Raw genomic sequence first — 72,089 nt, forward strand, 5'->3', positions numbered from 1 at the left:
GCACCAAAATTGGAGTTTTGGCTGGAGGAGTGATGACTTCTGTTGCATTGCAAGGAATTGAAAAAGAAGGACAGATGCTGCTCCATAGCAGGAGCTTTTTTGGGGTGTAGATCTGTTGTGTATATAGACCTAGGGGCAGATTTATCAAGGGTTGAATTTCGAAGTTAAAAAACTTTGAAATTCGACCATCGAATAGGCCAAATTTGAGAGTCGAACTTTTCTTTTTGAATTTTTTTGGCTGTTTTCGGTCTAAATAAAAATCGTTCGACCATTTGGTGAAATCGTTAGAATCGAACGATTTAATCGATCGTTCAAACGATTTTCAAAAAAAATCCTTCAACTTTTTACAACTTAGCCAAATTTTGGCTATAGGTTCTAGGAGGTCCCCATAGGCTAACATAGCAATTCGGCAGGTTTAAGGTGGCGAAGTGTCGAAGTCGAAGTTTTTTAAAGAGACAGTACTTAGATTTTCGAATGGTAGAATATTCAAAGTATTTTCTATTCGAATCGAAGTCGAATTTGGCCTATTCGATGGTCGAAGTACCCAAAAAATACTTTGAAATTCAACGTTTTTTAATCTGAAAATTCACTTTGACCCTTAGTAAATGTGCCCCCTAGTGTGCAATGCGAGCCTAGAATTACTGCCATGTTCAAAGTTGTGGTACCTCCAGAATTCCCCTGCAGCAATAGGCACATGGGCTCAATTAATCGGAAGAGCTGAGACGGATGCAGTGGTGCTTTTTGCATTATGCGGAAGTACAAGGAGCATCTTTGGAAGCAAGTACCTTTAATGAATAGTGTCAATAGGTGCAAAAATCGCTTGCATTTTAGCTTAACATTTGTTGCTGCAAGCGTAAACAAGCCCTGTAGAATCATATGAGTACCAGAAATGTACTGCTGTTGTTCAACTAAGCAGATTCATAGTAAAAGTTCTAATAAGTATTCACAATAAGTAACTAATGGCCCATAAAATTGTGTATTTCTAATGTGAATTTTAACCTTACCCATTCAGTGTAAAACTATAGCACTTGACTGCAGAAAAACTATCATTACATAGATAGTAACTCTGGCACACTCATTGCACTTGCTTGTGCTTTTCTGATTATTTCATAATCCACCAAGGACCTTGTATTGTGAATCAAAATATACAAGTGACACTTTAAAGCCACACCTGGTTATTTAAGTGGGATTACAGATATGATTATGATATACTTATATTTCTGACTCTCCATAGTTTAACACCCTTAACTGTTTCACCAACCCTAAGCAAGCAAAAAGAATCCTACTCATTTTAAACCAAGTGTTAAAGGATCTCCCTCCAACTTGCCACTCCTGTGTTACAAATAAAAATAGTGTTTATGAAAATAACAGTAAGACAAGAAAGATATGGGGTGAGTGAGAACGAAATAAGGAAAGAAAGAGCAAATGAGGAAAAATTCTGTGTCCTAACCTGTCCTGTTTCCATGGATTCAGGTGATTAATACTCGCTATTTTGATTTCTAATTATTTCGGTAAATATTTCCTGACCATTTGCCCCTTTAATACAAATCCAACAGCTGGTGTTCAGGTGGAACTGAACAAACTTGTTGAGCTCATATTTTGCTGTTTTCAAGATGGTGAAAGAAAGAATTACTGTACATTGTATTCTAATTATTTGTTTTGGCAAGAACGTATGGTCTATGCGCAACCATATGGTGTGCCTTACAAGTAGATACACGTTTTGATAGCTGCAGTAAATAAACATTACACACCTGAAATTTCAGAACTGTTGTTCCGTTCTTGGCATTAAATTGTTAATTTAAAAATTAACCTCAGACTAGTTCAATAAAAATAGGTGATTGTAGTTTCTTTGTTTTCAGTGTTGGCAAGCTTAAATGCTCTTAGCAAATATTGGGCCAGATTCAAGTCAGCGATAAAAAGGTTTATCACATGAAAAGTCATGGACGAGATTTAATTTGAGATGCAATTCAGTTCAGAAAAACCTTATCTCACTGTTTACCATATGAAAACTGTATTGAATCTACGGGAAAAAACTGAAACTGAATTTGGAATCTCGTCCATGGGTTTTCATGTGATAAACCATAAGATAACTTTTTCTCAATGAATAAATCTGGCCCGTAATTTCCCAAAAGCTACCATCTAACTGACTATCATCTATCTATTATCTATCTATCTATCTATCTATCTATCTATCTATCTATCTATCTGTCTGTCTGTCTGTCTGTCTGTCTGTCTGTCTGTCTGTCTGTCTGTCTGTCATCTATCTATCTATCTATCTATCTATCTATCTATCTATCTATCTATCTATCATCTATCTATCTATCTATCTATCTATCTATCTATCTATCATATATCTATCTATCTATCTATCTATCTATCTATCTATCTATCTATCATCTATCTATCTATCTATCTATCTATCTTTCTATCTATCTATCTATCTATCTATCTATCTATCTATCTATCTATCATCTATCTACATCATCAGCACGTCCTTATTCCTGGCTTTAACTACAGGCTAAGATGGCGACCCTATTTTATGTATTAATATTCAGTTTTTATGCATGTGAATGGTGAAAGATGTGCTGTATTAGGCCCAAGGGCATTGGTGTACAATAAGGAGGGTGAGACAAAAAGACTTGTCCCTTTATTCAGGCAATCCCTTAAAAGATTGGACAGCTAAGTGTGGTCCTTGGTTAACCCTGGGCAGCTACTTCCTCATCCTGGGTCAACATAATTTTCTAGCAGTTCTGGAACTGTCCAGTAGATGGCAGTGGGATTTTTTTCACCTGGAAGGTTTGCGCAGGATTGGGCCTAAGTAGATTGCAGGCTGAGAAGTTAATGCCAGACTAGTTCTGTATTAGTCACTCAAGGGGGCAAATTCACTAAGATGCGAAGTTGTGCCAGGCGCAACTTCGCCGCACTTCGCCAGGCTTAGTTTCGCCAGGGCTCCGCAAATTCACTAAAATCCTTACAGGGGTAGCGTAGGGTTGCGGAGTTGCGCTAGCATTGATTCGCTATATAAAGCGAAGTTACGCTAGCGAAGGATAATTTGCATACGGCGCGAAATTCAAATTTCAATGGAGGAACACGTATCTGCACTACAAATGCCTAGAAAACCTTCAAATCAGCAAATAAAAATTTTATTTTGCCCTACACATGTGCCCACTGTCTAGGTAAGTTGCCATGATTCAGGAGTTGTAGGGGGGAGGAAGGGGAGCCCCAAAAAAATTTCGATCTTTTTCAGCCTATCAGCCATCATGTAGAAAACACGCCAGCGTTTTTTGGGACTTAGAAAAAAAATTGACTTTTTTTTAAACAATCCCTATCTACTCTATTGCGCTTCGCCAGGTCTGAGATGGCGAAGGAAGTCAAGCGTAAAAGGTAGCGTTCGCTACACTGCGCAAGTTAGTGAATTTGCGTAGTTTCGTCGCTAGCGAAACTTCGCCTGGCGTAAGGTTGCGAAGTAACACTAGCGAAACTATGCCAGCGTTCGTTAGTGAATTTGCGCAGTAGCGAAAATGCCCAACGCTAGCGAATTAACGCTAGCGTTCGGCGCTTCGCGGCTTAGTGAATTTGCCCCAAGGAGTGAGATGTAGGCTATCTAAGCCAGCCAGATACTCCAACAAGTAGGCTAGTTGGGTTAGTACACTGTGGTGACAAGGCTGCTAGTATAGGGACACAAGTAGTTGAGTTCATGGACATAGAGAGCGAAATCATTGGAGCAAGAGCCCTTTGTGAGATGTACCTATGAATAGGGTTGCCACCAGGCCTGTATTTTACTGGCCTAGCTGGGAAAACACTTGCCAGCAATGTAGTTGCTGGTACATTTGTAATACCCAAAGTTAAGCCCCTGGCCTGCCCCTGATCCGCCCCCCTAAGCCCCCGCCCTACCCGGGGCTGAGAAGGTATTCAAACTGTTCTCTTTTGTGATATTGTGCTACATGAGTCACTAAATGAGTCTCATAAAGAAGTTAATTTGTTTTGAAGAAAACCCAGTTGCTCCAATTATTTACAGCATATGTTGGTTGGTAAATATTCAAGGTGGTTGATTTCTTTCCCAGTGGTGCAGTGGGCATCTACCCGAGTGAGAAGGTAACACCTACTTTACTGGGAGCAGCAGGAAGTTTCCCCTAACATCATAGTGCCAGAGGTACATTGCAAGCAGCACATACTTCTATAGCACCTCCATGGGTGGGCTGCAGTGCAAATCATAAGCAAAGGAGAAACCACATATATACTTTCTCACAAACCCTCCACTTAACATCCATACTCTAGGAAAACGCTAGGAGCCACACCATCCCTGGCACAAAATGCTGGGAGCAAACTGTGCCTGTCATAAAATGCTGGGGTGCAAACAAGGTACCTGTCATGAAAAGCTGGGGCCCCACCTGGACTGTCATAAAATGCTGGGGGCCACACTGTGGATGTCATGTCAATGCTGGGGGGCGGTTATTTATATATTAAAACTGTCAAACAAGCAAAATCCATGATTGCAGTACAATACAATATTGTATTATCATTGTATAACTCAAACAACATAGTTAACTTCTTACCCTTCAGTTGCTGAATAAAATTCCTGGCAAATGTTAACTTGCACACCTTTCCCTAATGAGGACCCAGGGCTGTGCGACAGTTCCTTGTGTGGCCCGTGCTGTACCCAAGCCCCTAGTGTCCCTGTATTATCATAATAATGCTACATTTATATGGTTATAATACACAAAAGCCATGAATATCTTGTAAATTATATCCTTATAATACACAAAAGCCATGAATATCTTGTAAATTATATCCTTATAAACGGTGAGTAGTGATGTCATCAGTTATAAACGGTGAGTAGTGATGTAATTTCTGTCACATGACTCACTAAAATTTGTGTATTATAATTAATAAAGTACCCCCAGTTGTAAAATATGAGGATATTATAAGTTACCTCGGAGTTCCATGACCTGTATAAAAGCACTCGGCCTTCGGCCTCGTGTTTTTATATGGTCATGAAACTCCTCGGTAACTTATGATATCCTTATATTTTACAAGAGGGGGTACTTTATTCACTATATAAACGGTGAGTTCTGATGTCATCAGTTATAAACCATGAGTTCTGATGTCATTTCTGTCACATGACTCTCTGAAACTTGTGTATTATAATAAATAAAGTACCCCCAGTTGCAAAATATGAGGATATTAGAATTTACCTCGGAGTTCCATGACTTGTATAAAAACACTCGGCCTTCGGCCTCGTGTTTTTATATGGTCATGAAACTCCTCGGTAACTTATAATAATATCCTTATATTTTTCAAGAGGGGGTACTTTATTCACTATATAATACACAAAAGCTATGAATCTCTTGTAAATTATATCCTTATAAACTGTGACTTCTGATGTCATCAGTTATAAACGGTTCTGATGTAATTTCACATGACTCACTGAAATTTGTGTATTATAATAAATAAAGTACCCCCAGTTTTAAAATATGAGGATATTAGAAGTTACCTCAGAAACACTCGACCTTCGGCCTCGTGTTTTATATGGTCATGAAACTCCTCGGTTACTTATAATATCCTTATATCTTACAAGAGGGGGTACTTTATTCACTATCTCACCTACCCCTTGAACTCTTAAAGGGATACTGTCATGGGAAAAAATGTTTTTTTACAAAATGCATCAGTTACTAGTGTTGCTCTAGCAGAATTATGCACTGAAATCTGTTTCTCAAAAGAGCAAACATATTTTTTTATATTCAGTTTTGAAATCTGAAATGGGGCTAGACATATTGTCAGTTTCCCAGCTGCCCCCAGTCATGTGACTTGTGCACTGATAAACTTCAGTCTGCAAGTTGAAGTGATATCCCTTCCCTCCCTTCCCCCCCCAGCAGCCTAACAACATACCAATGGGAAGGTTACCAGATAGCAGCTCCCTAACATGAAAACAGCTGCCCGGTAGATATAAGAACATTCTGGAAGCACATGACCAGGCAAAATGACATGAGATGGCTGCCTACACACCAATATTACAACAAAAATAAATTTACTGGTTCAGGAATTACATTTTATATTGTAGAATGTAAAGTATTTGTAATGGAAACAGTGTAATTTAGAAATAAAAACGACATCATAAAAATCATGACAGAATCTATTTAAGTTATACAAACAAAACCATGATTTGTATACAGCAATTGGATTATGCCAATCATCACTATATTTTTTACTAACGGCACAGACAACCATATATATATATATATATATATATCCACCATTAAGGACCGCACTCGTCGTTATGGATCCAAACTCGGGTGCTGTGTGTAGATCGTGAAATCCAGAAGTCCAGTGGTTACACGCACACCGATGTTAATATTAAAATTAATTTATTAATTTATTAAATGCACGTTTAATGAATTTCTAATAAATTAATTTTAATATTAACATCGGTGTGCGTGTAACCACTGGACTTCTATATATATATATATATATACAGTCATATGAAAAAGTTTGGGAACCCCTCTCAGCCTGCATAATAATTTACTCCACTTTCAACAAAAAAGAATAACAGTGGTATGTCTTTCATTTCCCAGGAACATCTGAGTGCTGGTGTGTTTTCTGAACAAAGATTTTTTAGTAAAGCAGTATTCAGTTGTATGAAATTAAATCAAATGTGAAAAACTGTTTGTGCAAAAATGTTGGTACCCTTGTCATTTTGATAATTTGAATGCATATAACGGCTCAATACTGATTACTGCCAACACCAAATTGGTTGAATTAGCTGGTTAAGTCTTGAATGTCATAGGCGACTTTCATAAGATGGCCAATTGCAAGTTGTGCTTCTGTTTGACTCTCCTCTGAAGAGTGACAGAATGGGATATTCAAAGGAACTCTCAAAAGATCTGAAAACAAAGATTGTTCAGTATCATGGTTTAGGCTGGGGAAGGCTACAAAAAGCTATCTCAGAGGTTTAAACTGTCAGTTTCAACTGTAAGGAATGTAATCTGGAAATGGAAGACCACAGGCACAGTTGCTGTAAAATCCAGGTCTGGCAGGCCAAGAAAAATACAGGAGCGGCATATGTGGAGGGTTGTGAGAATGGTTACAGACAACCCAAAGATCACCTCCAAAGACCTGCAAGAAGATCTTGCTGCAGATGGTGTATCTGTACATTTTTACATTTTTCTACAATTCAGCTCAATTTGCACAAAGAACATCTGTATGGCAGGGTGATGAGAAAGAAACCCTTTCTACACTCAAGCCACAAACAGAGTTGCTTGTGGTATGCAAAAGCTCATTTAGACAAGCCACAGTCATTTTGGAACAAAGTACTTTGGACTGATGAGACAAAATTGTAGTTATTTGGTCATAACAAAAAGCAGGGTGGAAGAAGAACACAGCATTCCAACAAAAACACCTGCTACCTACTGTCAAATTTGGGGGAGGTTCCATCATGTTGTGGGTCTGTGTGGCTAGTTCAGGGACTGGGGCCCTTGTTAAAGTCGAGGGTCGGATGAATTCAACCCATTATCAAAAAAATTCTTCAGGATAATGTTCAAGCATCAGTCACAAAGTTGAAGTTATGCAGGGGTTGGATATTCCAACAAGACAATGACCCTAAATACGCTTCAAAGACATTTATGCAGAGGAAGAAGTACAATATTCTGGAATGGCCGTCACAGTCCCCCTACTTGAATATCATTGAAAATCTATGGGATGATTTAAAGCAGGCTGTCCATGCTCCGCAGCCATCAAATTCAACTGAAAGCTCAGCCAATGATAAACAAAACTCCAAAGCATCAAGTGGGGTTCCCAAACTTTTTCATATGACTATATATGTGTATTTATTAGTTTGTTGGCTTTCTTTATGTTTTGTAAGCTGTTGCATAGATACACTAATACTAATACTAATATAGTAATACTGCAACTGCATAAGCATGCACTGATTATCACATACCCCTTTATGGGGAAATTCACACAAGAATTATGCAGCGTAATTCAATTATATAAATTTCACTTGTTTCCTTTCCACCCCTTCCACCCACTCTTTTTACATCTTACACCAGATTAGAATCTTGATGGTATAGGATGTTAGATGAGTTTCTTGCAAAGCACTTTTTAATGTTTTGATGTATATTACTGCTTTGAATTTCCATAGCACAAATCTCGGTATTGTTCAGTCAACATCAGAAGGTACAGTCCCTGCTATCACTAGATGGAACTGGAAGCAATGATATGGTTTAACGATAAATGTTTCGTGCTGACTGAAAATCTGATTAAACCTTTGTAACTTTTCTAATAGGAAACTCCTTTAAAAAGGCAAATCTAGAAGAAATTAACATAATTAAGGCAATACAAATATATGTACTGCATATCTAAAAAATAAGTGTAGTTCTTTTGGTCAGTTACACAATCCTGAAGCTCCTCTTGAATTGCCTTTCTATCCTATTGTGAAATCAAAGACCATCTATAAAGTAAACCTGTGAATTTGGAAGAGTACACAACATTCAGAGTACAGGTGTGTTCCAAGTGTGCTAAGGTGAGAGGCCAGTGCTCTTTTAAGCACAGCACAGAAATTGATTTAGTAGCAGGTTTTTATATATTGCTGGTGATAAGTACTGTAGAGTATCTGCAGGTTCAGTGAACTGCTCTAGATTTAGACAAGTATGACCACACAGGCACAAGGACAAAATAACCATTGCATGAACTATCCTGATCCTATGGGAACCAGAGACCGAATTAGTGGGAGGGCTTCTAGAGGCATTTTAGGAAATATCCTTTCACCCTAAGTTTTCTAATTTCTGCTCTGGGAAAAAATACCTCAACTAACTAAGGTTTTTTTTCTAGAGATGCACCGAATCCACTATTTTTGGATTTGGTTGAACCCCAAATCCCCTGATGCAGTTTGGCTATGCATGTGGATTCGATGCATGCCGAATCCTGCTGAAAAAGGCTGATTCCTGGCCGAATACTGAACCGAATCCTGGATTTGGTGCATCCCTAGTTTTTTCACCATGAAACATTGCAAGCATTCCAAAAGGCCATTAAGTGTCTGATTTATTTTTGTCAACATTTGATAGATTTTTTTATAACCCGTTCGGCAGAAAGCCAAAGCAATCAATTGCAGAAAAACAGGAGGCAGATGAGTAAAATCAGAAGGTTTTAGACTTTTTATTATTCACCTGTATTTATAGAACGCCAACATATTGCACAGTGCTGTATTTGCATTCAAGCCATTCTATGCGGTCCAATATTCAGCCTTCACGCTTAGCTTCCAGGAATATAGGCATTTCCCTAATATTTACACACAATGGTCTTCAGGCTGAGCATTAAACGTCCAATAGCTTGACTTCTGCATGGCACTGGATACTGGGGTGGAGACCCCCATGGATCCATGGGCTAATGGTAGGTCATTTCCTATCCTGTTATTGATTTTGCATCTGTTGCTTTCTACTTTAGAGGATCATTACTAGCCATAATCAAGCCTACCTTTTTCAGATTCAGAAGTGGGAGACAAAGAGGCTAACATCTCTAACGCCTCCTCCTAAATATCCACATTTATCTCCTTCATACTACCCTAAGCCCTAGAAAACACAACTCCAGGTTATCCTAAGTTGCCATTAAGCTGTATTCCTAGGAAATGCACTTTTCCACTTGAGTAAATGACTAAATTACAACAAATTTAAGAAGGAATACACATAGGGCATATTGATAACTTATCCTATATAAGTGCAGAACATCCAATGGCAGTTAGAAACTCTTTAAAAAGAAATACTATTATTAAACATAAATCTTTCAGATGTCAATGTTCACCTAAAATTTGATTGACCTTCAAAAGAAGCTGATAGGTATGATTATTCAAAGGTTCTACAACCTTTTTAGGTATGGTTTTATTCACAGGCCATTCTATAGAATACTTTAAAATATTCAATACTTTTTACATTGTAGCCATCATGGTGGAGCAAGTGAGTCTTAAAGTGGCCATAGACGCGAATATCCGCTCGTTTGGCGACATCGCCAAAAGAGCGGGTCTTTCCCCGATATGCCATTGACGAGCATGGCTATATCGTATGGCCGAACGATCCGATTACGATGTGCAATGGGCTCCGGCGGGATCGACCGATCTACGCTGGCATAGTAAAATTATAACATGAACATGGGCAGCTGTTCTACATAGCTTTTCAACATTTTTAATAGCTTCATGGTAGTATTACGCAGTCATTTTCTCCTTTTCCCTTCATTTGCAAACTGTATTGCTAATCTTGTCATATGATATCCTAGAATTATATTTACTTTTATTTGGCAGTGTTTGGGGATGTAGATAACAGCCTCATTTGAGCTGTTCCACCTAAGAACACATATACCACATCCTTAGATGTACAGTATAACTGGAGAAATGTATTTATGGGCTTTAGTGGTCCTTTAAAACCTGACACAGAGAGGTTGCAACTACAGCCCCCATATGATATGTGACTAGTAGTGTCTATCCATTATCTATCTATCTATCTATCTATCTATCTATCTATCTATCTATCTATCTATCTATCTATCTATCTATCTATCTATCTATCTATCTATCTATCTATCTATCTATCTATCTATCTATCTATCTATTTGGGGAGTTTTACATTTGGTTTTATTTATTTCTAAACACGTCAAAGTAGGCAACCCAGGCATTCCAAGTGTCCAAATATTTATTATATTTATCACTTTTATTTGAAGTAATGCTTTCAATTACAATAGTTTTTCAACTATATCAAACCTCTCTTCATCCAAAGGAGGATCTACATCTTTCCCTTTTCTGGTTATGAGTGGCAAAGTTCCAAAAGTAATTTGCAGTATAATACCTGTATGTAAAACAAGCCATGTAACATATAATCTATTGATTAAAAATGACAATGTTGTTTTTAGTTGTGCTAAACTAAGTATGCTTCCGTTATACTGTATGAACCGTTACTGTTTTCCATTTATTTTTTATTTTCCTACAAAAGAAATATGAATTCATTAAGGACCAACCCAAAAAGAAAGCATTTTACAATTTACAAATCAAAGGGGACAGACGCATCATTAATGTTGTAAATCGGAATTGGTTGCTTCACTTGCAAAGACCAATGCCAAAAATGTATCAGTCATAAAAATATATTGGTTTAGAGTGCTGGTTCCAATGAATTTAAGTTAATTTATAAAGAAGCCAGCATTTATTCCCCCCAAACTTTGAGAATACATGTATGGGATCTTTTATTTGGAACCCATTATCCAGAAAACTCCTAATTATCTCCAATAGACACTATTTTATTCAAATACTCCAATTATTTTACAACAATTATCTTTTCTCTCTGATAATAAAACAGTAGCTTGCACTTGATCCAAACTAAGATATAATTAATCCTCATTGGAGGCAAACCAATCCTTGTGGGTTTAATTAATGTTTAAATGATTTTGAAGATCCAAATTATGGAAATATCTGTTATCCAGAAAACCCCTGCTCCTAAGCTGCATAACAGGTCCCATACCTGTAATTCATACTGTATAGGGGCGTATTTAGCATGCTGTGTAAAAAGTGGAAAGAAGCATTACCGATGCTGCCCAGAGCAAACAATCAGTAATTAGATTTCAACAGTTAGAAAACAAATGCAAGGATCTGATTGGTTGCTATGAGCAACATCATCGGTAATGTTTCACTCTACTTTTTACACAGCATAATAAATAGACTCTATACTGTATTCAAAGATATATCAAGACTGCATCAACCAGTGCATCACTGGGCCCCCATTACCTTGTGGGCCTTCCCAGTAGTCACATGGTTTCTTCTCTATAGTTAACTCTTATGGGAGGTAATGTAATGAAAAGTTTACCCACATCAAGTAACCCATATAATGTTTAGCAAATAGCTGACCAGTAAATGCCATTGCTACTTTTTATTAATAATCTATTTATTCATAGCCCTTCTGCCTAGTTCAAGCACTCAATGGTCTAAATTTCCAGCAAAATGTACGTTTCCAGGCTCTGTATACTTTTGCATGGAGGTGGATGGGGATGTGCGTGGCCAAAGACAGATTGCCCGGGGAACCTAACTTGGCCCAGCCCTGACCAAAAATAATAAAAAATAAAAAACAATTGCAAATTGTCTTAGAATATCACTCTCTACATCATACTAAAAGTTAATCCAAAGGTGAACAACCCCTTTAATTAACTTAAGTCTGCCCATTATTTTTCATGGCTTTTTTGACAGGTTCACTTTTGTTTATTCTTTTCATTACTTATTTTGGGGAGAATGTTTTTAACAGATAACAGTATATTGATCCATATTTTCATGATAATGTTGATCCAGGAAATGGTTCAGTTGCCCTTGTTGAGTTAATAAGGAATTTCTTACTTTCAAATTAAAGACAGCTTCAATGTGGTTTCACTTCCTCTGGGTCCACAAGTTTGGAGGAGTTAACGTGAGGTATTTTTACTAATTTGACCACAATGCATATACGCCTGTATTTTCAGTGTATGAGGCATTGGCAGATCAATGTTTCTGCCTGAATAGATGATGACGGCAACAATTTGACACGCATTAAAGTCAATGGGTGCATTTAATTGTCACCAGCGTTGGAATTGTCGCTTCAATTTGGCAAATTTATTTGCCGGTGGCGAAACATGGAAATTCACTAAGCTCCATTATAACAGATGACATCACAAAGCACCATTTATAAGGATATAATTTACAGGATCTTCATGGCTCTTGTGCATTATATAAAAGATAATGCCCCGTATAATTCTTTTAGCAAAATAATATTTATTAATATATTAAAACCTGTTTCCAGCAATGCATATTATATTAAAGGACAGTATATCACATTATATTTTTAGAGCCCTTCAATTGAAAGGGTATGACTTAAGACGTATGATTCATTATTTTCATCTTCTTGCAGAAGTTTCTCCATTGGCATATTACTGATCACCCTTCTTGTATCATCAAGATCTTGCTGCACTGGCTCTGGTAATGAAATGGGTATGGGAACAAACTGGGCTCCCTGAAATGTTGTTGGAGTTGTCTGGTAGGGAATTGTATGCGTTGTTCCGGGCAGTGTTGTTATCGGTTGGGCCCATGGAATATAAGTGAGAGGCGCTTGATGATCTGTATATTCTATTTGCGTAGCAACACCTGGATTTGTACTTCTTGTCTAGCAAACAAAGACAGACACAACATTGAGACAGATGCATGCAATAATCATTCCTAAGCAAGCAAACATATTAGAGGCAGGGCATTGTATACAGGCATGTTTAACTGTGCATCATTGATAAATGTGCATCTCTTTTATACATAGTACAGGTATAAGTTCAGTTAAACAGAAACTCATTATCCAGAAAGCTCAGAATTACAGACTGTCTCCCATAGACTCCATTCTATCCAAATAATCCAAATTTTGAATAATGAGTTCCTTTTTCTCTGTAATAATAAAACAGTAGCTTGTACTTGATCCAAACTAAGATATAATGAATCCTTATTGGAAGCAAAACCAGCCTATTGGGTTTATTTAATGTTTACATGATATTCTAGTAGATTTACAGTATGAATATCCAAATTACAGAAAGATCGGTTATCCAGAAAACCCAGGTCCCGAGCATTCTGGATAACAGGTCCCATACTTGTATTAGAATTTGATTTTACCATGCTGTATATGGCTGTATACACACAAATATTAATTTAAACATGATGATGTTAGAAAGAAATCTGCCTTTTGAACCATATTTGGTATCACAATGTAAGAGAGGCTGGTTGCATCAGCTCTGTATAAATCTTCATGTGATGTTATCATTCAGTCAGTAGACAAAGGAACTGAAGTACAGGTATGGGACCTGTTATCCAAAATGCGTGGGACCTGGGGTTTTCTGGATAAGGGGTCTTTCCATAATTTGGATCTCCATACCTTAAGCCTACTAGAAAAACATTTAAACGTTAAATTTAATAGGCTGGTTTTGCCTCCTATACGGATGAATTATATCTTAGTTGAGATCAAGTACAAGCTACTGTTTTATTACTACAGAGGAAAAGGAAATATGCTTTAGAATTATTTGCTCAAAATGGAGTCTATATGAGATGACTTTCCCATAATTTGAAGCTTTCCGGATAATGAATCTCTGTTTTTCAATTTGACCACTGACATGCATTGTACGGTGGTGGTATGGTATTCTTATTCACGTTTTGTACAGTTTTATTGATTGTACCCTAATTATATATGAAATTAGAGTGTACTTAATCTGGGCATATATTAGGTTAATATATGAGGATTTTTATTATTTATACAGTTTCTAATAAAATATAAGGATATTATAAGTTACCGAGGAGTTCCATGACCGTATACTGTAAAAGCCGAAGGCCAAGTGTTTTTATACAGGTCATGGAACTCCAAGGTGACTTCTAATATCCTCATATTTTGCAACAGGGGTACTTTATTTATTAAAATACACAAGTTTCAGTGATTCATGTGACAGAAATGACATCAGTAAGCTCCGATGACATCACTAAGCACAGTTTGTAGGCATATAATTTACAGGAAATTAATGGCTTTTGTCTATTATATTAATTTATTTTAAATATGAATATATTGAGGTGTCATACAGTGGATATTTTATGATTGTTATTTAAGATCACTTGAATTGAAGCTTAATGCTCTTATTAAACTTCATAGGGGTCATTTAACAACAGTGGGGCAGGGAGCAAAAAAAACCCTGTTTCACTGTGAGCAACCAAAGGAGCAGGAACTGCACTTCTGGATGAATACAGTGCTACTTGCAACTAACAGCTCTTTTTTCTTGAGAGGCAATTTGGGGGTGGCATGAAGGAGCCCCACCATCCAGTTTAAATGAAAATAAACACACCGATAAAATACAGATAGAAAACCATATTAAGGGGCAGATTTACCTAGGGTCGAATATCGAGGGTTAATTAACCCTCGATATTCGACTGTTGAATGTAAATCCTTCGACTTTGTTCATCGTTTGATCCATCGATCGAACGATTTTTCTTCGACCTACAAATTGTTACAAAGCCTATGGGGACCTTCCCCATAGGCTAACATGGCACCTTTCGGTGGCGAAGTAGGGGGTCGAAGTTTTTTTTAAAGAGACAGTACTTGAACTATGGAATGGTCGAATATTCGAACGATTTTTAGTTCGAATCGTTCGAATCGAAGTCGAAGTCATATTCGAAGATCGAAGTAGCCAATTCGATGGTCGAAGTAGCCAAAAAAAACATTCGAAATTCAAAGTTTTTTATTCTATTCCTTCACTCGAGCTAAGTAAATGGGCCCCTAAAGGTACTTACTGCAAAGTTCGTCAGAAGAGGTTGTGAAGTATAAGTCAATACTGAGGGTGGTCCAACCACAGTATAACCTTGGCACATTGGCTGTACATACATATCACCAGTGTATGGGCAACTGACAGTTTCATGTGAAATGTAATCTGGGCAAGTTGTCCATTGAGTCAGTGGTTGAAAAGCCGCAGATGGAGGCTGAGAGATCCAGCTAGTGTATAAGGCTCCTTCATCATGGATAGGCAATGCTTGTGTTGGAATATCCATATCAACATACGGCAGATCTGTAAGATTAGAAACTGACAAAAATGGTATGAGGACATTAGAACTGAGGACAGTGAAATAATGTTAAATATGAAGTTTTTATGGAATACCAATTGGTGTGCAGGTTGGATATGTCTGGTATGTCTGGTATGATGAAAGTACCTAAAACATTAAAAAAGAGAATACTCAATTTTATCAGCAGTAAACAACTCAATGCATTTTATATATGAAACATACAGTATAACCTACATTCCAGAAATGAATAATTATCTTTCAAAATGACATAGGAGGCATAACATATTCACACAGAATTGGACAGCCTTCAATATCTCAGTATTTATACATTTAGAAGAGAGCTTCCATTTTTTACTGATATAAAAAAAGCTCAATTTATTCTGACCCCTCAATATATATCACTGCAAAATAACAAGGACTCTTTTTCTATGTGGCAAAGCAAGAACCTTGGCTGCAAATAGATGCCACTTTGTAACAAGAGTAGAACTGTACGCAAGTAAAATGTATGTGATTGATGATTAAAGAGCTTAGCTTATGAGTAGTGTTGAGTGAATCTGTCCCGTTTTGCTTCGCCGCAAAATTCACGAAACTCCAAATGCCAAAAATTTGCAAAACCCATTGAAGTCTTTGGGTGAGTGACAATTTTTATACTCACCACTCTTTTGGCCAAATGCATTAAAGTCAATGGGCCTCCAAATAATTTTGACGAACGACAACTTTGAATTTTTTTGGCGCAACAAAATTTTCCATAGAGAATTTTCGGGAAAACATTTGCAATCGGCGAAGTGTGGAAATTCGCAGCAAATCCATGCCTGGTGAATAAATTCGCCGATCATTACCAATGAGGTCAGGTCATTTAAATGGTGAACTATGTATGTGCTGCTGGTTTGATAAGTACTCATTCAGTTTTTCCCAGTATTCTTGTCCAAAAGTTTTTATTATGAGAACTTATTCTGGCAAAAGAGAATTTGTGCATTTGCACATGGGGCCCCTGTTATTCTGTAGTGAGCATTTGCATGGATACATGAGTCAGAGTATGTCTTCATTGCTTTCAGATATGTGCGTACCCAATGCATCTAAATAAGGTTATTTTGAGGAACGAGTATCAGGAACTTACAGTCGGAGATACAGAATTTGCATTGCTGCAGTTCCCTCTCTTCCTTTTCAGCAGTTCCTTGACTGGTTCCTTCACACGTACTCCAAGGTATGGACGGGCCGGGTTATTTTTCTGTTGCTCTGTATTCACAGCTTAAAATACCAAATAAAACCAGATTAAATAGTGTCCACAAGAGCAATCATCACAATTTATTCCCTAACAAATATTTGAACATGAAAAACTAATGAATATACTAAAATTCACTAAATCACTAACTAAAGGAGGTTGTTAGGTTTATCTAATGGTTTGTCTACCACTCAGCTAGTTTTGTGCTAGAGTACATAACTGTAACATGTTCTTCATTTCAGAAACTCCTGAAATTGAAGATGAACCTTTCAGGTCCAAATCCATGTGTTGGTTTTACAAGGCACAGTCAGGAAAGGCAAGTACAGGTATGGGACCTGTTATCCAGAATTTTTGGGACCATGAGATTTCCAGATAACTGATCTTTCTGTAATTTGGATCTTCACCAAGTCTGCTAGAAAATCATGGAAACATTAAACAAACCCAATAGCCTGATTTTGCTTCCAATAAGGATTAATTATATCTTAGTTCGTATCAAGTACAAGATTATTATTACAGAAAACAAGGAAATCATTTTAAAAAATGTGGATTATTTAGATAAAATTGAGTTTATGGGAGACAGCCTTTCTGAGTTTTCTGGATAACGAGTTTCTGGATAACCGATCCCATACCTGTAATTACCAACTTGTCAATTTCTCACATTTTATAGGAAGTACAAGTGAGCTGCACCTTCCTTAATATGAAGCCCCACTGCATTCCATAATTCTGAGCTTCCTGGATAAATGAGAACTATTGCCACTAATATGTTCAAAGCTAAACTGTTTTCCATTCGTTTTGTAATAATAAGCATAATAATAAGAAAATTTACACTGCATATCTTGTTGATGTAATGATTACTTTTGACAGTAGATGGCAGCAAACCCTAAATGTGGGCCCTTGATTAGGCCTTCTTCAGAAATTTCTAATGAAGGGGAGGTCCAAATGCTTTAACCCTATGTAACCTGGTTGGTATTGCTACAATGTATAGCCAGAAGTTCAGAGAGCAGAGAAATCTGACAAAGCATTAGAAATGAAAGATGAAAGATCATAGGTATTGAGCAGCCAACCCACAGATACCACAGTCCAGTGACAGTGAAGGGCCAAGTCCAGGTGTAATGAATTAATGCATAGAAACCAGTGCAGCGGGTCAGAACTTAAAAGCAACAAAGCTTAGACATTTTACAGATAACAAATGAAAAACTGTTTTTTTTTCAGATTTTTCTAATATATGAAACTAGTAAAGAATGAATTCTTTAGTACATAGACATACAAATAGAATGATTATATTTATCACAGGGTGTAAAGTACAAACAATAGTTGGCTACAATACACTTGTTATCATCTCCTCCCACCCACAGGTGCAACTTTGTCCTGGAATTTTGGAATGAAGCACAATTTGCTGTATGCAGTGCTGCTTGCACCTGGAAATGCTACATATAAGAAGAGGCAGCACAAGAATGAGATAAGCAAAGGAGTTGGATAATTGGATAACAGAAAAAGCAGGGCTATTGGGCACTCAGGGCAATCCACAGGGCCAAAAATCAGTTAAAAAATACATTTTTATTGGTCAAAGTTAAAAATGTACATACATCTCCTAGGGCCCTACGCGTTTCGTACCTACTCATGAGACAAAGGAGAGCCATAGACCAAAAGTGCTCCTTAACCAACAGCAGATGCCAAAGCTGCAGATGCTAATGGTGCAAAATTGCTTCCGTCAGAATATTATACACTAAGTGCTTATGCCTGGCACTGGTATAGAGCATCTGCACTAAGCATCACCAGTGCACAAGGGAGCTATGTTAATTTGTGCTTTAAGTAGATTATACAGCACTTTATATCCTCTGGAATTATATTTTGGTATGGTATTTGGTGTGCCTCCAAGGATGTAACTGCCGGGGGAATGCCACTTCAGATGAACTGAAGAAGCCACTCGGATGACTGGTGAATTGTTTTCAAGAATTTTTTTTTTTTAAAAAGTGGGTTATTTACTAAAATTCAAATTTATCTCATATTTTATTAAGAAAAACGCAACCAAACTCCCATGCCTGATTTTAGCTTATTTATTCATACAAAATAGATTTAATCAGATTGCGTAAACTCTCAATAAAATTGAGTGAAAGCCTGAATTGTTCGAATTTTTCAGGCTTTTTTCCCCAAATTGCCCAAAAACCATGAAAAGTCAGATTTTCGGGCTAAACCCAGAGCAGACCAGAAAAACTTAAAAGTGAGATAGGTGCCTCTCCTATTGACTTATACAGGACCTTGACAGGTCTGAGATGGCAGATTTTGGATTTGGGCATTTTTCAGCATCAGGGTATAATAAATCTCGAAGCTTTTTTCCCTCTAAAAATTTGAGTTTTCTAGTAAAAAAAAATATAATTTTTTGAGGTTTTAACATTTGGATTTTAATAAATAACCCCCTAAATGTCCAGCTGCCTTTGACTTAATTCTACTAGAAACTGTATATATCATGACCTAGATAAATGAGAATCTTCTAAGACGTGTATCAGGATGTGCCATTAAATTAGCATCCATCAAGGGCACAGAGCCCAGCTACTATTCACCAGTGCCAGATACAAATGCAAAGGTCTAACACATGGACTTGGTAAATTAGCCTTATATTATTCTATGTAGTTACTTAAAGGTGAGGAAAATGGCACACTCGGCTCCCTGCCTGTGTTTTGCTTTGGCAGATAAATTCGGTGCGTGAGGCAAAGAATAATAATATTAACAAGCTCTTCTGAGGGGCCTTTTGTTCAGTGGTTAGGTTTGACATTGTTTACCCAACACCAGAAAAGAAACATATAATGTATGTATAGGAAAATGACCTCTTTATATTATGCCTCTATCATTAACGGCATAACAAATATTTGTGAAACTTCTTATCTGGCATAATACACAATCATTTCCTGCACGTGTTAGTGTACATTACGTCGCAGAGTATTCCCACAGGGTCACACCCGCACCCTTCCAAAGAGTGTGTAGATGGTACTTCAGCAAGATTAGTAATAATTCAGATGTATCACTTTAAAATGGGGCTTTAAAGGTAAAATGATCATTTTCTTGAAGTTGGTATAGAAATCACCATTTCCTTGGCTGTTTGGCTTTAGTAATGTGCTAAACCTTACATACCCGCCCCAGTTACACTTCTTAGTAACAGCAAATATTTTGCCACTTGCACAGCTGCTCATTGCTATACTAAGGGCCCTTTTATCAGTGGCACATTTTTCTTATCCTTTGATCAATATCTTCCCCTGAAGAGAGCAAATAATCAACACAAGGAGTTTAAATAATAACTTTGTGGTTTCATTTTGATTTCACATTTTCCGGAAAAAATACTGACCTTAATATATTTTGCTGTATTTTTTTTGTATATTAATAATTTTGACATCAAATTGGCATTTTTATACCGGCCTGGTGGCAACTCTAATGTCACCATGGTATCAGTCTAGAGAACTTTTGCTCATAGAATCAATTTTGATAAAATAACAATGGGTGCAATTTGAATAAAGGTTAATCTCCAAAGTATAGAGGGAACTAAGAACACTAGCAATACTGGAATGCAGCTACCTGAAACCACTTATCTCTGGCGAGAAGCAAATTTAATTATTGTGCTTTTAGACCAGGGGTCCCCCAACTTATTTTTCCCGTGAGCCACATTCAAATGTAAAATGACTAGGGGAGAAACAAAACCATGAAAAAGTAACTGGGGATGCCAAATAAGGGCTGTGATTGGCTATTTGCTAGCCCCTATGTGGACTGGCAGCCTACAGGAGACTCTGTTTGGCAGCACAGCTTATTTTTATGCAACCAAAACTTGCCTCCAAGGAAGGAATTCAAAAATAAGCACCTGCTTTGAGGCCACAGAGAAGCAAAATCCAAGAAGTTTGTGAGTATCACGTTGCTCATCTGTCACTGGTTGGGAATCACTGTTTTAGGAATCTTGATTTTGATTCATGATTTGATTTGATTCATGTCACGCACCATCAATAAAAAGGCTCAACGCAGCATTGCTACAAAGTCACAGAATATGTTGCAGAATTCCTATTTAAATCATATAAAGTGTTTGCCATAAAATAACTTTCAGTTTGCATTCTAGTAGCATCTAGGCAAGCCTGGTTGCCAACTCTCTATATGTTACAATTTGGTGCAATTATTGCAGTCATTTCTCATTAGCAGCTTTGAAATTGTAGTTGGAGACAAGACTTTCCAAGCAGCTACCCGGAAACATATGAGAGGGGAAAATAAATGAATTCCTTTTTAAAACTTTGACTAAACAAACAAGAAAACAATAAAATGTAATTATTTGTGGTGTATTGTATTAACACAATAGGGCTTATTTACAATGCCCCACACAGTGTGACAAGTGCAACAAAAAAAATGGTCACAATCATGCCTTTTTTGCATTTGGCGCACTGCGTGGGCATTGTGCAATTAGCTACAGGCCTCTATGATCCATTACAGAGCACAACAACTTGTGAACTGCACTTTGGATTGATTGTGCCCCTGCATTAGGCCGTGCTGGATTCAAAAGGGGGCAGACATCCTTCCCTCTCACCCCTACCTTGTCTGTCAATCTGAGGCAAAAGATAAGTGTGTTAGGACGCGCAACCCACATCTAGGCATTGCATGCCCCTAATTTCTTTTTAAACTTACCCTTTAAGTTGTGGTTAATGGCTTCCTTGTTGGATTCAGAATTGTCTGTGTGCTTTTTTTGGCCTACACAAGGATCAACTTCAGAACCTCAAACAGTTATATGGTGATACCCTGCTAGGTATCCAGGGAACATGAGCACCACAGACAACTAAAGGAGACAATGTGGAGGAGAGAACATATTTACAAATCTTTTTGGCCAATGGCACATGGGGCATATTTTCTGCTGATGCTTTTAACATAGGAGAGGAACTAGGGTTGCCACCTTTTAGCCTGTCTAACTCTGGACAGGGGCCGTGACGCATCATGACATCAGGACGGGACTATGATGTGGTGATCGGCAATTGGCCATAGGGAATCCTGAACAGTTTTCCTAATTTGGAAAACCTTGCAGGCAGTTTTGACCCGACATCCCCTTCAAAAAACCGGGCTGCAGGGTCAAAAACAGACAGGTGGCAACCCGAAGAAGAATGCACACAGATTATAAATAATTGAGGTTCAATCACACCCGTAAAAATGAATAAGTGTGGCTCACCCAGCGCGAAATTGGACCCGGGTGTAAAAACCCCAGGTCTGTCACGTTCAGGTTCGGCCTCTACACATCAACGGTATATATATTGAAGCAATAAATCGACCACATTCACCGATGGCATCTAATAGCTCGGGTGCAGCACCTTGAACCCATAGCTTAGGGAGTAATACCAACGATGATTTGAATGGAACACGCACTCCAGGAGCCAAGAGATGCCGATAAAACTTGATTTTATTCCAAAATTGCTAAAACAAGGAATAAAATCAAGTTTTATCTGCACCGCTTGGCTTCTGGAGTGCATGTTCTATTCAAATCATTGTTGGTATTAACCCTAAGAAGAACCCATACATTCCCAGATGGTAAAATATGGTGGAAATGTATCACTAACTTTAGGAAGCAATGTTTATATTTTGTACCATGTTTATTAAATAAAATGCACAAGGGAACTGATCCATTTACCTTCAGATTACCTCAGCATGTATATTCAATTATCCCCCCCCCCCCGACAACAGCACTCACAGTTGTACCTCGTGAAGTGCCTGCTTAGCTCAGTGTGTTCGTGGGCCGGAGGGTATATATGAAAGTGACATTTGAAAGATTGCTTGTGAGATTTACCATAATGATGAATATTCGAAACTATTACCATCAATTAGAACATTTTTAAAAGTTCATCGATTCAGGTTTTTTTTCCCAGCACATAAATATGATCTTTCATTTCTCACTGCCGCATAAGCACACAGAGACCAGATATGTGCAACAAGTCATGGCGCATGAGTCACAGGAAACCATATGAGTTAATCTTTAATAGAACAGAGCACCAGGTCTATAGGTTGCATGTCCAATGTGAACTGTAGTCCTTTTAGAATGAAATATAATAATCATTATCATTTCATACAGCACAAGCATATTCTGCAGTGCTATAAAGAAATTATAAATCATTAACTGCCCCAGTAAAGTTTACAGTACAAGTCCATATCATATGCCCTATAGTCAGTTTCATCAGAATCCAATTAACCTGCCTGTATGTTTTTGTAGTGTGGGAGCAATCCGTAGCATCCAAAGGAAACCCACATAGATTACTTTTATAGAAGAAGAAGAAAATATCTAATATGGTATTTATTATAAACAAAATATATAATATTGTATTTATTATAAATAAGTAACTTGCCTGGTGACTAAAGAAAGGGAAAGCTGGATTACAACAAATTTAATAGTGTTGTTTGCAAAGTTAAGTTTCATTTATGAGTTGAAAAATGGGCCTCTTGTTCTTAAACCAGGACTTAAGCAAATAACACCACCTGCAAAGTTTGCTAGGTTTAAAGGGTAATAGTTGTAAATAGCAACTGGAATTCAAAATATGTACATGCTAATTAACCCAATGAATCAACATTTATAGGTTGGTTGGAATTCACAAATGTACGGTGGGGATTCAGATTAGCAGATGTACAGTCAAGAGGACAAAACCTTCCCATAACAATGTTCCTTGCAAGAATTCACCAGCATATTATCTAAGGTTCAAAAATTTAAAAAGAAAAAACTCTCCCTTTTTGAAAGGTTTATTTATTATAATAATGAATTATTATTTTATGTGTCAAATAAATGAAAGTTAATTTCTCTGTAACCATCACATACTGATCACTGGAACTAAATTCCCAAGAATCCTGTTCTCTGCACAGACCCCCAATCATTATTCACGTAGTTCCAACCAAAGAGGAAAATATTACAGTTTCACTTTTTTGTGAACGATTGTGTTTATTGATTTTTAATAAGATAGCATGAGTAAAGAAGACGGAAGGAAGGGAAAAAAGAAGAAAAGAGGTAGAACAGTGGGCATTCCCATCATGCAAAGAAACATTACCTTGTAGCACATAACATTGATGAGTAACTGCTAGGTAAAGTTAGAGAACTGCAAAAGCAGTCTGTGGATCAGCAAGCCATCTGTCCTTTATTTTCCCGAATTTGTCCAGGCAACCTTGTGCCAGATATGTACATTTTTTGCTCGTAATGATATCATCAATTTTCTTCATTCAAAATTCAAGGGTAGGAGGCTCTGAGGTTTTCCATGTAAGCAAAATAGCTTTTTTGCATAGCCTAAAAGCTGCTTAGATCTTTAGAGGGTAGAGTGAGTCCCTCCTTATGTCCCAATAGACAAAATGCAGGTGTCTGGATAATGGGAAGTCCTAAACAGGTGTTAATAAAGATAAGCATTGCAGTCCAGTATTGCTGAATTTTAGGGCACTCCCAGAACACAAGTATATAAGTGCAGCTATCTAGGGTACATTTAAAACACGAGTCAGGGTAACCTTGATATATATGTGCCAACCTGTGTGGAGTCAGGTAAACTCTATTCAGGAATTTAATATGTATGTAAAAATCTCATCCCGATTTTGGGCAGGACCGCCATTAGAAATCACGGGGTCCCATAAAAAAAATTTTGGGGCCCCCTGGGCCTCGCCCACCCCGGCCCCCAAGCCTCATACAAGGGGCCGCCCACCCCCCAAGCCCCATACAAGGGCCCGCCCACCCCCCAAGCCCCATACAAGGCCCGCCCACCACACATAACAGTTAAAAGACCACACAAACATCAGCGCTAAAAAAAGGTAACCCCCCCCACAAACACAAGTTATAAAAAGCTATTGATAGTCAGGGTTCCCTATAAAATAACAAAAACTGTGGCGCCAGGGCCCCCCATAAAAGTTTTTTTAAAAAAAAAAAAAAATTGGTGGTCATGGCCCCCATACAAGTTAAAAAAAAACATTGGTGCCAGAGTCCCCCTTACAAGTTAAAAAAAATTGGGGCCCCAGAGAATATTTTTTAAAAAAACATTGGTGGCAGGGGCCAATAGAGTATTAAAATAATACATTGGTGGCAGGGGATTAAAAAAAATAAGTAAACACGCATTGGTGTTCAGAAGAATTGAACTTGTTGCTTCAGTACTACAGTTTTGGCTGTTTTCACCACTTCTGGCTTTTCAGCAGTTTGGGACTTCAGAAAGGTGGTGCGGCTTTGGCGCTGTCAAGGGGGGTCCGGCTCTTTCGACAAGTGCAGCACAGCCCGGCCCCCTTCAGGCCTGGGCCCAGTACAGATGTACCCCCTGTGCCCCCCTGATGGCGGCCCTGGTTTCGGGTATTTGCTGAAGTATATCTTTCCAAGTTTCCTCATCAAAAGATCGAAAGTGCCTGGACAAAGGCCACCCCACACTCACAGTCCCTTACCTTTTTCATGAATGGGATTAACAATTCCAGCTCCTGAACTGGACTATTACTATGTAATTAAATGATACATTTCAATAAAATCTTTACCTGAAAATCACACCATACAATGGCATTCAAATGAAAGCTATAGTAGGGTTTAAACAGATACTTAGGACATTCACTACTTTCAAGGCTCTGCACACACAGTGTATGGTAGCTAGTTTATGTCTATTCAGCCAGTGAACAGTGCTTCACCTCCCTTTCTCAGGTGTCAGAGACACCCAAAACATTATTGACTCACATAATGTAGAACAAATAACACCTATCAGCCAGAAACTGCACAGACTGAAGTATATGAGACAGGGGTGGCAGAGAGTGTGCAAGAACAGCAGAGCAGCACATGGAAATACATGAAAAGGAATGGCAGAGGCAACAATCACTCTGATAATATGATCAAACCAAGGACTTCAATTAATTTAGTTCTGTTGAGAAAACATCAGTTGCTGCTCAAGAGGAAGATCAACTTTCGCTGCCGGAAAAACAAGTCAAACTGAGAAGTGACTTGTAAGGCCTACTGAAGCAGACCCACAGAGAAGAATCAAGAGGTCTTGAAAATTACAGACATTTCCGGTGTATCCCATAGGATGGTACAATTGATGAAAGAGCATGTCCAAAGAGAATGCCTGTGATGTGAACTATGTTGGATGCAAAGCTGTGAAATACAGTGAAAACTGTATCAAAAATAGAGACAGTAAGTACAGGGTTTCACTTGCAAATGGTAAGCTTACACCTCCCACGCCTTTAAAACGGCATGAGCTGGAGATGTTTGCCGAGACCAAAGAAGTTAGTAGTGTATTACACAGATAAGGGCAAAACCACATGCATTCATTTATAAAACATTATCATTCCTTATAGCAGGCATAAATGTCTTGGGCATTCATGGTGTACTTGTTTTACAGTATAGCCCTCATATGTTTGGGAATTTTCTCACATGCTATTTTTGGACAAATTGGTAAAATGTTATAAAAGAGCAACAAAACATTTTTAAAGGGATCTAAACACTGATGCTCTGCACTGCTAAGGCTTATGAAAGCCACTTGGTATCACGTTAAGGAATAAGCCTGGAATAATTGTGTCTGTGAGTTTGAATCAGGGGAAACCACTATAAAAGTAGTTTCTTTTATAAGGGGCAATTAAAAAAAATGTTTATTTGTGTGCATTATATAATAATTTTAAAGTGAGAATGGCTTTGAATAATAGTTGATTCTCAATCAAAAGCATGTATAGAGGCATTATACTTCCCTACCCTAATAGAAAGGCAACACAACATAGACCAACACAAGTTTCAATAAACCTTTTTAGAACAACACAATGACCACGTCCACATTCATCTGTTCTGACTGGTAAACCTAAAATTTTAATTCTCATGAAATCAAAAGAATGGAAAAGCAAAAAACAAAGACCCTACTGTACAAAACCCAAGACGGTACTTCATTGCTGTAAGAAAAAAAGACAGTGATTTTCCAATATTTCAGCTAAAGAGCTATTTCTGAATAAATGGGCACCCTCCCTGTATTTATGTGATCTTCAACTGGATTTAGGATAACATAAAAATAAATTATACTAGGAAAGTCACACATTTACTTGTAGCCGCACACAAAAGATTACACCAGTGAGTAATGAAAGACATTTTCAAATAGGATAACTTTTTTTTGCATTTACTGTAAGTGTGGCAGCTTTATGGTTGGGTTTAAATGGGCCATATATGTACTGCAATCATATATAATTTTACCGTTCAAAAGGTCTACTTATACTTCCCAAACAATAATGTAATATTGTCCCTACACAAGAGAAAGCACAGCAACATGGCAAATAACTCCACAAGTAAATACTCTCCACACATTACCTGAAGCAGAAAAACTTATGGCTGATTACTCATACTGCACAAAATCAAGCAGCTGCCTGACCTTATTTTGAGGTTTTGTGTAACACTGGGGAAGAAATCTGAATGCAAAGAAAATCATAACTAATAAAACAGAGAAAGAAAGTGCGATTGCCAGATAGCGACTCAGAGATTAGTTACAGGCTAGAAGAAGTGAAAATTACACATTGACAAATTTATGGAGAGAAACATTCCATAACAATGTTGTTCCAGCCAGATGTTGGCTGACTACAATTCCCAGCATATTCTAGGGTTGCCATCTTTGCCGTTGGTTAGACCTGGACAAAGGGTGAGATGTGATGATGCTGGGATGGAGCTATGATATTTTAGGGCTCCCCTGACAGGGGAGGAGTTAATGCATACCTTGGACACAATTGGGTGGATTGCTACGTGGTTTCCAGAATTTTTCAGTAGTGTTGTATTACCAACATCTTATTCAGGATTAAAGCACACTAGGACAGTACTACTGCAAAGTAAAAATGCCTCATGTCCCCCTCAAATTATATTTTTCAATTATATTACCGGTATGCCCATTCCGTAGAATAAATTAGCATGTAAAAGTCTAGGCTAGTAGGCAAAATGGCCTTTAATAAGCAATCTATCATCTACATACCATACTAATATTTGGAAAAATAAAAAGTATAGGCTATGTCCAATTGTGCCCAGGGACACACCCAAACCAGTTAGATTCAGGGCTGTCCCACATACACTATATAAGGTTTATTACCAGGAACTAGACCCATAACACGATGTTAAAAGAAATGTTGTATATCTCTGCAAAGGAAGAACATATAAAACAACCCAGGGCACTGTGTAGAGTTCTGAGAAACAGAAACCACAGTGCCACAAAACACCTGCTCACTCCAAAGATTAAAAACCTCAGACAATGCCACAGTGTTCTTTTTATGGACAGATGGGAAGAGACTCTGGTGGTAAATATTGTTAGTAGCATAATCTACAGCATGACCTCTCAAAGATCACATCGGAAATTATATTTCCTGTATGTAACTGATGGAAAGTAGTTATTTAAACATATTAAAGCAGTAGTTCATCTTTCAGTTAACTGTAAACCCAGTTCTTAGTAACTTTTTATTTCATCTTAATTTTTTTGTTTTTGGGGGTTTTGTGCCTTCCTCTTTTAGCATGCAGTTTAGAATGCTTTAGAGTTGTTGAGGAGGGTCACTGACCCTGGTAGCCAAAAAATCAATTGCAGATTGTTCCACAATATCACCATCTGCATCATACTACAAGTTAGTATAAATGTGAACTACACTTTCATTTGGGCGTTTTATAGGAAATAAAATTTCTTGGAAGAGATAACATGTCTTGAGCTCAGAGTGATCAACTGAATATACCAGCGCAACATTTTCCCATGGCAGTTCTCCCTGTATAGGTATGAAATCTATTAAGTAGTATGCATTCCATTCAAGATCATTACAGAGAAAAATAAGGGATCCCACATCTGAATTGCTGAGGTTAGCAATGTATTTAAAATCACACATTCACTGTAATTCCTTCTTTCATTTCTGACAAGGGAAAGAGGGTAAGTTGGGAAAACTGAGAGACATTCCCTGAGAGTCATAAGCCACCAGACTTGGCCTCACATAAAGGACATTTTGCTGCCTGTGACAAAATGTCACAAAATACCTGGAAAGAATTGTACTTGCAGTATCCATGTCAGTAGAATGTCATAAATAAATAAAGAGCATTTTCAGGCAAGAACTTTCAATACTTTCAATGTAGTGTAAATACATTTAACTCTCAAGAGCATCATTCTACAAAAAAATCTCATCTGCATCTTAGCCACTCACATTGTGTGTCAAGACTCCCCTATAATACAATGGCAAATCCTAGATAAATGCAATCATTTAATATACTGGAATTACATAGATTTTCTTCAATGCACTGCATCCTACCAGATGAGAGAGAGTCAGAGAATGGCCTGGCTAAAACTGAAAGACGATGTCTAAATAATCTTGGGTGTATTTCTTCAAACACTGTGCACATTAACATTGTTTTAATGTTTTAGTATCATGTCTTGTGTCAATTACTGACAACTTATTTTAGCTAATCCCTCTGTACTATTAAAGTGCAAGTATTATAAATCGGGCAATACATCAATAGACACGTATTTTATCGTATAGAATCCAATGTAACCAAGTTCATTTTTATGGACATACCCCATCTGGCCAAGGCCTACGTTTAAAAAGTTAGAATAATTCTGGGTGAAAGCATTCTTCCTTCTTTGCTGCCCCCAAGATTCGTACTCCTGAGCAAGGATTTATGGCACCTAATGGCACATGGGCCCATGGATTCTGTGCAGTGCAGGAAAAGTTTTTGGTTGAGTTAAGAAAAGGTTCACAAAGCAGCCTTTACTTTGCTTTACACCTTTGCTTCTTAGTGTCACAATGGAAGTTGACAAGGCATAGACTTACTTTTATTCCTCTTCTTAATATCTGGAACTTGATCTTGGATATATTTTTATTTATATCTATATATGTTATACTTTGTTGTACTATGCTGCATACACATTTACTAAATAAATAAAAATACATGCAATATAAAATAATATGCAGGAAGCAATATGGCACCTGGATCCTATTATTGTTACCATATTAATCTACTATACTAGCAAATTAGCAGTTAGTATATAATGGATAAATGCACTTAGAGTAAGGAGTATTAGGTGTTCTTTTATAATCTCTTTTTATTAACATTGTACTAATTGCAGTAAATGTTCTTTATAGAACCCTCCATCAGTGAATCCATCAATGAATAAACTCTCAAAACTTTCTTCAGCGAAACCCTTCTTAGAGTCAGTGAGGATCATTTTATGCAGACATATGTGCATGTATTGTAACTGGAACATATTTCTGTGATTCAATGTAGAACTGCAATGTTTGCTAATTCCAAATTAATTCTCCAAATTAATAATTCTAGAAATAGGCAACACAGATATCAATTTGAATGCTCCATACTGATTTAAATGAGTTGTTCATCTTAAAGTTATAGAATGGATAATTCTAAGCAGCTTGGTCTTCATCATTATACATATTTTTTCAATTATTTGGCTTCTTCTTCTGACTCTTTCTGGTGCTCAAATGGGGGTCACTGACCCCATCTAAAAACAAATGCTCTGTAAAGATACAAATGTATTATTATTGCTACTTTTTATTACTCATCTTTCTATTCATACCTTTCCTTATTCTTATTCAAATCAATGCATAGTTACTAGGGTAAAACTGGGGAGCTGCTGAATTACTCAAAAAACCCCAAATAATTATGAATTAAAACCGAATGCAATTTGTCTAGGAATACATCATACTAAAAGTTAACTCATTGGAGAACAACCCCTTTAAGACTGATGGCTTGATTCTCCTATAGGTATTGACTATTTTATTGTCCTGTATAGCCTTTTAACGAACACAGTTTACTGATCCATGCAACTACCTCTCCACTTCCAGTCACTGTATAAATGAAGACAATTTTTCTTATCCACACAGCTTTAATCTAGTTGCCCTTCTTGTTGAATTCAAGTAAAATAAATGTACTGCTAACACTTCTAGCTGTACGAGGTTTCCATAAATGCAAAGCAATACAGCTTCTCCTGCCAACAACCACTCCACTACTCATAGTCTATTAGTCTGTGAGTCATAGACCACTGTGCACTTTAAACTTGAGAACATTATCACTCATTTTAGTAGTGTACCCCATAACAGTAAAGAACTCACTAGAGTTTTGGGCACTGTTATTTTCAGAATATATTCTGGAAAAATTACTGTGAGAAGTAGTTCAAACCTTTTATCTCACCTTAATTAAAACACCTAAAAATCTCGATGATAACAGAATATATCATGCATAAGGTTAGTTCAATAGCCTATACAAAATGACACAACAAAACCTTCCTGATCTTGCATCTTCTATAGGTTGTGATTAAATTTCCTATAAATATACAGGCGTGGGACCTGTTATCCAGAATGCTTGGGACCTGGGGTTTTATGGATTATGGGTCTTTCCATAATTTGGATCTTCACATCTTAAGTCTACTATAAAATCATGAAAACATGAAATAAATCCAATAGGCTGGTTTTGCTTCCAATAAGGACTAATTGTATCTTAGTTGGGCTCAAGTACAAGCTACTGTTTTATTACAGGTATAGGATCCCTTATCCGGAAACCTGATATCCAGAAATCTCCGAATTACGGAATGGCTGTCTCCCATAGACTCCATTTTATCCAAATAATCCTAATTTTTAAAAATGATTTCCTTTTTCTCTGTAATAATAAAATAAAATAATAAAACCTTGTACATTATCCCAACTAAGATGTAATTAATCCTTATTGGAAGCAAAACCAGCCTATTGGGTTTATTTAATGTTTAAATGAATTTCTAGTAGACTTAAGGTACGAAGACCCAAATTACATAAAGATCCATTATCTGGAAAACCACCAGTCCCGAGCATTCTGGATAACAGGTCCCATACCTGTACTACAGAGGAAAAGGAAATACTTTTTAAAATTCTGGATTATTTAAACAAAACGGAATCTATGGGAGACAGCCTTTCCATAATTCAGAGCTTTCTGGATAACAGGTTTCCAGTTAACAGATCCAATACCTGTATATATTTGAATATTGGTGTATATATATCATAGTGGTTATCATTTTAACATTCTTGCATCATCACAAACCTGAAACTCTTCAGCAGTTTCAGACCTCAGATAAAGTCAGACAGCACAAGCTAGGAAATTAAATACTGTATTTTTTTTTCTAAATAAATATGTACACCCCTATTGATATTAATTCCTGGAGGAAAAATCTTGGTTTCATTTTTAGAAACAAGATCTTAGTTTGCTGTACAGGCACAAGCTTGGTTTCATGTTTAATTCTCTTTATGAATAGATGATATTGTTTATTTCCCCAATAACTGTAGTTTCATCATACTCTGTGGATTAGCAATCAACTGCATATGTTACTTTCAGCTTTCAGCTTTATCTTTTTATGCACTGCATATTTTCATAAAGCTGTTCTGAAATCAATGCATCTGGTTTGTGGTCACATTTTTCAGGAAATGCCACTAAGGCACTTAGCCTAACAGCATGTTTACCATTGCACCGAATAAATTCTAAATATAAAGCATATAAGCACATCTAAAATGTACAGTGATATTGTTAGTATAGTTAGGAGTTTTTATGTAAAGCCAGCATTAAAGCCATGGACTAAAGAAACGACCAGAGAAAGCACTTGGGAGGGTATGGAGTCCCTATGGGTAGAGATTTCAGCTGGGCTTTAGGTTACAAAGAAAATTATCATTGGTGTATGCTACAAACCACTCAGTATAGGTGATGAGAATGAAACCCAGTTGTTATTACATATGGTGGCGGCTTCACAATTCCATCAAGTTGTTATATTATGGGCAGTGTCGGACTGGGATATCTGTGGGCCACTTGGGCTGGCACTTGTTGCCCCCTAACTCTAATCTTGAGCTCCCCTACCCCCACCACCTTACTCAATCCTTGCAGACATGAACACACAGTTGAGGTGATCACTGCAATGCAGTTCACATCGAAAATAAATAAGGGCACCAGGGACAACGGGGCCCATTGGGTTTTTTCCCATGTGTTCTGCCAGTCCAGTCTGATTATGGGTGACGTCTATTATCCTTACATTGACTGAAGTAATAGGGTTGCCAAGTCAGAAAAAAATAGCAGTTTTGCAAAATTATAACTTTTTATTTCAGGTAGTTCAAGAACCTACTTATAGAGACAACTCTATAATAGAGTAACTAAACACTACATTTTAGATGTGGAAACTTTGCCAGTATAAGGGCATCTCTGCTATATACAGTATTAACTGGGAAAGGCTTTTTGCTGGCTTTTTTTTTTTTTGAATATTGCTTAAAAAATACAAGTTAGCATGCAAAAGCTACCGGACAAGCTAAAATAGAGATGGAAAAGGATATTGCAACAAGGAGTAAAAGGACTGAAGGATATATTACAAAGAGTGGTGGTAAATGGAACTGTTGCCATTCTGCTTAAGAGATGGGATAACCGGTAGCTCAATGTTACTTGTGCTCCCAGCTTTCTTTCAGACAGAGGAGAAACTGCACTCCGACACCATGTTTCTCTTGCTTCAAGAAGTCATAACTTTATTAACACTTCTACATTAGCAAAGATCATGTCACGTGACACGACACATCAGTATCAGATCAGTATGAGAGCACACCTATTAATGCACATCTTAAAAGGAACATTTTCTAAATTGGACCAGTGTTGTTAGTGGAGTATCGCAGGGGTCTGTCCTTGGCCCTTTTTTTTTCCATTTGTTTATTAATGACCTGGAGTTGGGCATTGAAAATACTGTTTCTATTTTTGCAGATGATTCTAAATTGTGCAGAACCATAGGTTTCATGCAGGATGCTGCCACTTTGCAGAGTGATTTGACTAAATTGGAAAATGGAGCAGCAAACTGGTAACTTAGGTTCAATGTTGATAAATGCAAGGTTATGCACTTTGGCAAAAATAATATAAATGCAAGTTATACACTGAGGGGCACATTTACTAATGGTCGAATATCGAGGGTTAATTAACGTTTGATATTCGACTATCGAAGTTAAATCCTTCTAATTCGAATATCGAAGTCAAAGGATTTACCGCTATTCATTCGATCGAACGAACGATCGAACGAAAAATCGTTCGATCAAACGATTAAATCCTTCGAATCGAACGATTCGAAGGATTTTAATCCATCGATCGAACGAAATTCCTTCAATCAGAAAATTGCTAGAAAGCCTATGGGAACCTTCCCCTCAAAGAACCTCCTACACTGTCTCCTAACTTCACTCTTTGATAAATATGCCCTATGGGGCTAGCGCTAGCGACTTTTCGCCAGTGTTGCCACCCACAGGGACATTGCCAATTCATTAACAGGCACAAGCGCCAATTCCCTAGTGAACGTTACCTCTTTCACCAGAGTTGACTTCGCCACCTCAGACCAGGCAAAGTGCTAAAAATAAGCTAGATTTTCTTCAATCTTTAATTGAAATTAAAGTTCAAAATCGCTTGCGACTTTTCCTTTTTTTAAGCGTGATTGGCTGCAAAAGTCCTAACTTACTTTTTTGGTTAACTGGTTTTCTCCACACATTTTATAACATAAGGAACATTAATTTTACAGTGGGCTCATGTGTAGGGCATTATATGAACTCTCTTGTCTTTATTAAGGTTCCCTGGACATTTGAAATATAAAGTGGTAACTTCAAGCATTTGCACCAACATTTATAATAAAGACCTCCATACAACTTTAAATTGACCTAAGCGCAAGATCACTAGCCAATTTTCTGTAGGCAAAAATGATTGCTAGCGCATCTTTGCCCGGGATGAAACTTCAGATTTTAGTGAATTAGCGTATTCGCAGTGCATTTGCTCTCGGCAATGTGGTGAAAAACCGATGCTGGCGAAAATTCACCCATTAGTGAATTGGCCAAGCCTCCTACCCCCCAATTTTTCTACTGACTTGTTTATTATTCACCAGCTCCAAAGCAAACATGGGGGTTAGGATCAACCTTGTAAGGGAGTCCAGGGCATTTTTGTCATGAGGCAAGGTAAGAGTTTTGCCTCATTTCTGGTTACATCTAACCATTCCTGATATATTAAGGAGCTGTTGACCAGCTGTTGTAAATGAGGTAAAGATGCTTGAGTTGAAAAAAAGTTAAGAATTAGATCTATGACACTGTTCTGACCCTACTATAAATAATAACAAAACGGCAGATCAGCCTATTGGACCAATTCATGTGCTGGGTCACACATACCAGTAAAACCTCAGAGGAGGTTTTCTGACAGATGCCCAGTCTTTCTAGTATCACATATTCTGAATAGAATTGGAAGCATTTGGGATCGGAATATATTGTGCAGGAAGTAGCCCCACAAACATATCTAACCCAACATTATATTCCCATGTCTGGTCAACTATGGAGGGAAAGAAACATTTTTTTTACATAATTTATTTATTTTTGAATAACATCGGGCCAGTTCCAAGGTACAAGGTGAAGTGATAGGTGGGTATATGCCATGCCATTTAATTTAGCAACCTAACCTACTTAAGGTGACTTATAGTAGAAACTGAATACAGGTATGGCATCCATTGTCTGGAAATCTGTTATCCAGAAAGCTCTGCATTATGCAAGTCTTCCATAGACTCAATTTTATCCAAATAATCCAAATTTTTAAAAATGATTTCCTTTTCTCTGTAATAGTAAAACAGTACCTTGTACTTGATACAAACAAAGATATTATTAATCCTTATTGGAAGCAAGACAATCTTATAAGGTGTAATGTTTAATGGATTTTCTAGTAGACTTAGGATATGAAGATGCAAATTATGGAAAGATCTGTTATCCAGAAAACTACCAGGTACCGAGCATCTGTATTGAAGTTAACTGTGTCGGACTCCTGGCTTGTCCTTGATCAGCGCTCCGTAGCAGTTTGTGAGTTTGACCCTAGCATCTGTATAGCAGGTCCCATATCCATTAATTTAACTTAAACTAGTGAAGGAATGGGATCTGATTCATGGGGTAAGGTTAACATGTGCCTTAATGCCTTACAAATTATTGTGAAGGGTAGCCATATGCCATGATGAAAGGCTATTTGCTATATGAGGCTAGTGAGCTATGGCGTAACTAGATATTATTGGGCCCACAGCAAACCCTTTTTTAGGCCCCCAAAATGTCTAGAGGTTGACCGGTTTTACCAATGTTTATTGAAATTGTTTATGGATTAAGACCTCATGGGGCCCCTATACCTCTTGGGCCTCCTTGCAGCCACAGGGTCTGCTTCCTCATGCCTCGCAACGGATTATGATAAGAAAACATCTACTTTGCATGTCTCAGATTTCTGACATAAATAAAAGCTATTGTACTGTATATTAAAGCCTCCTCTCATTTGCATCTCTTGCTTGAGCTAAGCCTTCAGTGTGCTATGCTTATTATTGTAGCTCTCATTTCTTGGTTCTGACTATTCATTTCAGTTCAGAAAAAAGACTGATATCTTCTAAAGAACTGTATTCTTTGTGTGTAGGTGTTGAAAGTTTCACAAATAGATGTGTGCTTCCTTTGAAGCTTTGCAGCTTTAGGCCCTCTGTAAAACTACTGCACAATACTGTAAATGCAAATAATATAACTGCTTGCATTTGTAATAAAGGAAAGACACAGGTAAAGGATATTTTCTTTTACTTGTTGGGGTTCAGAAAGATTATTGAAGGACTACAAGCATTGTGCATTTTGACAGCATTCACTAAAGGAACTTGTTTTAAAACATAATCACACGTAGCTTTAATAAATCCCAAGCCAGATCCAACTACTGAGAATTCTTCTGGATTTCCCAATTTTCTTTTTTGTAGAAGAATTAGAAGAATAATTAGAAGAATCTGAACACAGATTCAGTTCTAGCAAGTAGGGAATAATTGAATCCACTATTTCAGGATTAGCCGAATTCCGAATCCTTTACAAAAGATTTGGGTGAATAGTGAACTGAGCCCTAATTCTAATTTGCATATGCAAATATAACATCTTAGTTTGGAGGTTTTTTTTTAATATATTAGGTTATACCGCAGGAAGGGTTAAAGTTAGATACATCTGACCACTGTTCCCTATAGTAAATTGGAGAGAAGGACAGACAATATATTCTTTAGATAATCTATACGTCATGTATATGAGTCACAAAGGTATATAAACCCAGGTTTTATGGGGCATGTTTAGACCTTCACGGGATCTCACCTCAACAGACCTGAATGCTGTAATTCAAGAACTAATTTAGGGTTCCCTATGCGCAGATCTACAGCTACTAACAGTATCGGTCTTACTCTCTGCAATTAATAAAAGCTTTCTGGTTATCTTGAATCCCTGCTCTGGGAAACATTTTTTATGCATCAGATGTAACAGTTTCTACACAAATTAGGGAAACGAGGGGGCAAAATAATCTTTTTTTTTTTGCTTCTTTGTTTGTCTGATGAAAAATCACATAATTTTTAGGATTTGGATTTGATTTTAGCCAGATACTTCAATTCAGCCAAATCCTACTGAAAAAAGCAGAATCCTGGATGAATCCCTGAACCGAATCCTGGATTCAGTGCATCCCTACAAGATTACTAAAGGTTGATCTAGGGGTTACTCAAGTTACCTTTTGGAGTCAGAAAGGAATTTTTCCCCACCTGATGCAATGCTGTAGATAGCTTTGAATTTTTTTTTTTTACACTTCATTGGATCTACTAGAATAGTTTAATTAAAGCAATATATGGCACCGTGAAATGCAGAATCTCCCCAACAAAAATACATGCTAAAACAACAGTGAGAAAAAGGCTGTGGGTAATGACACTCATTCTTCTAGTCTGTGATTTAACAATTCATCTATGATGGGTATCTCAGAAATGAACTGTATGCAGACAACCTGACCTGTGACATCAACAGGATATCTTTTGTTTTATTTTGCTGTGTGATTTTTTCCATGGTTACAATAAAGACAACATTTTTTAAAGATGAGTCAATCCCACACTTATTTAACCTGTATGAGCATTTTGCAGATGGGAATTATGTCACACCAGAGATGAATGAAGCAAGGATATTGGTCATTCCAAAAGTAAGGATACACTGGCTCAAAAAACATTAGACCGATATCATTGCTTAATGTTGATATTAAAATTTTGGCCTTAATATTAGCCTCCCGATTGAATAAAACCCTGACTACCATTATTCACAAAGATCAAATTGGCTGTGTTCCTAGTAGGCAAGCACCAGATAATATATGGAAGATCGTTAATTTGGTAAGTTATGCAAATAAATCAAGAACACCCTTGTGTTTATTGGCATTGGATATCGAAAAAGCCTTTGATACATTGATTTGGCAATATTTATTTAGAACTTTGGAAATGCTAAATGTTGGCTCCACTTTATTAATACACTTATAATTTTCCAACGGCTAAACAATCTATCTGTCACTACCTCTTTGGAGGCTATTAGGATACAGAGTGGGACTAGACAGGGATGCCCGTTATCCCCAACATTATTTGCTTTGGCAATAGAACTACTGGCAAAAGCCATTAGGGACAACGTAGATATTACAGGTCTAAGACTCGGAGGAAAAGAGTATAAGCTGTCATTATTTGTGGATGATCTCTTAGTACATTTGACTAATCCTTTGGTATCCTTGCCAAACTTGATGGAGATATTGAGGACATTTGCAAAGTGTCTGGGCTTACTATTTCTGAGAAATCAGAAATGCTGCCTTATAATATTCCAAACCATACTATTAAGCTAATAGAGCTTAATTTTGGGTTTAAGACATCTGAATGTTTGCAATATTTGGGAGTGAAACATACCACCTTTAACTTCACTTTATAGAACTCATTTTCTCCCTATGATTAAATCTCTTAAGCAAAACATACAACAATGGGATAAGCATCATATATCCTGGATTGGTAGGATCCATTGTATTAAGATGGTATTGATGCCAAAAATGTTATACTTATTTCGAACCTTGCTGATAAGAGTTCCATTAAAGGATCTACTGAACTTTCAGATGTGCATAAACAACTTTAGATGGCAGAATAATTATCCACTTTTAAGTCCGTTAATTAATAATTATGATTTCCCACCTGGATTGTAAAGCTTTACAATCCAGGTTGGTGGATAAATAAGGGAATCACCAGTCCTCTCTAATGGGGAAAGGGAGACCGCTTACACTAGAACAAATGAAGGATATTTATCAACCTCCCTCACAAGAGACGTTTAGAATTATGCAGTTGTTATATTATGTTAATAGGCAAGCGGAACTATGTGAGTCAATATGTAGTAAATTCCCACTGGCCTCAGAGACTCTAAGGTCAGATTTATCAAGGGTCGAATTTCAAATTTAAAAAACTTTGAAATTTGAATTAAAAAAGAAATAGGGGGGAGAGAGTTACGAAACAGAGACAAATGGGCCTATCGGTGCCAGAATCACTGGGATTGGGATCGGAAGAGAGGGAAGAAAACACAGAGACGTTAAACATTATTAATCTCAGTGATCATGTCCTCTCTGATAGTCAAAAACTTGTTTTGAAGAGGGGTCTGTCTTTCTCTCCAAGTCATGATATAAATCCCTTTACCCTCTACAAAGATCTTTTCCTTTTCTGCCGGAAACTGTTACTTAAAAAATATTTTCATCAGGACAGTGCATCTGATGAGCAGAGTCTGGTCAATCCTCTAATGGCCATACCTGACCCAATGAATCCACATGATCTGACACATGTTAGCTCTAATCTTCTGACTGAGCAAATATCTTTTGAACAAGCTCTTACAGATTTGAATGACTTATTGATTGAACAAACTGATCCTGTGAGATCTTTGAAACCAAAGAGCAAATTTATGCCTCCTAGAAACATAAGTTCGGCAGTAATCACCTTTGGTGAATTGGTCATGAGAGATCTCATGAACATACCCAGTCAGGGCCATGATAACCTCAATAAAGTGGAGAAACTTGCCCTACAGGAAATAACATCCTGGGACGATATAATTGTAAAGCCTTCTGATAAAGGAGGTAATATAGTCCTGTGGCCTAGGGTCATGTACTTAACGGAAGCGTTAAAACAACTGAACGACACATCATGTTATCAAAAACTACCCAATGATCCAACTGCACGCTTCAGACTGACTTATAATAATCTAATTAAAGATGGTTTTCAAACAGGCCTCATCACTGCTAGCGAATCAAAGGCATTACAAAACAATTTTTCTGTTACCCCCACTTTCTACATGCTTCCCAAAATTCACAAAAACTTAAATAAACCTCCAGGTCGTCCGATTGTGTCTGGGAATGGCAATATATGTGAAAAAGCCAGCCAATATATTGATATGAAACTACGCAAATTTGTAGTCTCACTTCCCTCATACATTAAGGAAACTAGTGACCTTCTACGAAAATTGACAGAGGTCAAAGCTGATAGTGGTACATACCTGGTGGGCTGCGATGTAGAATCGTTATATTCCTCTATTTCCCACAAACAAGGCATAAGAGCCATACGATACTTTATGGAAACTGAGAGTGATTGGGACCAACAGTATATTGATTTTATGGCAGACTTGACAGAATTCTGCCTTAATCATAACTTCTTTGTCTTTAACGATAAATTTTATTTGCAAGTCAGAGGTGTTGCAATGGGTGCTGCCTTTGCTCCTACATATGCAAACCTGTTCATGGGATGGTGGGAGGCCAATTGGGTCTTTGGAGATCAGATGGCACAGTATACCCAGTTCATCTCATATTGGTTCCGCTATATCGATGACCTGGTATTCCTTTGGAATGGTACCAAGGAGTGTTTGAGTGATTTTTTGAGGTGTCTCAATACTAACAATCTTAATATTAAACTCACACACACTATTAGCGCGACAAGCCTCGATTTTTTGGATATCACCATTACCATTAAAGAGGACAGTACGATTGGCACCGATCTGTTCCGTAAAGCTACCGCAACTAATTCCATACTTCACTTTCAGAGTCATCATCCGATGGCAACTAAGAGAGGAATCCCTGTTGGTGAATTCCTCCGCCTACGTAGGAACTGTTCAGATCTACAACTCTTTAAGAGTAGAGCCATGGAATTAACAGAACGACTAACACAGAGGGGTTATTCACGGAATGTGATTCACAAAGCTTATTCTAGAGCACTTCAGACCCCCAGAAATACATTATTGGAGGCACGGCAGCGACAACCACATAACACTGAACAGCCCATTAGATTTATAGGGACCTATTGTAAACAATGGCCAGCTATTGACTCAGTATTGAGAAAACATTGGCATATACTACACACGGATCCAGTTCTAGCTTCAATGATGGGCCCTCGACCGCTGACTTGCTGTCGTCGGGCGCCCAATTTAAGAGATCGTTTGGTGAGAAGCCATTTCAGCAAACAACTACCAACCAAAATACATGGCACTGTAGCATGTGGTAAATGCAGGGCATGCAAATACATGCACAACCGTAGTTATGTTGTGGATAGGTTTGGCAAAAAGCACAGAATCACACATAATTTTACATGTAATACGGATAATATCATTTATATGTTAACCTGCCCCTGTAATAAAATATACATTGGCAAAACCAATAGAGCTTTCAAAAAAAGACTTATGGAGCATGTTCATAGTATTGAGAATGCGGTAGACCTTCTCAAAGCTGACAAGAAATTATCACCAGTCAGCCGACACTTTTTTGAACATCACGATCATTCCAGCATGGGCCTTAAAGCAATGGGTCTATTCAGAGTATCCCTGGGTATCAGAGGGGGGGACCTGGAAACAGCTCTCCTATCTAAAGAAAGCGAGTGGATTTTTCTCATGAATGCACTAAGTCCCTCTGGCCTAAATGCGAGTATTACAATGAACATGTTCATTTAAACTTAATATAAAGTCCCTTTGGCTCAGACATAAACATCGGAATGCATATATCCATTCAATTATCCATATGGAGTGCTATAATCATTCATAATATCACATAGTCACACTTATTATAAAATATCCTATTGATGTGGCTATCTGAGGATCTCTATGTCATGGTTATACATGGTTATAGGTTTACTAGCCATGATAAGAAAATAGTACCTATTTAGTACTCTCTTAGAAACAGGATTGTTACCATTCCAGCTCTTAAATGGTTAAACAACTAATGCATAGACTGTTTAAGCCCACTGGTTTTCAACCAATATGGGTTAATAAGCTTTATTGTAAACTGAGTGTCAAAAAACAACAAAAAAACATAGTACAATATGGATACATTTATGGCTGGGCGTCATTTTTGCAACATTGTTGCAATGATCCGACTGGTGCAGAAAGTTTAGCTACATAGGGATTCCCCTTCAGAGCAGCCTTACGGATGATAGCAGGGAGGAGACGGTATTGGCTGTCTGGCCTCCAACGTGACGTCCTGCAAGATGATTGGCCGGTTTGAATCTGTACCGGCTGATCCGTAGCTATATCTAGTAGTGCACCACCGGCCTCGCAATCGCCTTTGACAAAGCTCGCATTTGGCGAGTGAAACGCGCGTCAGGCGCACCTTTTAGTTTCAGTCAGGCAGGACGGGTTGATAGGGACTTTGTTTGTAAAACGGATCGGGAGGGGTGCTACAAGGGTGAAGGGGTTGGCTTTGGCATACGGATCCGCGGGTCTGGACTCTAACTCTATGTAGAAATTAAGCACCTATACAATACTGAATGGCTTCTTTCAGCGGGTGTTGAATCGGAGGGTGAAGGGGTTGGAAACGGCTTTTGAACTGTGGGCTAGAATTTATTATTAGTGCTAGAACTGATATTCATCAGCAAGGAAAGCTGGCTATTTGTCTAATCAAGCCCTCAGTCTATACCAATACCCATTAAGATCAACCGTCGCTGGGTTAAATGGATGCTTAGCACGATCAGTGATAACCCTCCTTTATCAGTCAATCAACGTCCTGTTTCTCGCTGGTTTTTTAATATTTTCTTTGATCTGGACATTTTAACACATATATATTAAAAGTTACGTTTTAATTTCAACACTTCTAAATGCTTCGGAGGTTACATATGGGAAGGTGCAACTGTGAGGGCCAGTTCTTTCTAATTTTCTCCCCCCTATTTCGTATATAATTGCTATTTGGCCTTGCACACCATATACTGTGATTGATGGTTGGTGCTCCCTAACACCATATACTTTTCTTTGAATTAAAAAAGACCAACTGAAATTTATAAAAAAAATCAAAGTTTTTTTTGCTGATGAATAGTCCGTATTTGTTAGATTTCTCTGAATTCGATTCGTACAAATGAAAGTAATAGCTCATTCGATCGAATTTGAATCAAAGTTTTTCCCAAAAAAACTTTGATTTCTCAAAGTTCTCCAATTGACTCCAAATAGGTTCTAGGAGGTCCCCCATAGACTAAAACAGCAATTCGTCAGTTTTTAGATGGTGAATGGTCGAAGTTGAATTTTTAAGAGACAGTAGATGGTAAATTTTGATATTCAAATTTTCTATTCGAATTGAATTTTCTATTTGAATTGAATTTGGACTATTCCCTATTTAAAACAATAAAAAAACATCCATATATGTTGAAATGGGAAAAAGATTTTAATACAACACTTAGGGGGAGATTTATCAAGGGTCGAATTTGAAAAACTTCAAAATTCAAATTCAAAAAGACCAATCGAAATTAAATCAAAGGTTTTTTTGGCCGAATAGGTCTGTTTTCGATCGAATTTGAATCATACGAATCAAAATAATAGCGCATTCGAATTATACGATTCAAAGTTTCCCCCCCCCAAAAAACTTTGATTTTTCAAAGGTTCTAGGAGGTCCCCCATATGCTTAAACAGCAATTCGGCAGGTTTTAGATGGCAAATGGTCGAAGTTGAATTTTTAAAGACACGGTACATGATAGATTTCAAAATTCCGATATTCGAATTTTCAAATTGTTTTCAAATTCAAATTGAATTTGGACTATTCCCTAGTCAAAGTAGACAAAAATAAGCTCAAAATTTGAATTTTTTTAATTCAAATTTTCACTTCGACCTTTGATAAATCTGCCCCTTACAATCAACAATGGTCCTGCTGCAGTTTAATGGCAAATCAGGGTAGTACATACTTATCTCTAGAATACTGCTTGTTAACTTTGGGAAGGATCCCATGGTTATGTTACTAGGAAAAAAGCCAAAACATCTTTCCAATGTAGCATATACATTGAATCAGTATATTCTTATGGCAGCTAGGCTGATTATCGCTAGTAATTGGGAAAAAAATAAACTTACCTTCGATGTCTTTGAAAGGTTATATAATTTATATAGCTACTAATGAGTAACTTAGCCATATGCTACAGAACGACATGGAGGCATATGATAAGATCTGGATGCCTTTATTGACCTAAGAGAAAGATGCTTTATTGTTTTCAGCACTATGCCTTTAAGAATCATGGGCTGAGAAACATTGAACATGTTGAGAGGTCCACAGTTGCATTTTACCCAACCGCCAATTAGGGTTTTTTTTTTGTGTATTATTGATTTGTATTGTTTGGTGATTGTAATTTTTTTTTGATGTCAGTCTTTGTATGTTTTTTTTTTTTTTTAAAAGATGAGTCAAAGCACTTTTTACGTATTTTTAAGTTGAATAATGGGATTTTTCAGTAAAAAATGATCCCGTTTTATTTGCTTTAACTGAGGAAATGTAGTCTTATTTAGTTTGACTCTTTGTCAAGCTAAGTATCTATTGCTTGAGCTAAACCTTCAGTGTGCTATGTTTATTATTGTCACTCTCATTTAGCACACTATACAAATTCTGTACTACAGTAGAACATTGATTTTATATCCTCAGGTTCTACTGTAATTACTAAAGATATACAACGTTTTATGTAGTGCTAAAATATTCCATAGCAGTTTATTATTAGAGATTGTACATCATTTACATCACCCCTTCCCCAGTAGAGCTTACAGACTAAGCTCTCTATCACATACACTAGAGCCAATTAACCTGCCTGTATGGTTTTAGAGTGTGCCAGAAAACCAGAGGTAACCCATGCAAGCATGACAGTAAATCATGTTCTTGACCATCTCTTTCCCCTCCACCTGTTTAGTGGGATCTAAAGATGCAGCATTTCCTAGAATCCCTTTTTTTTTATCTGAAACGGTGCATCTACTACAGTGGTTTCCAACCAGTAGCTCATGAGCAACATGATGCTCTCCAAGCCCCTGGATGTTACTCCCAGTAGCCTCAAAGCAGGTGCTTACTTATGAATTCCAAACTTACATAAAAACCAGGTGCACTGCCAAACAGAGCCTCAATGTAGGTTGACAATCCACATAGGGGCTACCAAATGGCCAATCACAGCACTTATTTGGCACCCCAAGAGCAATTTTCATGCTTGCTCTGCTCCCCAACTCCTTTTACTTCTGATTCTTGCTCACAGGATCAAAAGGTTGGGGATTCCTGCTCTACCATAATCCCGTAATAGTTATTTCAGTATGAAAAATAAATGAAAATCAAACAAATTAAACAGATTGTATCCAATTGCAACAAAAATAAATAACAAAAGATGAAGAGATCATCTGCTTGCACCCCCTTTGGGCTACTATATAGAAGATCTATGCTGTGGTGCCTGACCAGAATTTTTTTTTCCATCCCATATACCGGTAACCATTTTGACTCAACACCCAAGCAGCACCTTTCCACTAGGATATAAACGCACATTGCAAAAAGTGTCCCTGAATGCGGATTGGTTATTAACCTATTTTGGAGAACATTTAGCAACATTGCCTAAGCATTCTGCACCTTCATTATATCTTTTTTTTTTTTACTGGCTGCGAGCAAAAACATTTTTTGTAAGATTTTTACATTAATTTTTCATTAACCAAAACTTTTCTCTCATTCCTTTTTTAAATTCATCCAAACAATAAGATAAACATGTAATGGGCAAAGATGCACTTGCAGCTATTCACAGTTTGAGTCATGCCGTGTTGTTATGGCATAGCCTCAATGGTGTGGCACTAGTCCAATCTTACCATGTGCTGCTCATTCATAGACGTCTCTTTGTATTATATCCTGCTAAGTTGATTGCTGTAACCCTAGGCAGTACTAACTTTGCCAAGTTTTATTAAATACTTTCCTTTCTTGTTTGTTCCATTACTTTAAATGCCAGTGATGATTTTTTCCTATTCTATTTTGCATTGCATGCTTCATTAAGGTGCTGTGCTCCAGTCAAAAAGTCCTCCTCTTTTTTTCCATATGATTATTACTGGTTCTCCCATCTCAGTCAAGTTCCCATTGTGTGAAGCAAGTGACTACCTATTTTTTGGCAACACAGAAATAACAGCCATGAACGTAACTAGAGGGGGTGGGCCCTGGTGCAGCAAGGGAGTCCTGAGGGGGTGTGGGCCCAGGCCCAATCGCACCCTCTGCTCCCCCGGTAGTTCTGCCACTGCTTACAGCTACTCACTACATTTTTGGGAGTAGGTCATGTTGTTTTGGAGAAGTAGAGAGCTAAATTCCATGACAAGGTTGGTACTTGGGTAACTGAAGCTGATATTGCCCCAAATGCCTTTAAAGAAACACACGTATGCGTTTTAGGGAATTAAGTGTTTTTTTCTTTTTAAATGAGATAAACAAAGGCCAGTTGAGCTGTAGACCTTATGAAAAATGCAGCACTGGGGCAAAAAAGTAATGAGTAGGTGCATTGATAACTGTTATGGGTTGATCAATTCTAATTGGTCCATGACTAAAATTAAATTAATGAATGTGATCAAATCATTTCCAAAATTATTTCAGTAATTCATTTACGAAAAAATATTGAAATCACTGAATATGTTTAATGCATACTAGTTGCATAGAATTAATTTTTTTTTTTCATTAGGCACTCAATAAATTCATTATTTGGGCAGACCAAACAATGTAATTTTAGTAATCATAAAGATAAATTCTAAACCTTTGAAGGACCAAAAGCACAAGTGATGCATGAGGATCTCCAGTGAGAATACTGCCTGTTTTCTAACACGTGACTCTCTGTTCTTGGTTTAGTACAATTATGGCCAAAGGCATTAAACTTATTTTTGTTAGTTCTGAGCCCAAACCCAGCTCTACATCTGACATTCTGAAGATTTATTAAGGCTCTTACAGACGAGCGTTTGAAGCTGCGTTCCTCTGCATTCAGGTTTTATGCGTTCAGCCACAGGGGAGCGCAGGAGTAGACGCATTCAGTTTTTTTCAATGGGGCTATACTCACACAGGTGCATGTAGGCGCCGAATGCAGGTTGAGACGCAACATGCTGCATTTATCCTGCGTTCGGTGCCTAGATGCACCTGTGTGAGTACAGCCCCATTGAATGCATCTACTCCTGCGCTTCCCTGCGGCTGAACACATAAAACCGGAACACAGAAGAGCGCAGCTTCAAACGCTCGTCTGTAAGAGCCCTTACAGTTTAATATTGAGAAGCAAAATTGCACAGTAATCTCAATGTGCCAGATAACAAAAAGATGACTGATGAATCTTGAATAGTATTGAGCCCCATCTGAGACTATTCTTGGATCTGCAAATAGCTTTGGGATGTCTATTTTAGAAATTGAGAGCATGCAAGAAAGTCCTTGTACATATTCCTTCCCTCAAAGCTCTTCTATTGTGCCACTACTAATGCATAATAAATATAAAACTCAAAGGTGGAACATAAATTATCTTGGAATAGGTAGGCTGCGCACTGAAAATTTTTCAATAAAACCGCCTTTAATGTTTGCAAATATTTGCATGGCAGTACAGCAACATTGTGCAACGTTTCGAGTGGCACTCTACTCTTTATCAAGCATAAAAAACTACAATACACATGACCTTAAATAGCCTGAGGTGCAATGCCCCCTAGTGTTGTCACATATTATTACACAATATAACAATGTTTCATTTCAAACATGGGTTTTGGATACAATCTTTTGTCAAATACATACACAATGTGTCCATAACAGAAAAACATCTGGATTATGACAAAGTCCTTTCGAAACCCGCTCCCGGGTCGACAGAACAACACTGCTGGGGTTTGCCAACTTTAGAACTTTTTAAAGCACTGTGCATATGAAAAAGTATATATGGGTGGACCAATAATGCTGTGGACGGTTTACATCCCCTTTGAGAAATATACATTACTGGGTATCTTTTGTAAGAGGTGCTTGTGAGTTTAGGTAGGGTGTGTGTCTGAATACCTGAAATACATAGTTTTTTTTACTTGATCCTAAATATTTGCACATAAAGATTAGTGATATCCAAGGTCATTTCACAAATCATAACATTAATTGTTAGTGGATGACACTGCTTCTATAAGCTTTACTAAAAGAAAGAATGAACCCTTTGTTAAAGCCTTCACCAATTCTGTTTGCAGTGCTCGCAACTGTCTGATCAAATATTGGTATTTGTTGCCTCAACTATATCTTGACAGTGCCATTGATGAAGTTTATTCTGCTTTAACACATAACCATCTTTAAAGCCAATGAAAACAAAATAGTTGACTCATCAGATGCAGTTAGGTGACTCAGCCATAGAATGGAAAGATTGTGGGCGTAAAGTTAAATATGTATACATGTGAAATTAAATATAAATGCAATGTAGATTGGTAGATTAGAAGAAGTAATGAACACCATCATAGGAACTTTATGTAGGTCAGCAAAGGTTGATTAAAAAATATCAGTTTTGTATCAGACTTGTATTCTAATTAGTAACCAGCAAGCAAAAGTAAAGCTGCATACATATTTTAACTGAAGCTAAACAAAGACATTGGGCAGAAATGTTGAACATTTATGGTTTTGGATTGTGTATCAGCACAAGGCCGCCACAGCAAGAAGGATCTGTGCCTCTGAAGATGCCCCTAGTAGCTCCCCATCTTCTTTCTGCTGTTCAAAGCTCTTGCTCTTTCTGCTTGATGGTTTGTGACAACCCTTAAATGAATTGTACCGTGTAAAAATAAAAACTGGGTAAATAGATAGGCTGTGCAAAATAAAAAATGTTTCTAATATACTTAGTTAGGCAAAAATGTAATGTATAAAGGCTGGAGTGAACAGATGTCTAATAAAAGTGATCCTTGTTACAGTAAGTATAAAAGAGTTACAACCTTTTAAACTGTGAAAGTTGCGAAATGTTGCACCTTAAAGGAGAAGGAAAGGTCTTTTAACTTTGGGAGTGCCAAAACGTAGGCACCCCAAGTGATCGCATTTACTTACCGGAAACCCAGCCAGTGCACCTATCAAGAGAAAACTGCACTGGCTCACGGTTTCTTCATTTTTCACGTACCTGCGCATGTGCAGTAGCTCAAAAAGCCAAACTTTAATAAAAAAGTAGACTATTTCATTCTACTGCGCATGCGTCTCCTCCGGGAAATTTTATATAAGAAGTTGGAAGACAATCGCTCAGTGGTGCTCACTGGAAGAATCCTGGGCAGGTGCAGTTTTCTCCTGATAAGAACACCGGCCCAGCGTTTCATGTAAGTACATGCAATGACTTGGGGGTGCCCTACTTTTGCTACCCCCAAGTTAAAAACCTTTCCTTCTCCTTTAAAGCATATTAGGAAAATATGATTGGAAAAATAGAGTACAAAATAAAGAAAACGACATGGTTGAGTATGAGTTAACAAGTAAAAGATTAGTGGTTGTGTCACCAGGTTTATCACTAATCCATGTTATTAGTGATTGGTGAATTTATTCGCAGTGAATTCCCGCGATTCACCGCTGGCGAATAAAAAAATGGACACCGGCGCCGTTTCGTGACTTTTTCGCTGTTTCGCGAATTTCGCTAATTTTTCGGCGAAACGAAACTCCCCAAATTCGCCCATCACTACATGTAATCTAGTAGTTGGAAAACTAGAGCCTTAGATAACTGGTATACAAGCCAGTCAACTCAGATATTATTCTATATTGACATTCTTTTTTCTTTTCATGCTGCCATTTTCTTCATTACTCCCAAGAATCTATAATCTGTAGTATGTGTTGGATGTCACAGAGGCTTCCTGACTTCGGAGTGCTGCTAATTTGTCCAAACAAATTGCTATTTTTAGTGATTGTACAAATATAAATTTGTTTTAGCTGGTAAATAGTACTAGTTTGTCAAGTTATTATTTATATAAGAAATCTTACCAACAAAGAACGAGTGTGGAGGCCTACTCTAATTTACATATGTAACCATTTTCCTGATTGTATTGGCATGTTTCAGTGAATTCTGTATTTATTTCTTTGGTGCAAGTAAAGACATTTGAAAAAAAAAAAATCTTACGAAAGGTCCTGATATAGAGAGAGAGAGAGAGAGAGAGAGAGAGAGAGAGAGAGAGAGAGAGAGAGAGAGAGAGAGAGTAATGTAATTATTTGCCTTTAATTGACTCTATGGCAGATGGCCTCACTATTATTTGTAGCTTCCTGGATATTGGGTTTCCAGTTAAGCGATCTAATATCTGTAAAATGTATCAAACAGATGTGTTAATAGTCTGAGTTGCCTAACAGAAATCAGTTAATTTCCAAAATCATTTATATTTTTGGTCTCACTATTTGTATGGTGGGCAACAAGACTTGTAGCAACGCACAACATTTAGAGGTCTATTTATCAAAGGTCGTATTTTAGTAGTTTGACAGATTTTTGAACAACTGACCTCAAAACTCTAAAACTACAAATGTCATGGAATTTATGAAAAGATTGGATTAAAAAAAGTACAATGGAAAATAAATAATGCTTTAAAAAATATGAATACCTTGAAAACCTGTGAAAATGTGAGTTTTTCAGACAATTCCTAGCAGAAAAAAAAGTCTGAATTGATTTAAAAAGTTTGGCAACAGAAGACCACAACCTGTTAAAGTTACCTGTCCTGGCACATCAGAATGCCAACACTCCCTCTTGCCTTTTCCATTTCCTAAACAACAGATTGATAAACCCTTGATATACCCTTTCTGCTCACTGTAAGCAGCTCATCATATACATGGCTTTTGCACAGGACTAAGCCCCTTTGTGACCTTTCTTTCAGACATAAGAAAGTTCTAGTTCAGATGATGAAGTTGCTACTATATGTTCAGACTGCAGTTGTAAACAAAAGTAGGCAGAAGTAGGACAACCAGAAATGGCAACTCCTACACAGCCATGAACAGTATTGGAGTCAGAACCGCAACAAAACAGTGAAAGTAGATGTTTATTCCAACTCATTGTTTTTATTTCAGTGTTATTTCAGTACAGACTCTGTAAACTGTGGGGGAGGGGGGACGTTTATATGTGTATTCTACAGTATTTGTGGAAATGAGCAAGATGCACACGTTTTGGTTCTTCAACATTTCAGAGACTTCTGTGTTCTTCCTAAGTGGCAATCCAAAGCAATGGACCTAGTGCTTTGATGTAGCGAGGAGGTGAGGGTCAAATGAACGTGTTGTATTCTGGGCTCTCTGAACAACTATAAATATTTAGTTAAAAGTTAAAACTATCACTAGGTGGGTGTCAGAGAGAGTGAGAGAGTGAGAGAATAAAGGTGAGGAGAGTAAAACACCTATACCGAACACTGAGAAAGTGGGACAAATAAGGGCCGCATTAAAATTTCAGCAGGTTCAGGGCAAAGATCTCATTGGTGCCCCTCACTGCTGCCCCAAGAAATTTGTAATAGGACTACCTTCAAAATAAATTAAACCAATTAAGAGATAAAATAAAGGAATATTCTGAATTAGACATGAAGTCCAGGCATGTTGTTGTCCAACAACAATGGTCCAAGATAAACCATAATTGAATTTCTTTAAATGGTCCTGACCCAAATATAGCTGTAGGCTAGCATTTTGTTACACTTCCCCTATATTGTATACCTATACACTGAATAAGTTAAAAAGTTCTGATGGCAACACCAGCCATAAATTAGCCTGTCATTTGATGCACTAATGCTTATTTCCGCTTACATATGCAACCTATACTTAAATGCTTAAATACTGCATTACAAAAGCAGGTCAGAGGCTTTTAATATAACTATCCCAAATCTAATGTAGGTACAGTAATGTATCTTTCATATTTAAATTCCACGCAGTTTACACAACAATGCATGGTTTTATTGTTACTGCTACAACTATACCTCCCACTTTCTCTAAAGAGAGGGATTAGAAGACAATAGGTGGGCTATATTAGATAATAAGGAAGGCTTTGACCAGAAAGTGACAATTTCGGTAAACCAGTCACTGCTAATTGAGTCAGTAACATCTTTAGATCAGGTGAGTGGGAAGGAAATAAATAAAACTACTTTCCATTAGGTAAATAAGTAAGGGGAACTACAAAAAACCCATAAGATGTTTCTGTTAGCTATGCTCAAAAACAAAAACTGCCAAGTCAATACATAATTATAGGGTTGAATAAAAGGACATGGATCTATTTATTTCAACCACCCACAAACATATAAAAAATAAATAAATTTACTAAAAAAATAAATATATATATAGATAGATAGATAGATAGATATATTGTGAGCAGGATCAGATGAACAGACAGTTCTTTAACAGGGCAAAGTCCATTTATTGTTCATATATACAGACTCTGTGAGCAAAAGCATAAACAAAAATAAAATAAAACAAAATCCTGGCCACACTTAGGCTCTAACTAATACACAGGGTATTTTCCCTCTCTACTATCAGTCCCCTACTGGGATTCCCGGCCAAACACAAACGTATAACTCCACAGAGTCACAGTACATTTCCAAGGTCCTTTTTCCTTTGGGGCAAACAAATCGCGAATCTCCCAACATAAATCTACCATAAAATCTGGCAATTTGGCACTACCACTTTCCAGGCACTTTAGAGAACAGGGACACACTAGTGACCAGTTACGGTTTATGGTACTGGAAATTATACCTCCGTTGAAAAGAGGAGGTGATTGGGAATTAAAATTAAAGCAGAGAGAAGTGTGGTGGATAAACAAATGAAATACACTTCACCCTCATGGCCTCAATAAAGATTACGATCTGTATTTATTTTTATAAGGAACTCTATTGTGCTCAAAGTCATTGTAATGACATTATTTATATTTTATCTTATTCAGGTTATGGGGTGGAAACCCTGCATTGAGTATAGAAGAATACATAATATGTCACTTCCTTTTTTGGACTTTAAATATCACTATGGACGCGGACTATATCCTTATACCATTGTTTCACATGGCTTGAGAAAGGGCCCCATTGGCTCGAAACGTCGCCGGGATGAATGTGCACATTTATGATAACGTAATTTTTACTCTTTAATACAAAGTTTGAATAATAACTGCGTGTGCTGTCGATCATTTCTATTTGAGAATAATATGGAGGACTAACCTGGAACCCCAAGGGACGTGCACCGCAGTGCAAGTGCTTTAAACGTGAGTGCTGTTACCAACCCCTTTTTACACATTTTTATATATATATATATATATTTTTTGTTTTTTGTTTTTTTTCAAAGTCCCTTACAAATATATGAAAAAATTGTAGGTGTTATTTACTTATAGGTGCTACATTTCATAAGCTAGCTATATCAACTAACCAGCATGTTACCAATTTTTTTAGCTTTTTCTACTCCATTAGAAAGGGGATAGCAACACTGGGGATGATTGGCCAGCTGAAACCAGGCAAATCCAGGATGGCACTACCATACTGGGAGCAGTAGACATGCAGTCAAACGCTTAAAGACCACAAATTACTACAGCTAGAAATATATGAATGAAACATTACTGTTTCCTGAATTATCTGGGATATCTGAGATGATCATGGGACATTATACCTGCAGTTCCATGTAAAATAACAGCACAGTACAATACATCCCAAGTCTGGATTTGCAGTAATCCTAAAGATAGTAACTGCTCACCTCCTTATTTGTTTTTCAGGTTGTTGAAACTGTACTCTTATGCTAACCAAGTTCTTGCTTCCTCAGAATATGTAGGGATTATCTCCTTTCTTTCTTTTTGTTCCAAAAAAAAGGATTAGATTAACAGTCATAGATATTTCCCCCCATGTTTAAAGGAAAGTTCCACTTAGCGAATCATCTATGCTCAAAACCAGAAAAATAGTTACAGTAATTAACAGAGGTTGATAAAAATGAAATCATACTGTATGTCTTTATGACTAAGGACTTTGTGGGCAGATTATAGTGACTCAGATGTAAAATTCCTCAACTCAACTTAAAATTATTGAATGTAACTATAAACAGGCATGGTATTAATTATCTGGAAACCTGATATACATAATTGCCATTTACCATAATTTCAAATATATGCAAATAATACTTGTATAGTACTTTTACTCAACTGTGTTTTCCTCTGTAAAAAGCATTGTGGGGATAGTGTACAAAGACCCTTGGAGCTCATTCAGGGAGCACATCTGTCTGGGTTAAAAAATCAAGCTCTTGATGCTGAACATCTAAATGATGCACAAGTTAAGGACCAGGTAGGTGACAGTGAAGGGGGTAGGGATGGAGAAATGCCTATTGCCTCCCCCACCTGGTCATGAATGGATTACTGAATGCAAGCAATGCTGTATTCAATCATATATTTCTCCCCTCCTAAAGTGACCCAAGGTATTGTTATGTTAATTCAGTGTTTTGATGGCAAAACAGCCCTATTTTTTATATCTAACTTTTATTCTAGCCTGAAGGCAAGGCCATTGTGAAAACCATAGGCAGCAAAGATGTCCTTATCTCTACAAAATTGGCATCCCACAATTTTAATGGTCCTAAGACCCATCATATGGCACACAGAATGATGAAACATTAATATGGAACCTGAAGTCTTGCAAGTGTGTTTGCTCTTTTTTTTTTTTTAAATGTAATGAGGGTATCACAAGCAAAATACGTCTTTACAATTCATGTTAAAATTAGCTGAAAATGTATATCATCTTCCTTTACTTTCTATGTATTAGTGGGTAAAAGAACACAGTGGTAGCACTGCTGAGGTCCTAGATGGGATTACAGCTAGATACAGTTTGTATTTCCCTCCCGTCCTTGTTTGCCTTTTCTCTGGCTAATTTGGTTTCTTTCCACACATCAAACCATACAGCAGGATAATTGACTTCTAAGAAAACTGACCAGGATAATTGACTTCTAAGAAAACTGACCATAGTGAATGTGATAGGGAAGAAATTATATACTGTGAATCTGAAATTAAGCCTATTTTGAGACAAACCAATGTCATTTATTTTTGGAACTTTATGAAGAGTTTGCAATATTTAGGAATTGAAAAAAAAAAAAAAAAAAAAATATATATATATATATATATATATATATATATATATATATATATATATATATATATATATATATATATATATATATATATATATATATAAAAATTCTCTACCATTGACTTCTACATGACACAACAGGTTTTAACTGGAGTATTTTCGGATTCAGGCTTTTTGCAGCTTCGGGCATAATAAATCTGGTTTTTTAAATCTAGTTTTTGTGAAACTACCCTCAAAAAACTTGAATTTTTAATAAATCTTGAATTTTTAGAGTTATAGAGGAATCAAAAAACAACAATTTTGAAAAAAATCCAAATGTTAGTAAATTGACCCCATGGGACATGTTTTTGAGGTTTTTAAAACTATGATTAAAGTCTATTTCTCTGAGACCACAAATGGCATGAAAAGTTATTTAAAAAATTCGAATATAAAAGAAACTAAAAAAAAAAAAGACAGATCTTCGGTCTTCATTGGATCCTCTTCTTTTCCTTTGGCAATTGACAGATTTTGTGGCCATGTGCAGTTCTTACTAATATGGACAGCTCCAACTGTGCATGCTCCAAATACGACAGTTCCCTACAGAAGATCGAAGATACAGAAGATGGCGTCCATGAGCTCCGCTGCGATACTCTGTATAAATAAGTGAGCTTACTGTTCAGGGACATTTTATGGAATAATGAACTATGTGGGGAGGAAGCAGGGAGGGGGGACTATTTAGGGTAGTAGATGGGGCTTTTCTTATTGGTGGTTTAGTTCTCCATTGAGTTCCACAAAGGAGTCTAACGGGATTATTTAGTAAAACTGGATTTATCTAATTCTTTTTATGAAAACAAAGTCTACCATTAAATTCTACATGACCTCAACAGGTTTGAGATGGAGTATTTTATTATTTTTATCAGCCTTGGGGTATAATAAATCTTTAAAAAATTTACTTTTCCCTTTTTTTTTGAGGTTTAATAAATGGGCCCCAGATGTAATAGATCTCCCTGAGTGGTAAAGCAGTCCTGGAATCCATAGGTATATGGACAACAAAGAAGATGTTCTGTTGTGTGAGTGTGACCATATCAAGTTGCACTGTGTCTGAGTGGTACTTGGACTAGTAAGATGAGGTGTAATGTTGCAAAACTGTGGGTGCTACTGTATTTTTCCATGCAGTAACTTTTGATCATGATCCTAATAGTTACTTTTCATCTGTATAAGACGCCAAGCATCCCAGTTATAGGGATAAATTCACAACAAATAATAAAACACCTCTTATTTATACTAAGGGCCTACAAGTAAGTTTAAGAAAACAAAATATATTAATCCATACTTTCTGAAAAGTCATCAGACAGAAGAAAGATCCTGCTACAATTGCATATAGATAAAAAAGATGTATAAATATATTAGTAATATATAGTAAGTAATATACAGTACTTATACTAAAATGTATGTAGGATTCTGTACCTATATTTTAATATGTACAGTATAGCAAGGGATATGCAAATACTTCTGTCTGAGATGGCTAAAGTTGCAGTGATTTTATAGTGGAGCGCTTGTTAGCTCCTTTTAGCTCCCATAATAACACTAAGATGGGTGCATTACCATGATATAGGTGGTCAAGAGATTTATTTTTTTATTGTTCTGAAGAAGACATTGCTGCTCATCATTATGTTTTGAATTTGTATTGATAATTTCAGACAATAGTTGTTGGATGTTGCACCCAGTGGACTTAAAGCATGTGCTTATTTTTTGATTTCTGGAAAGTTTTGGTTGAATAAAAACATGATGTACGTCAAAACAGAGCCACTTATAGGATGACACAAAGGCTACCAAATAGCCAATCACATCCCTTATTTGGCACCCTCCAGGAACTTTTATCATGCTTGTATTTCTCCCTAAATCTTTCTACATTGGACTGTAGCTCCTGAAGAAGAAAGGTGAGGACCCCTGCCCAACAGAATATTATAACAATACATTGCAAATTACGTCAGGGGGGGGAGCAGTGCCCAGAACAGGAATCCTCAGTTGCTAGTTAGTGTTATGTCTAATTTTATATTGAGTTGTTCTAGTTCTAGTAATATGTGGATGAAAACCAAATTAACAAAGCAACGCACCTAAGTACCAGCAATGTTTCTGGATAAGGTTAGTCCATCTGAATGTACTTTAAATTGCTGAAAAGAATTTCAGTCTGAAACTTGGATTAAATGGTTAGGAGTTTGTTTACTAATACCTTTTACATAATAAATTGATGTGGCCAATATGTACAATTACACATATAAAGAGTAATCAGTTACTGCAGGATATTTGATGGTCTCGCTTTGTATATAACCATTTGTGCTAAGGATGACCAGTACTGGGGGTAAGGGTGTCCCCTGAAGGGATTAAGCATTATTACAGTGGAAACTTTATTCATTCCGCATAAAAATATCAAAATATCATCTGTAAACAGATGTGCAAACTTAGGAAGAGCAACTGTGCATATCATTCATAATATTGCTGGTCTTCCAGTCCACTGAGCACACATTTGATCTGTCAGTTGATGAGGAAGTACTGGATTATGAGCAAAACATTTGAAAAATAGCATAATGTTAAAATTACTTCAGCGTTGCCTTATAATCAAAATAATGTCATGTGTGTGTGCATTGTTTGAAATTGCCAGTCATCAGTGGAAGAGGAAGACAGAGGACAGATCTGGTTCAGAAATTTGGCCAATTTAGACCATATTAAATGATGGAATATGAAAGTAAAATAGCTTTGGGCCTGGTTATTAACACACCATCCTGTGATCCTGTTGACCTATCCAAATCTGTCCAAAGTATCTTGTGGGTGATTAGTACACTGGCAGATGAGAAAGATGAACAGAAACAACAGCAGTTTTGGTCAGGTTGTCAGATGAAATGAACATTAACATCAGAATGGGGCCATGAATATTTACTAGTGCCCTGGCCCCTTATACCTCTGATGATTAAACTTGAGTCAATACAAGGAATACAGACGTACAATTCCATTATTTTTGTTTATTGTCCTCTACTATTGTGAACATTTTGGTATGGGACCTGTTATCCAGAATGCTCAGGACCTGGGGTTTTCCTGATAAGGGATCTTTCTGTAATTTGGATCACCATACTTTGAGTCTACAAAAAATATAAAATAAACCCAATAATATTGTTTCGTCTACAAAAAATATAAAATAAACCCAATAATATTGTTTCGCCTCTGATTTATTTTCCATAATCCCTCCTGACCATCTTGGGGGAGCATATTTCCACCTTACAAAGAAGCAACAGTGCTTTGTATTCAATATTTGCATTTGTGCCATGCCTTTTAAAAAAGTACAAGATTTTACTGTCTGCACATGTGTATATATGTGATCAGTGTTAGGAGAAAGGTATGGGAACAGCCAATGATGTAACTCAATAATATGCATTAGGGAAACAAATGTAGGCTATAGGGAGTGAACCTAAATGCATGAGGACTGCTGTGTGTTTCATATAGTCCTATTACATGTGGCATTGAAATGTGTAGGCTTTCTGTGACTTTAAAAAGTAACGTACTGTGAGCAATAGCTGGTAAGTTTAATTTTATGAAATAAAGCAACATTTCCTCTCAGTATCAGATGTCACACACTCAACCCTAGAAGACATTTATTGTGGAAAGAGAAAGGTCGACTGACTAATAAGTCAGACAAAGCCTAATATAATGTAATTTGCTACTCCATTTTCCTGTTGGTGCCCCACAAACCACAAACTACAAAGCATACTTCTCAAACCTGTACCTTGAAACTCATTGCATGATAAAAGAAACGGGCTTGAAAATATTATCGCGACCCAATTTGTCTGTGACATAATTTTTAATGCATTTATTGTAAAACGGAAGCTATTTCACACAAAAAACCATATTCTTATATGCAATGAGAATAATATGTATTAAAGTACCTTTTTGCATACAGCTTGCATTATGATTAGTTTAAGTAATCCAGAAAAAATATTTTGATAATATAATTCTGCTTGTTGTAGTAATATGCATGCCATTGTAGTTAGATGCAATCCTTATGTCGATTGAATACTATTATTTAAAATGCTAAAAGAAGATGACTTACATTTTTGCCAGTGCATGTTCTGTGATAGAAGGTTGCAGTTTCTCTTCTTAGAAGAAGACAGTTTGACTGTTTGAAGTCTCACAGTTAGAGAGTTTTTCACCTTTGATGGGAGTGTGACAAGTAAATGAGAGGATGTTTCCTTCAGGTTTTATAAGCTCCAAGTGCCCAATACGTAGATGACATCATCACCTATTCTGACCACAAGAAGCCTAGCGAAGCAAAACTCAGGCACATACAAGTGTGCATCTCAATGTGAACTCAATGTAGTGATTATATCTTTATCTCTAATGCTAGCTACAGATATACATACTAATGACATATTGCCTGTATATACTTACTGTATATATACCCTAAATAGTATTTAAAGTCAAATTCCATTTATTTAATGATTCAGTATCGACAAGACTCTGAGATTGTTTGTTACTTACCAATTAGAAAGAGTGTTGGGCAGTGAATAAAAATACAATTTATGTAAACTGAATAATGGATTTTAAATATATGTAAACTGCAGAACTCATTTCAAATTACCTCTGTTCATTCTTGTTTTTTTTAAATATTGTTTTGTCTTTTTCATAAGAAGAGACCCGGTCCCTAGGGACACTGCTGGAAGGAAGCACCTGCACGTTCTTTAAGCACCACTGAATTTCAAAAAATATAATTTTTTTCAACAAGAACTGCTGTTAAAAAGTTTTTTTTTAAACTGACACATATATGCTATATCTTAAAGGGCAATAAAGGTAAGGAGGTGATTATTAAGAATGCCTGTGACTTGAGAAATACAGAATAAGTTATATATCTGTAAAAAAATAGACCAACATGTGTAACAATAAAATTACAAAGGAAATGGTATGGCCGGTTTGCAGAGCAGTATGTTTAAATGTTTTCCAGATAGTACTGTACTTGAAAGCATTTTAAATCTTTCCACAGTCATTATTCATCCTTGGTGTGATTGAGAATTAACCCATCTGAAAACATATAGGGTTGACCTGATGGTTTGATCCCATTGTATATTTGCATTGCCGTATGCAGGAATCCATGCTAATCTGATTAATAATTTACATACACAGTCATATAATACTGTGGGTTGAAAAGAGTTAGATATAATTCTAGCAAACTTGTAAGCAAGTACGGAGAATCCCTTCACCGTATCTGGCTCCCATACAGTAACATAGTAACATAGTTAGGTTGAAAAAAGACACATGTCCATCAAGTTCAACCTTTTAACTCTTTTAACCTGCCTTACTGCCAGTTGATCCAGAGGAAGGAAAAAAAAACAACCTGAAACCTCTCCAATTTGCCTCAGAGGGGGAAAAATTCCTTCCTGACTCCAAGATGTCAATCAGACTAGTCCCTGGATCAACTTGTACTATGAGCTATCTTCCATAACCCTGTATTCCCTGGAACTTTTACCCCTCCCATCATTGTCTGATAGAGCCCTAGTTGCATTCATCAGGAACAAAAGCATTAGGCCAATTCAAGAGTGACACCTAATATTTGTCCATGTATGGAAAAGCATAAATGGCCTCTACCCCCACACAACAGCTGATAATTCCTTTCTCAACTTAGATCAGGGGTCTTCAACCTTTTTTACCCATGAGCTACATTCAAATGTAAAAGAAGTTTGAGAGCATGAAAAAGTCAATAGGGATGCCAAATAAGTAGAGATGGGCAAATTTGTTGGCCATGTTTCGCCCCAAAAAATGACGCCCATAGACTTGAATGGCATCTCACATCCAAAAAAAATTGCCCGCGCGACAAAATGTTTTTGACGCCCATAGACTTTAATGGGCGTCAGCGACATTTCGCCAGTGGCGAATTTTTGGCGAACCGAAACAGGTCAAATTCAGGTCAAATTCGCCCATCCCTTAATAAGGGCTGTATTTTATAGTCCTTATGTGGACTGGGAGGCTCTATTTGGCAGTACATTTGGTTTCTATGCAACTAAAACTTGCCTCCAAGCCCAGAATTAAAAAATAAGCACCTGCTTTGAGGCCATTGAAAGCAACATCCAAGGGGTTGGTGAGCAACATGTTGTTTATGAGCCACTGGTTGGGGATCACTGTTTCCTTGATTGATTACTTAACATATACCAGTAATAACTGCATATTCAATTTATTACCATACTGAACCACACAAATGTAAATATGCTGATTAATGCTTTGTAATGGATTATATTCATGCAGTGAAAATAATAAAACCTTTTATACCATTTATTAACATAAAATAGATATGCCCCACAAGTATAATGTCATTACACCCTTAAGGGTATATTTATCAAAGGGTGAAGTTAGAGATCGCCACAGTCCTCTAGAGTGAAATTCCGCCTCTCTCCATTCATTTCTATGGGATTTTTTTATCAATGGGTGAAAGTAAAAAATCACCCTTTGATAAATACGCCTTTCAAAATGCCATAGAAATGAATGGAGAGTGGCGGAATTTCACTCAAGTGGACTGTGGTGATCTCTAACTTCACCCTTTGATAAATATACCCTTAAGGGTGTAATGACATTATACTTGGCGACCTCTAACTTCACTCTTTGATATATATATACCCCCTAGACTTTTCTGCTTCTATCTGTACACATAATAAGAAACTTTTGGAGGCATACTGCTTTGAGAGTGCCATTTACAGCCCTTAATAGCTGTCCCGGAAATCATATCTTACACTATTTAAATTACATGCTGTCGGAGCAGCCCTTCTAGAGGCCTCCCTTATTTCTCTTATGATCTGCTAAATTTATTTTATGGAGTCTTGTACTGATACACAAAAGAGGCATTCGGGATGTGATAAGGAATATTATAGCTTATTGGGAGGAAGTGATTCCCAAAGCAAAGGTAAACCAGCAAGCTAAGTCTGTAATACCCTCATGGAAGTAAGAGAATAAACAAAACAATATAAATGGACATTAGTGATGGGCAAATTTAACCCGTTTCGGTTAGTGAATATCCCGCAAAATTTGCAAAACTGGCGAAAAAATTTCGAAACAGTGATTTTGGCGGTGAAACAGGTAAATTCACTGCAAATTCGCACCTGCCGAATAAATTCGCTTATCACTAATGGACATCAATACATTGTGCAGAATTAATTGTAACTTGTACATTTTACATTGGCCTGTCTACCGATTCATACACATTAAAAGTATAAAATATAATTCATCAGACCACTCAAAATTCAAAAGTATCTAATAAAATATTTAAAAAAAAAATTAAATTATTATTCAATAAATAAATTATTCAAAATGCAATCAGCAACCACAATTATCTGTGAGTTACAGCTCAGCAACCTCTCATTACTGCACAGTGCCAGTGCAGTCAAGTAGTTGTGAGTTACAGTACAGCAACTTTTCATTACATTACCGGCAATAATAAAAAAAAAACTGATGGAAGTGGAAACTATATCAATTTCCCACAGTTTCACACTGTGTTGTTCAAAGTGCCAGCGCACCCAGCAGCCACAAGTATTCAAAATACCAAAGCAAACAGCGACCACAGTTTGTGTAAAAGTGCCATTGCAGCCAAGTAGCTGTGAGGTTGGTTGGAACCACCGGCTTGTGGAATTAAAACTATTATTTATACAGTGGGAGTTGGTATCTTGAATTAAATGTATCATTTTAGAAAAATCCATAGGGAAAATGCAAATTACAACTATAGATGCCCTTAAAATATCAATAGTCTTTAAAAATAAAAACAATTGTTCCGTTTCCATGATATCCCTGTTACATGTCCTAAATGAGTCATGTGAAGTGCAAAATTGCAAGGTATTGTATGATCCATAAATGAAATGTAAAGCCTCTACAAATACTCGACGAAATGAGAAAAGGAACCTCTCTGCATATGCATACAAATGTAGTGATATGTGCCATTAGATCATTACAAAATCAAAATTTTCTTTGTAACTTATAAGTCCCCCTAGCTTCTTTGAACCACTATATTTACTCAGGACTAACCTACCTGCTAGGTTTCATCAGCCAGTGAATGGACAGAGCTGAGCCTTTTACTCCCACACGTCTTCCTGTTACAGTTAGAAACTGCATTTCTTGCTCATTGCTGTCAGTTATGCTTTGAAGGAGAACACAGAAAATCACAAAGGTAAAAGATGTAAAAAAAAATTATATATATACAGTGTATATTAATTGGTACATATAAGTCAATCTGGATAAATATTCCTTTATATAAACAGGTCCTTGTAATACAATCAATGTAGTATGTAGTGGATTAATATTGATTAAATGTGAACAAATATTAATGATTAGGTAGAAACTGTGAGACATAAATATTACCTGTGAAATTGCAAGAAGTTTTTTATTTTTATGATGATTTTTGAAGAGTGAATTGTATTAAATAATACATTAGTATTAATGAATACAGTGAGCTGCACAGAGGGTTTATTCCAGACAGTCTATAAAAGGGGCATAAAATGTCAGCAACTCAACATACATTGCCTTATGTCTTGATGCCTACTGGGTAATAAGGGGCATTTCTGAGCTTACCCTAGAGTAACCTGTCCTAAATGAGTTTCCTGATTTCTTTGGGTAAATTGGGTATTCTAAACTTTCCTCTTGAATAAAAGTATATAATTCCTGGAATACTTTAATTGACAGCTATAAAGACAAGTTACCAATACATTAGATTGACTGTATTTGGACTTCAGTTCAGGATCCCATTTTGGTCAGGGCCCCCTTAGCAACCACTATATAAGATCAATCCTCCATACGGGCACATAAAAATCAAAAGTAGAAGCCTTATGCATTTTGTGTTGTATTAACACTTAGGGGCAGATTTATCAAGGGTCAAAGTGAAAAAGTAAAAAAATTGAATTTCAAGCTATTTTTGTGTACTTCAACTAGGAAATAGTCCAAATTGAATTTGAATTTGAAAAAAATTGGAAAATTAGAATATCGAAATTTATCATGTACTGTCTCTTTAAATCTTTGACGTCGACCATTCCCCATCTAAAACCTGCCAAATTGCTTTTTAGCCTATGGGGGACCTCCTAGAACCTATTTGTAGTCAATTGGTGGATTATGAAAAAAATTTAAAAAAAATACTTTGAATCGTATTTGATTGAATATGGTCTTACTTCGATTCGAACAATGGAATACAGCCTATTCACCCGCAGAAAAAAAAATAGATTTTTTTTTTAAATAAATTTTGGTTGGTCTTTTTTTTTTCTTCATATTTCTAAGTTACGGAAGTTCAAAAAAACTTCCATTACTTTGAAATTCGACCCTGGATAAATCTGCCCATTAGAGGCACATTAATCAAGGGTCCATTTTCGAACTCATGTGAGTTTTTTTAAAACACCCATAAACTCCCATAAATTCGACTAATCGGAATTAATGAATAAAATCCAATTTTTCCAACTCTAACAAATTTAAACAACCCGAAAACTCGAATCGAGTTTTTTTCCAAAGAAAACTTGAATGTCAGGAAGGCTGCAAACATCTCCAAATTGATCCCTTGATCTCTCTCATTGACTTAAACAGCAGGTTTTAGGTAGCGAATAGTCAAAAATAAATTCTTAAAGGGCCAGAGTATGATAAATCTCGAAAATCTAATTTGAATTATTTTAAAAACTCGAATCGAGTTTGGATAACTCCCTAGTCGAATTTGACCATAACATTTTTTTGAAAATTCAAAGGGAGAAAAGGGGCCCAACACAGATTAGGTTTCTACCACTCCAGAAAAATTGAAGGTGGGGTTGTGATGCTACAGGGCTGGGTGATGAGTTCACATAGGTGTAGGGTTGCCACCTTTTCTAAAATTCTTTACCGGCTGGTGGGGGGTGGAGACACAAAGGGGCGGGCCGTGACGTCAGAAGGGGGCGGGCCATGATCTCAAAAGGGGTGGGGCTGCGCCACTGAGAGTTTAAAGATGAAAAAGAAAAGTTAAGTTCCAGGGGATTGGGGGCAGACTGAGCAGTCTTTTTAAGCGTATTACAAATTTACCGGCAGCTACATTGCCGGTAAATTTGTAATACCGGCCCCGGCCTTGGCAGGTATTTTACTGGCTAGGCCGGTAAAATACCAGCCGGGAGGCAACACTACATAGGTGGTTAATTTGCGGATACGGGGCAGGAGACATCCTGATTGGTGTGAGAATGGGGATGCTGGATAGAGTGGAAGAACAGTTTAGCAAGGTAGGGAAAGGAAGGGACATTAAAAATTTAACTGGATGTAATAGGGTAAAATGTTAATGGTTTAATATAAATGTTTAAGTAAGGTTTATACATGTTTTCAGGTTGGCCACTAGGGGAAGGGAGAGGATAACAGTTGTAAGAGGATAACAGTTGTAAGGGAAAGGCCCCAGCAGGTGGAGAATAGGAATCCCACCAGCCACGGCACAAATGGAAAGGCTAGGTCCGGATAGAGCTTGCCAGGGCCCAGGTGGGGTGCCTGTGAATTCCCCCCTGGCAGTATGCTGTTATGGGGAATGTTCTGCAAAAGGCTTGGAGCCCTGTGAATGTGCTGCTGTTCTGCTGAAGGCAGTGACAATAAAGAGAACGTGGTTGAACTGCAACTCTCTGAATCATGTGTTTTACTGGAGGCTATACCCCACACGGAAGGTCGGTTATCACTTTTACATGTCGATTTTTAATACTGGCCTTTTTAATACTGGCCCTCACTTGTGATTTACTGATATCAGCCAGATGGCTACCCTTGTTCTGTAGAAACGCCACCCACGGTAACATCTATCATATTGTTACAAAATGTACTTTCATTTCCTGGAATGAAGGGACAGTGACTTTGCACAGATTATTTGCTATGTTCGCACCTGGCCCCATTTGTCTGTTAGGACTCAGCTTTTCTGTGTGTATAGGAAGAAGACAGAAGACCATATCCCATTAACCATACCTTTTACTTGTGTGTTTATAACAAAGTGTGATTGAACTCGGGTTATGATGATGTTGGAGAGTGGCTGCCTGGAATCAAGGTGTAAAACCAAAAAGTTATTAGTATGAACTAAGGGGGTTATTTACTAAAACTCTATTTTATCTCATATTTTTATTTAACGCAGCTTGACCAAACTCCCATCCACAATTTTATCTTATTTATCAATAAAATAACTTGAAAAAGTCAGATCAGGAAAAAAAACATAATAAAGGCTAAATGTTTGGCTCATTGCATACCTCCCAACTCTCCCGTTTTCAGCGGGACAGTCCCGTTTTGACAGCTCAACCTGCAGACCCGTGTTTGTACTGGAAACTCCCGATTTTCTCTAAAAGAAATAAAGTTTCTAACTTAATTGGCTTTTGGCAGAGAGCCCAGAACAGCCACGAGTTTCAGATAAGATACTTTTGTAACAATTTTGAGATAAGCAAATAAGTAATCACAATTTAGATAATAGGTCCATTGGGAGAAATTAAACTCACAGCTTAAAGGGCAAATCACCTTCATTAGCAAAACTGTAATAACTGAAAAAAAACACAGAAATATGTTCAAACTTTCATAACCTGCCAAATTTTGTAAAATGGGCATGGAAATTAGGGGGCGTGGCCACTAAAATGGACATGGTCAACAAAATTTCATTGCTCTAATTTTTTGTCCCTCTTTTTATTTCCAAACTGTTGGGAGGCAACAGTATCTAATGATTCACGTGAAAGGCCTGGAATTTTTTATTTATGTCTGACATGCTTAGAGGCTAAAAAATGCCACAGCAGAATACCATACTTCCCAACATTTGGAAAATGGAAAGAGGAATAAAAAGATCTGCCATGCGGCAAAAAGTTTTTGACCACGCCTATCTTATGGCTACACCCTCTTAATTCCATGTCCATTTTATAATACTTGGCAGGTTAAAGGAAGTTTAAATACATTTCTGGGGGGTTTAGAGTCATGTTTTACGTGTTATTACAGTTTTGCTAATGAGGGTGAAATTGCCCTTTAAAGGAAAACTATACCCCCAAAATGAATACTTAAGCAACAGATAGTTTATATCAAATTGAATGACATATTAAAGAATCTTACCAAACTGGAATATATATTTACATAAATATTGCACTTTTACATCTCTTGCCTTGAACCACCATTTCGTGACTCTATCTGTGCTGCCTCAGAGATCACCTGACCAGAAATACTACAACACTAACTGTAACAGGAAGAAGTGTTGAAGCAAAAGGCAGAACTCTGTCTGTTAATTGGCTCATGTGACCTTACATGTGGTTTGTATGTGTACACAGTGAATCTTACAATCTCAGGGGGTGGCCCTTATTTTTTAAAATGGCAATTTTCTATTTATGATTACCCAATGGCACATACTACTAAAAAAGTATATTATTATGATAATGGTTAATTTACATGAAGCAGGGTTTTACACATGAGCTGTTTTACTCAGTATCTTTTAATAGAGACCTACATTGTTTGGGGGGTATAGTTTTCCTTTAAGGTGCAAGTCTCAATTCCCCAAAGAGACCTTGCTTATCTTAAATCGTTATAATTGTATCTAAATGCAGGTGCTGAGTATTTGGGCTCTCTGCCAAAAAGCTGCTTATTTAATTCAGAAACTTTGAGTTTTGCGCAAAAAACCCAGACCAGAAAAAATTGAGGTTTTTGGCTGGGGACCTCATATGGCCATGAAGTCTGGTTCCTGCTAGTTACAACACTGCCCAGTACTTACTGTATAAATAAGGAGACAATGAAGATCCCCAGGTTGGGAATGAGCCAGAGCGTTATTAAGTAGCTGTAATAAATAAAACTAATAGAATTGTTTTAACAGTATAACAGTTAAATAATAATAATGCACATGCAAACATATAGAATATAGTTTAATATTTATAAACCTGATTTAAAAGGCTTGCCAATTGAAACATGACAAAAGCATCTACATGTCATTTTGACCTTTATTGGTAAAAGAAAAAAGCAAGTAAAAGGATAACCTCCCTCCTGGGACACTTTTTAATGGGTCCACAAACCAATATAACATTTTACTCTAAAACAGCTAGCCTTTGTCGTGGATTCTTACTGGAGGGACACTGGCCCTAAAGGACTTGAAAAAACTGAAGTTTTGCTTTAAGAATCTTTCTTCTACGTCCCTCCAGTCAGTACACATATGGGCATTGCCCCTCCCAGACCTGGAGGTAGGACCTATAACATAGCCAATCAAAATGAATCATGACCTATAAGACCACATGACTTCCTCCTCACCACAGTTATTTTTTGTCCTACTGGACAGGGAAGTAGGATCTCCCTCCTCACTTTTTATTTTTTGGTGAATTTTTCTTTTGTATTTTTTGTTATTTTTTTCCTCTGTGTGGACACAGAGGGATGATTCCCAGGTAATGGAGAAGAATTTACCTGATGCCTCAAGACTAGTGATGGGCGAATTTATTCGCCAGGCGCGAATTCGCGGCGAATTTGTGCGTTTCGCCGGCAGCGAACAAATTCGCGAAACACATGCAAAAATTCGCGGCAAAAATTCGCCGTTTCGCGAATTTTTCGCCGTATCGCGAATTTTGCGGCGAAGCAAAACGGCGCAAATTCACCCATCACTACTCAAGACGCATAATCTGTAAATTATCGCTTATTGGGAAGAAATGCAGGTGTGGTCATATCCATGGTTATAGCCCTGTGCTAAAACAGCCCCCCTTCTATATGCCCAGCGAGGCACAAGATTCAATCTAGTGCTTTTTGGGAAGAGATACAGTTGTGGGCTTCCCACATTATTACCTGTAAGCCTTTTGTTTTTTCTTTTGTATTTTTTTTTGTGTTTTTTTGTTGGTTTTTTTGTTTATTTTTTACCTTGGTGTGGACACAGAGGGATGATTCCCAGGTAATGGAGAAGAATTTACCTGATGCCTCAAGACGCATAATCTGTAAATTATTGCTTATTGGGAAGAAGTGCAGGTGTGGGCATACCCATGGTCCTAGCCCTGTGTTAAAATAGCCCCCTGCTATAGGCCCAGCGAGGCACAAGATTCAATCTAGTGCTTTTTGGGAACAGACACAGGTGTGGGCTTCCCACATTGTTACCTGTGAGCTTTTTGGACTCCCCTTTCCTTTTGAGTTATGTGAGGCTTTACAGAACTCTACAGAAAAGGGCCGTGGGTATGCATATGGGCTAGTTATAACAGCCTGAAGCTGGTGAGTACGATTCTTCATTATCTACTGTGTGTTTTTTAAAAAATGCTCAGTGCACTGGGAAGTCTGCATGCTAATTAGCTAATTATTTCCCTCAGCTGAGAGCTATTGGGGCTTTGGCTGGAGTTTCCATCCAGCTAATTAGTCACTATCTGATAAGGTGCAGGTGTGCCTTCAGCCCCGTTGCTATTGCTGTTTAATATTTTAAACTTTGTATGGGTGAACCTGCATCCTCTGTGCAGACAAAGAAGTTATATTGGCTCATGTTACTAAGGCACCTCCAGGAAGGGCTAGAGGTTGCACTGCTCAAGCAGTATGGCACCTCCTTCCTTCTTATGAGTCTGCTCTTAACAAGCAGTGTTCCACCTGTCTGGATATTCCTGCTGACAAGCCTGAGCTATCTGTTAAGGTGCCTGTGTTCCTCTGACTTCTTGTATTATCTGAAGTCTTATGTTGTGAGCTGGAGTCCTCTGTGCAAAATGCAGTTGTTAGAGGGATCAATTAATTATCTCAGAACCATAACTCATACTCGGTTACACAAGGTACTTTCAGTACTGGCTGGTGAATCTCTCTGCTGAATCAGGGTGGTAAGTATCAGTATCCACGGTGTGTTTGAAACATTCATTACACTGGGAAGTCTGCATGTTAATAAGCTAATTATGTCCCTCATCTGAAAGCTATCAGGGTTCTAGCTGAAGTTTCCATCCTGCAGACTTTTCATTGCTATCAGGTAATGTGCAGATACTCCTCAGTTTGCTACTGTTGTTTCTATTGTCCTCTGTGCAGACACAGAGTTTATATTTGCCTTTTATTACACAGGGTGCTTGCAGGGTTGGCTGGAGGCTTGCACTGCTGAAGCAGTATGGTAGCCCCTTCCTTCCTTACATTGAGTCTGCTCAGTGCTGTTACCTGAGTCATTGGGCCCCATTGGGCCCCTAACATATCCAGAGGTTGTGCTTTTTTTCCCCAATACATAATGAAATTGCTCTTTATTTGGGCCTCATGGGTCCCTATACCTTTTGGGCCCGTCTGCAGCCGCAGGGTCTGCTTCCTCTGTAGTTACGCCCCTGAGTCTGCTCCTAAGAAGCAGTCTGCCACCAAGAATCGGACTGGTTATTCCTACTGTCTAGCGCATATTATCTAGTTAGATGCCTGTATTCCTCTGACTTCTTGTATTGATGTCATCTGAGGTTTGTGAGCCTGAGTTCTCTGTGCAGACACAGTAGGCAAGTGTGCTCTTATTACACCTGGTATTTCCAGGACCGGCTAGGGGTTTGTTCTGCTGTAGTAGCATTGTGCCTCATTTCTTGATATGATGTTTCCACACTTAACAGGCAGTGTTCCAATTTATATGGCGTCTTTTTGTGTGATGTAGGCTTTCTCTTAGATATTCTATTCCCATCTGGTGGTTTTTGTTGGGAGCTCAGTTGTAGTTATACTACATCTACTGAGTTTTTGTGACTGTAGGTTTCCCTTCTTTAATTGTTGGTAGATTAAAGGGCACTTCCTATTATGTCTATTGGTACCTTAACATGCTTGAAGCCAGCTTGTAGTCTATGGCCCTTTGTGTGGCCTCGGGCTTCTCGCCAGGGAGCTGGGTTTGTGTGGCCTCTGGCTTTCATTTTGGCCCTTGGCTTCAGTTAGAGCCCTTGTTTTGGTCCATGGCTTTTTTACCATGGCCCTCAGCTCCTGGATCTGCAGGCCTTCTACAAGGGCCTTTGTTCTGCTGGCCTGTTGCATGAGCCTTTGGCTCATGTGGTCTTTTACCCTTGGCACATTTGTTTGGTTGTCCTTTTACCAGGGTTATTATGGCTGCAGGCCTGTTTTCATGTTGGCCTTTCTGTGGCCCTTGGCTAAGGTGGCCGCTAGTTTTTATTATAGTCCTTGGGGGCTTGTGGCTGCCAGTCTTTACTGTGACCTATGGTGCATTGGCCACCAACCAGGCTGTGGCGGCTGATAGGCATGGTTACTATTCTTGCTGTGGCCCTTGGTGGGCATGTCTGTTTGCCTTGCGGTAATCCTTGGCAGGACAACAGCCATTGGTTTTGTCTTGTCTACTATCCTTGCAGGTATGGTTATGGTTACACCAGCAGTAGACATGATTGACTATTTGGTTGGATCTAACATGGGTTGTACCATCAGCTGGTGTTTGCTCTGAGTTTCACAGCCCATAGCTAAATTTGTTGCTGATTGGTATTCAGCAGCTGAGGTTGGTCATATGTTGTCGGCTTACAGCTAACCTTTGCTTCTGCCTTACATGCATTGTTTTTGGTCTTGTATGCCACTGCTTATTATCAATAAGGCTGGTTTGTGGACCAGGGTTCTGCAAGTTCAACAACTGGCTTGTGCTCCGTGGTTGCATGTATGGAAATTGACTTTTGTGTCAGGTGCCAGTGCAGTTGGTGACCTTGTCCCCAAGGGTGGCATTCACAATAGCTGGCTTATGTAATATTGCTTGTGTATTAGAATTCCACTCTGGTGTTTTGCATACACTTCAGCTGACGGGCATCTTGGCCTGCTAGTGTGACAATGGCCTTGCACATCTATGCTGGAATACATAATAGCTGGCTGGTCCACCACTGGTTGCATGTATGGTGGCTGGCTTTCTGCCAGTGGAGTGTGCATCATTGCTGGTTGGTACCAGTGTTTGTAGGCTATAAGCTTCTGGCATGCCTGATTTTTGGATTGTGACCCCGGCTGTTGGCTGGTTCAGTAGCCTATTGGATTCAGTAGCTTCTATGTATGGTCACAGGTTTGTTTCAGTTTTTGCATAAACTGTAGCATTGTGCAGCTTGAGATGTAGGGGTCTCGGCTTTTGTGGGTGTTTTCTAGAACTGTAACTGGCTTGGGTCCCATTGCTTGCTTGTGTATCAGTTGGCTGGGACAACAGCATATCTTACTGGTAGATGGCCTTTAGTCACATTGGTTGGTTCACCAGCTTATCCTTGTGCTGTTGTATGCCCAGTTTAGATTTGGTGGTTGGTGGAGCTACTGGGCCGTACCAGCATGGCTCTACAATGGTTACAAAGATATGCTGATTTAGGATAACCCAGAGTTGGCGTTCATTTAGTTAAGTCTTCATTAGGTATTATTAGCATGGAGTTGGTGGATCTTGGGCTGATC

General features: G+C 37.5%; 1 protein-coding gene across 3 annotated transcripts; it reads right to left on the reverse strand.

Annotated features, from left to right (window-relative positions):
* Window positions 1-12,743: 12,743 nt before the first annotated feature.
* On the reverse strand, window positions 12,744-59,282 carry pou2af1.L (POU class 2 homeobox associating factor 1 L homeolog). Of its 3 annotated transcripts, NM_001095244.1 has the most exon segments (6): window positions 12,744-13,151; window positions 15,296-15,582; window positions 15,658-15,709; window positions 16,680-16,810; window positions 18,399-18,401; window positions 21,548-21,560. In NM_001095244.1, coding segments are annotated over 2 exon segments (573 nt in total). In that variant the 5' UTR covers window positions 15,551-15,582; window positions 15,658-15,709; window positions 16,680-16,810; window positions 18,399-18,401; window positions 21,548-21,560; the 3' UTR covers window positions 12,744-12,833.
* Between the last annotated feature and the right edge of the window lie 12,807 nt (window positions 59,283-72,089).

This window comes from Xenopus laevis, chromosome 7L, assembly GCF_017654675.1.
Source record: "Xenopus laevis strain J_2021 chromosome 7L, Xenopus_laevis_v10.1, whole genome shotgun sequence".
Classification (NCBI taxonomy): Eukaryota; Metazoa; Chordata; class Amphibia; order Anura; family Pipidae; genus Xenopus; species Xenopus laevis.

What these genes read in the sequence shown, in the direction of transcription:
- pou2af1.L (XM_041568559.1), bottom strand. An exon ending in TCCAACCTGCACACCAATTG is followed by an intron (nt 15,583 to 15,657) that starts GTATTCCATAAA and finishes CATTTTTGTCAG; the next exon opens with TTTCTAATCTTACAGATCTG. An exon ending in CTCTTCTGACGAACTTTGCA is followed by an intron (nt 13,152 to 15,295) that starts GTAAGTACCTTT and finishes TTTGTTTGCTAG; the next exon opens with ACAAGAAGTACAAATCCAGG.